Here is a 60,948-nt window from a genome sequence, read left to right on the forward strand (position 1 = left end):
TGTTTTTATATTCTGCTGGAAGCCACCCAGAGTAATTATGTATTTTTATTTTTATTTTATCAGACACAGTCAAGAAAAAGGAGTGCTTCCTTTGCTTACTGTGATCTGCTTTCTGTTTCAATATTCTGCCTGTGTTTTCCCCCTTGTGGCTTGTAAAGGAAAATCCTAGTCTCCAATATATTTTGGACAATTTGTCATATGTTGATATGAAATGCTTTTCCAAGATCCTATCCTATTCCCTGGAAAAAGCCATTTATTAGGCCTGATTACCTGCCATACTCACTGCTGCATAGGGAAGCTATTAAACCAGACTGGTAGTTCAAGTCTGATTTGATATTGTGGTTGCGAGAAAGTGATGGGAAAGTCAGTCTCTTTGCCCAGACATATGATCAACATTCCCAGAATTGACAGCATCAATCAGAGGGCATTACACCCAGATTCTAGGTCAGAGATCAGGAAACCTGTACTCGAGTTCCTCCAAATGTTTCTGGGCTCCAACTCCCATCAGCATCAGCCAGTCAGGGATGATGGGAGTTGTTGTCCAACAAGATCTGAAAGGCCACAGGGTCCCCATCCTTGTACATGCTCTTTACCTGTGTGTGTGAGCACGCACAGTGTTTTGTGTGAAGATAAATATGTTTCTGCGCCTCTGTTGTCATTGCTGAATTGGGATCTCTGTTTTTACACAGTAAGGTGATCATGCTGTATTCCCTTCTTGCCTTCTTCACTTTGTTAATCATTTAGAAGTCTGCATATTTTGGCCTTCATTTAAGGAAGTTCACTGGGATAAAGTTTGGGATTTTTTAAATTTATAAGCACTTGTCCAAATAAATCTGTCTGAGCTATTCAGGTTAATTCTGCAACACTGGAAATAAAAAATATGGAATGTAGCATTGCTGTGCTCCCAGAATTAAGGGTAGGTCACTGACCCAGAAGCTGTACGCCGGCTCCCTCGGCCAGTAAAGTGAGATGAGCGCTGCAACCCTAGAGTCGACCACGACTGGACCTAATGGTCAGGGGTCCCTTTACCTTTTTACACTGGAGGCTTAAAAATAATAATGCACAACCAAGGTAGAGCGAATTGGAATAACTGTAGTGGCCTGTTACAAAAACAAACAAAATGAAGTACTGTGGTTCCTTAAAGTCTAACAGATTTATTGTGGCATAGTCTCGCCCAGGAATGAGAACCCTGCAGCCTTCTAGAACAACCAATCACCCAGGATGATGTGGACTGTAGTACAACATCTGAAGAGCTACAGGTTTCCTATCTCTGGTTTAAGCTTTGGGTGACTAGAATCCACTTCTTCTACATTCAAAATCCACATAATTTTAGGCCCCAATAAACCTATTGATCTTTCAAAGCAGACCAGTTCTCATTATTAATCCGAGAGCAACCTTGCAGCATGATCTGAAAACCTAGTGTCTAGTGAGATAGAGAAGGGCTAGGGGAGCCCATCAATTAGGACAATCATTCTTACTCATTCTAACCTACAGAATTGTTGTGAGTATAAAAGGGGGGCAGGTATATACACTTCCTTGAGATCTTAGAGGAAGAGCAGTGTTATGTACTGAAGTTCTCACCCTGGGCCAGCAGGGGGATACTGTAGATAGTTATGCAAATGAAGGATCGAAAGTGACGTTCAGTGATTGGATAGTTTGTATGCAAATGAAGGATTGAAAGTGACGTTCAGTGATTGATTGGATAGTTTTAGAAAGTTGCTACAGTTACGTTGTTCTGGAGCTCTATATAAGCAGGCTGACTGAGCTCTTCAGTTCTGTTCTGTTCTGGCCTCTGAATAAACAAGAGCTGTTTGAAGAATCACTGTGTTGTCTGATATGTTCGCCCACAACTTAACAAGCAGGATAAGGATGTAATAAATAACAGGGGTGTGCACTGGCTCTGTGCACAGTCCAAACAGCAAGGTGATTTTTGGTGATCCAGGGCAGGTGCTCACCTGCTTCCAGAGTCAGATCAAACCATTAATGAGGAGTAGACGTGTGGATCAACCCTCATGTTTTTCACATTGCTCCTAACTTGCTCATATCTTTTAAATCTCAGAACCTTGGCAGACAGGAGATAACAAAGCAAGGACCAACCCTCAAATTTAGAAATGTTGAGGTGACAGGTGACAGTGCAGGGATGGATGAATCTGTTGACTTTTCTCCATTTTTAAATTCAGTTCACATCACTTCCACATCACTTTGTCTCTGTGTGTGTTTGTCTTAATGTACACATTTTTTTACCAGAAATTTTGCACAATGCATTTTTGTGTGTTGCTGTCACTAATATAAACACTTTTGTGCACACTTCCTGCAAATATATGCCTTTTTGTAAAAAAAAATTGTTGAAGCACTGCATCACAAAATTTGGAGGATCCAAAGAAATTTCTGTGTTCTAGTTTACATATTGGCTCAAGGAGTATAGATTAAGTAGGTTCACGTTACAATGTGAACAGAACCTCTGTGTCTACGATGGTGACACCACTTGCTTGTTTCTAAGACCAAGGCTCTTGAGTGGAAAAAAGGGCAAAAGGTAAATAATAATGGAACAAGAACTAGGAATGGGATGGAACCTGACCAGGGGTGGGGGGAGGGGGAGGATCAGGTGAAATAAATGTGACCTATCATTTGTTCATGCTTCTTTATCACATGTCTATTTATATTCCCACATACCGTCTCAAAAATTACATTCCAGTCCTAATTTATTAATGGAACGTGCTAACATCAGGTTATTTATAATTTGGACTATTAATGGATTTCATGAACTAGAGCAAGCACTTCAACACTAATCCCAACGCTAGTGCGAAATGTACCTTTTAAACTGCTTTTGTTTCTCAAAAAAATTATGCACTGTGAGCATGTGCTTCTATTTCTGTTTGCTTTTTTTTTTAATTACAAAACACCAGTTGCAAAGTGTAACATTAAAAGGATATCACGGCAGTACAAGAGTAAATAAAAGATTAACTGCTTTCTTCTTGTTAGTTGGAACTGATGAGAAGGTTAGACCCAAAATTTACAGAAAAGGCTTTAAGGGGAGAATTAGACGTAGTATATATTCCAAACTGTAGGTTTTTCCTTTTCAGTTTCTTTTGTCCACTCCATCTACAACCATGTGTTGGTGAGTGGTGGAAATGCCTCTGGTTTCCCATATAATCCTAGAATTCTAGAGTTGGAAGGGAGCCTTAGGATCATCTAATCCAACCCCCTGCGATGTGGGAATAGACAGGTGTCTTTATGTGATGAATCCTCTGGCTTTTGTGTGGCTGGAATGCAGGCTACTCATCTGTTGTTCCATCCCCTTCTTTTCCCTTTTAGCCACCAACCACACTAACATGTGGCCACCAGAAGTTTTATCATTACAAAATGTGGCCCTCAGGCTGAAAATCATTCAACGCTCTTGGTTCAGAGCTGGTGTTAAATCTAGGGCATCGAGACACCCCTTAAACTGCCATGCTTCCTGACTCCCTGGGGTACCAAGTTAAGAGGGAAACAGCTACTCAAGATCTTGAGGGTATGCCATAATACCCCTTTAACCTTTTTTTTTCCCCCAGCTATGTCGCTCAGCTCTTTTGCTGTGTACCCATGGTTTGGATAACTTTTATTAAGTAGTGGGTGGACATAGCAGACGACACAGAGATTTCTCCAAGTAGTTCTTTATAAGTAAGCTGGAACTGAACTGAACAGCAAACAGCTCAGCCAGCCTGCTTTTATAGGCAGCCAGCTGTAAACATTGTAACAACAACCCAGGGTTTCCCGCCTAAATTAACTGACGTGGACCTGAGTGAAAACTATATACACGATACCCCTGGTGGCCACGGTGAGAACTTCAATACATAACAACTTTTCATTGTTTACTGCTTTCAAAGCGACAATCTGCAGATTTCAGTGGTATCCTGAACTTCAGTGGGATTGCTGAACTTCAAATAATGTGGTTTAAAAAAACTCCCAAACATTTGGAAGTGATTTGGCTCACTTGACTTTGCCTTTCAACTTCCTTTTACCAACCCCCTCATTGTGGGCAAATTTAATCTTTTGAGGTCAAAAGAAACCATGCTGGATTTCCGCGGCAATTGGCTTATTTGCGTATTTATTGAATCTGACGGCATTTGGTCTCTGTTCCCAAGTGGTTCAACATGCCACACCCAATTGGGGGCCCCTCAATTCATGACCAACTGTGCTGCCCATAGGCATCTGTCTGAGGACTGAGAAAACAGGATCCTAGATAAGATGAGTCATTCCTCTTTTTAGTTCCTGTAGCCATTTCTGCTTGCAGTATGATGGTTTGGGGTACCACAGTGCTCTAGCGCAGAAGTTTACAGGGTTGGGCTTGAGACATGAGCATAAACTTGGTCCCACTGCACTCCCGCTTGAATTATGAATAAAACCTGGTTAGGATTACACAGCATATTGCCTATCTTTGTGGCAAAAAAAGATTTCTGAAAATAATTGCAAGCACAGAAGCAGGGTCAATACAATCTAACAAATTATCTGTTTCCTTTACCAGTTAGTTTGCTTTCATTAGCCAGTTTTGACACATAATAAAATAATCAACGGGGTCTGCATCTTTGTCTGAACTGCTTAAATGCAGCAATTTAATGAGAATTCATTTTGATTGCTGTTCCGTTCAGTGATCATGAGATGTCTTAAGAGTTCTATTGATTTTGGGGAAAGTAAACTCTTTCCATTAGTGGCTTGAAGACAGGTACAGTGGTACCTCGGGTTAAGAACTCTTAGAAATCTCCTCAGACACTTTAAGAAATCTCCTCAGACACTTTAAAATGTCATTAGCAAATCCATCATTCCCTGTGACCACTTTCTATTTCTCTGTCAGGTACATGCCAGGATATCTATGCTTTCTATAACTGCTTCTTGGAAATATTTACCTGCCCCACTTCAGGTATCAATACAATCAGCAATTATCAGCAATCTGCTACTGTAAAAACTCAAAGGTGAGCCTGCTTAACATATATTTTAAGTTCTATTTATCAGAGGGTGTGGTTTTTGCATCTCATAACTATTCCACACCCACCTTACCATTTTCTCCATCGTATATCTGCCAGCTAAAATTTCACCATGCATCAGACAAAGTGGCCTTCAGCCCACAAAATCTTACGCCATAATACATTTCTTTAAGGTGCCACAAAACTCTTTTGAGTTTTATCGGAAAGCTCTGAAATGAAAAATCCAGGAAATGTAAATGTGTTTTAAATGACAACTTTTCCAGATTTTTAGATTCCGGTTGGTATGATTAGAATCAGTACGTTTGTCAAATCATTGTAAAAACAATTGCTTCTAACTATTCCACCAAATGTATTTCTCAGCTTTGTTCATAGTCCCCTGGGCAGAGAATTTTAGTGGATCCAAGATTTGCAACTTCCTGAGTCATTAGCCTGGGGCAAAGATTTCTGTCGTGTTTGTACACTTATATATATTACGTATATTAAACAGAATGGAATCTAAAATAAGCCGAATGAGTCATTCCATTATATCAGCAATACAGTTTGTTCAGGCCTTATTAAAATGATTGGAGATCCTACAATGCATTGCACCCTCTTTCTTTAACTACTCCTTATGAAAATTAGCATCAGAACATTCAGGAAGATTTAACTTTTTCTTTCTATTGTTTCATACCTTATTCCTCTTTCAGTAAATGTTTATAATTGGGGAGGAATTCTGAGAGATCATTCAGACTCATCCCCAAACCCCTAACCATATATTTAGAAACCCAAGACTGATTTCTGGCTATATAGCTCCAGTAAAATCAGGAAGCCCTTCTGACTTTGGGTGGGTTTTTGTTTTCATTCATCTACTGTATACAGGACAGCAATTCAACAAAACTCACAATCATTAACCAAAGTAATAGTGTTGTAGTTATCAAACATGCAGGTGTTAGTATTAAGGGCATAGTATCACTAGCCTACTGTCCTTTATCTTTGCACTTCTGAGGCCAAGACTAAGCCAACCAGATCGAATGAATTCTACCCCTAACATTTTACTTGTTTTTAAAGGTAAAGGTACCCCTGACCGTTAGGTCCATTCGCGGACGACTCTGGGATTGTGGCACTCATCTCGCTCTATCGGCTGAGGGAGCCGGCGTTTGTTCGCAGACAACTTCCGGGTCATGTGGCCAGCATGACCAAGCCACTTCTGGCGAACCAGAGCAGTGCACAGAAATGCCGTTTACCTTCCCACCAGTGCGGTACCTATTTATCTACTTGCACTTTGACATGCTTTCAAACTGCTAGGTTAGCAGGAGCTGGAACCGAGCAGCGGGAGCTCACTCCGTCGCGGGGATTCGAACTGCCAACCTTCCAATCAGCAAGCCCTAGCATCTGTGGTTTAGACCACAGCGCCACCTGTCATGTACTTAGACATGTTTAATTTGGAACAATGCACTGGAGGTCCAACAAGATAAAACCATGAAAGTGGCTTATTTTCACAGGCTCCTCCTTTCTGACCCTTTCATGGTTTTGCTATCTCATTTGTTTAATAAATAAATATACTCTGCATGGTCTCTGCAGCCATGGGCAACAAGTGCAGCACTCCACGCAAAACCACTCAGAAAATGCCACCATCTCACTCCTGCGTCTCCATGCTAAGAACATGCTGAGTTGTTATCAAGAAACTTCCCACCAGTTTCTTAATCTGGGGTGGTCCAATGCGCGGCCCTCAAGACATTTTTGGCAGCCCTCGGCAACATTTGACGCCTCCTCCCAGTCATTGTGCTGCCTTCCCAAAGCTAGGAAAGCAAGATGGAAAAGGAGGCCTGAGGGCTCCTCGAGTCCTCTCGCCTCCTTCCCAAAGCTTAGTTAGCGCTTTTCCAGCTTTGGGAGAGAGAGGGGAGGGCTTGAAGACCCTGCCAAAGCCAGGCACCTCGCTTAGCCAGCTTTGGGAGGGCAGCATGACGGCTGGGGGGGCTGTTAAATTTGGGGGTCACTCCCCCCCATGACAAAGCAGTGTACGACCCATGAGTTCCATGTCAAAGTACTTTTACAGCCCACTAGGCAGCGGCGGAGGGAGAGGCGGACCATTTGCAGGCCCCACGATGAGTGCCGCATGGCATTATGTCACCGCCCCTCAGTGGTGACACCTGGGACAGACCGCCCCCACCGCACCCCCTTCCTCCGCCCCTGCCACTAGGTATGAAAAGTTGGGGAGTCCTGGCTTAATCCCTCAGTCTAAATGTTCTGTTCCCACACCTCCTTAGGAGCTCTTCAGCACCTCTGGAACTTTGCAGGTTGCTTGACTTCTGGAACAAGGCTAGGTGAATATGCAATATATGATTTCTCAACTTTACACATCATTTCTAGATTTTGGGAACTGTGTTTGCTCTTCCTCTCATTTGAATCTAACAGCAGCCATCACTGACATGGGGTGGGGGAACAGACACACAGCAAAGCAATCAACACAGGTATCCAAAAGAAAACTTAGATTATGGGTTGCCTTTACTGTGTGAACAAAAAGCTTAGTCTCACAAGTCCTTGTGTTTTTAGTTTGCATTTAATATTTCTCCCAGAGAGGATCTCAAATATTTTTCCCAGATAGCATTTTAAAGCTTATCTGATGAGTTTCCTGATCCAATCAAAGCCAGATCTGTCAGGACAGAGTTTACCAGAGTGAACATCCTACTCACCGAGAGCAACCTACAAAAATATTTTAACACAATTTACTCCTGTCCTTGTTATCATTCTGTGACAGCTGTGTGTGGGCTTCTGCATCTGCCCCACTTCACCAACCTCCCACAGGTCCAGCGCATACAAGAATACATGATGTGCTCTTCGGAACGAGAAATGATGTGTGTTTTCATGACCTCCTTGCTCTTTTATATAGTAAATTGACTGTCTTCAGAAACATTCAGGCCTGAAAATAGATGTCCTAAGTGTAAGAAATAAACTAGCATACCTTTGACTTCCACCTTATAGTGGATTCAAGATTTCGCTCCTTCAAGGAGATAATGACTTCATTGCTTGCTGAGACTTACCACAGCTCCTTCTGGGATAAATTCCAACAGCTACTCATCAATGCATGGCATGATGGCATGCTGTGACAGTCCTGGACAAAAATAACACCCAATTAAAATAAATTCATAGTAAAATCACATATTCAAAGCTCAGCCATAAAAGGGGGGGGAGGAGAGACCTATATATAGGGACTTGCCTACATGGTGTTCTGAATATCTCAGTTTGGTTCAGAATGCCTTCAAAATAATTATCAACCTGCTAGAGACTTGGATAAATTAAGTGCACACATTTCAGCACATCCAAATGTTCTCACAGCCCCACTTGGCGCTTTGGATTACAATTCTATGCACACTTATTTGGGGTTGGGAGTATATCTATTAGAATCAATCAAAAGTGCTCTCCCTGACTATTGGCTATGCTGACAGAGGCTGATGTAGTCCACAACAGCTGAAGGACACCTCACTGGCCACTCCGGCATGCTGCATGAGGCTGTGTAAATTAATCCCATTACACCATTTCATATGCTGCCACATGAGAGACTTCAGTGTGTGTATGCTTCTTTCTCTATAGCTGACCTCTCCCAGGTTCTGCTGATCCAAGGTACACAGAGCAGGTGGTAGCTGAACGGCATGGGAGAGAATTGCTCTAACTCTCACTTCATGTGGATTGCCTTTACTTCACACTAGATTGTGAGTACAAGTTCATCCTACCATCCCATAAAGCAGAGACAGGGCATCCTTTACAGTAGGGTCACCAACATTTAGGGACCAGTGTACACATTCTGAATTTTGAGAAAGTCACGAGTCACCAGTCTCAAAATGGCGGCCATGAGCGGGGGTGGCGCAATACAAAATGGCTGCCTTGGGTATGCCATCACACAACATGATTTCCACATCTAAAAGAACAGAAAAAGAGACAGGGCCGCAAAAAGGTTCAGTCAACACCCATCAATGACGAAAAGGCACCAATAACACTCACCCCCACACTCCTTCACAGAGAAAAGCTCTTTGCAGCTCTCAATTCAGAATGGAAAGCAGGGTGGACATTCAATTCTGGCACCCAGTGAAAGGTGGGCATGTTTTGTTGGAGTGTAGGAAAGGCTTAGTCAGTACAGACAGGAACTGAGTAGGAAGAGCTTTGTGCATTTGGGTTTTTGAGGGGTTATTTATTGGGACCTTTCATGGGTGCCCTAGGAGGCAATGGTATGAGTCCTTGGAAAGGTGGAAGTGATGTTTACTGCCCTGTCCTTATGACAAAATTAGTGGAAATTGTGAGTAATTTTTCATCAGGCTCCACTTCAAGGTTGGTTAACGTGAATGGTAATCAGGAGAGTACTGAGGAATTTGGCTCCTTGTGTGTCAACTCACATTTCATTTGCAGCTCTTTAGCAGCTCAGGACACTTATTATTCAGTTTGCCCATTCAGTTTTCACAGAAGGTAACAGGTAGCTGAGGTGTTAATTATTCTGTTCAACTCTAGTCACTTTTTTTTTAAGGGCAATTTAAGGCCCTTGATATTCTGACCCTTGCTTTGCATGGGTGACTCGACGAAATTACACCTCACTTCACATAGTGCTAAACCAATTCATGTCTTTTTCCTAGACAGAGTAAAGCAACTGCAGCTTGTTCATATTCAACAAAGTTTCTAATAAGCAGGAGATAAAATACTACAGCAAACCTATCAATCCGTCTAACTTAGAAAAACCAAGATGGTAATAAATAGAATTCAACTTTTTTGGATAGGAAATATGTACATTTTAATAGATGCTATCTTGGAAAATTATTTTCCAGATGGCAACAAATTTGGAGAAAGTATTTCCCATCCTGAACATGACAATTCACTTGCTGTAAACACTAAGTAAAGAGAAAATTTGAAAATATATTAACGTATAAGAACATTTGGAATGGATTAATATCAAAATTAATAATTTGGGATTAATTGAGAATATGACTACATCCCAGAATTTGGGCAGTTCGGTGTCACGAAATGCATACAAACCAATACAAATGTGCTGTCACCTTGAACCACCTTTGGACAGACTATCAACAATTATTTGCTTTTTTAAAAGACAAGGATGTGCTTCTGAATCGCAGTTCCTGCCTGTGTCCCAGGTAATGTTGCCCTTTAAACAGAATAAAGAGCAATTTTTTTGATATATTTCTCCCAAAAAGTAATAATCTACAGCGCAAATGATCACAGAAAAACAACGGGGACACAATGAGATGGGTTTTCCGCTGTCACTTTCACCCTCCAAACTGTTCCTTCACAACAAGCAAACAAACCCACAAGATAAGTCAAAGTACTGTCTCTATGTATGTGGTAGATTTAATTTGTTTGATGTTCAAGCCATCTCCTTGGATGTTTTAATTAGCAGTTGACTTTCTTCCAATGTAAACAGCCAAGGCTACTTGTATTGCAATTGAGGAAAGGAAATGTAAAAGTACATCTTGAAAATATCCTTGACAGCTATATCCCTCTTGACTGGTGCCAAATTTTCTTTCACGCTCAAAGTGCTTAACAGACATTGCCCACGACAATTATCTGAAAATATAAAAATAACATTGAAATCAGATACTGAGGGCACATTTGTCCTTTGCATTGCAATACTGTGAAGTCAATAGCATTTATGTCTTGTGATTCCACTCAACCTCAGTTTATATTTGGCATATGAGGAGGACAAATAATTCCCAAGATTATCATTTTCTTATAAAAAAAATCCTATTAACTATTCATGGAATAAAAAAATAGGGATACCTGGGAAATATATGTAAAGCAAAAAATGTTAGATTTCATTTATAATTAATAATGTGGTTTTGGATCAGAAATTATTCAAGGGATTATAGGTTTCATTAAGGCACTTCTGTGCAATAAAATCTTTATACATAAAACTGAAAGCAACTGATACTTGAGATTGGCAATAATTTAGATGCAGTAAAATGGAGCATCTTGTACAGCATCGTGGAAATATGGTACAAGATAGAGGATTGTGGTTAATTTGCATGAGGTGCATATTAGAGAGTACAGTAATTGGCACAAAATGCGCACGGATCCAAGATTCATAATCTGTCTTCAGCAAGTATGTAACATTTGTGCAAGTATGAGACTGAGTGCCACATTAACATAAACATGGTGCCATGGCTGGGCGATTTCCTACATCCAACCCCTCAGCAGACTCCACACATAATGCTGCACTTTTATAGAATTGTAGAATTGGGGGCTTCCGGTCCCACCTGCCTTAATGGAAGCAGCCCCCATGACAGCGGGGGATCGTCAGCAAATGAAAAACAAGGATGAGAGAGGCTAAATCATCCTTGCAAATTCTCCCCAAGGATGGGGGGGCGGGAATGGGCTTCACTCGCAGTTTGTCTCAGTACCTGGCTCTCACTCTAGCATGGAATGTGGGAAGCAGGGAGGCAAAAGCACTTTGCCTGGCGAAAACCCTCCTACGCTGCCTTTAAGAATCAGAGTTTTTCCATTTAATGGGATCTTTAATTTGGCTATTATTGGGGATATATTGTAAAACACACACACATGAATTGTAGAATTGTAAGAGAACCCAACGGTCATCTAGTCCAACTCCCTTTTGCCACCTGAAAAGGCTCCCACCTATGAAGATTCCCACCTCCAGCCCTGAGTCCAGAGATCCCCTTCTTCCAGTGTGCAGCTAGTAGTCCTGTTTCTGTAATCTGAGGACCTCAGGGAAGGAACTGGGAATAAAGCAGTTTCTAAGTCCCTTTGATATGGTGTCCCCACTGTGATATGGTGTTAAATGGGTGAATCCTGAAAATCCTGAAATTGTCCTCAAAATGATGTGATTTGACATAATACTAAATTTTTATGATCTACCATTTTGCCTTCAGATTACTGGTTTTTATTAATTTATTTATGTACCCAATATGTACCATATGTTTGGTTCCCACTTTCTAGGTACCCAAACGGACTAAAAATACAAAACAGAAGTTTCTGAATCTGATAAAATCCCATGAACTACAAAGGTTTTGATTGGTGCTGTTAAAAGGCAGAATAGTTCAACGTAATATGCTGCAATGAAAGTTGATTTACCAGGCATTCCATTCAGCCATACAGAACTTGGCTCTGCCACTTTGTTGTTTTATTAGACGGATAGAGTCATTGTGTTTGGCAGATAAGAAATATATTTGCCAGTCTCAGAACTGGGGGGGGGGGAATCCAAATGTGGAATATTTGTGTTAGCCACATTGACATGTCTTGTGTTGTGAATGCTCAGTTAATCACTCCACACCAATTCCGCACTGACGATTCACACAATTCACTGTCACTCACAAAACAGTTATACTCAGAAGCCTATTAACAGCCTACCTTATGGCATTTTCTACAGCCACAAATGAAAACTCCTCTTCTTTCTGCCAATTAAGAAAAGCATGTCAGACAGAATCATACACCAATTATCTGATTTGGTGACCATCTGTAAAACACACATGTAGTTATTCTTTCCCTCCTAGGTACTTGCATAAAAAGCTCTATGAAACCAGGGATGTAGATAAGCTTTATTGTACTAGCCAAAGACCATGACAAAACCAAACAGACACTATCCAAGAAAGAAATATATAAAAATCTATATAGCTATATATAAAATTGATATAAAAACACTCAGCGTCACTGGATGTCCACAATGTTAAAAGATGACATAACACCTAAAGAAAATGATAAAGGGGTTCATGAGGTAGTAACTGAAAATAAGACATTAAAGGCTAGCCAACTAAGTGAGAGCAGAGAATAAAAACGTTTTACTTATTTTGATGAGAGATATGGCATGTGGAGAATGTTGCAGGTGCTATAGGTCAATCTTCAGCATCCTGGTACCCTTTAATGTTTTTGACTACAACACCTTTCATAGCACTGCTGAGTGGGCTTCATGAGAATTGCAGTCCAAAATATCTGGAGATGTTTGGCAAAAACTGGTAAATATGCCTGGCATAGATGGATAATCGGGGAACGCAATTCCACAGGAGAGGATGGCTGAGTCGGTAAAGCATGAGACTCTTATTCTCGGGAGTCGTGGCTTCAAGGCCCACATTGAGCAACAGTTTCCTTCATTGCAGAGGATTACAGTAAATGACCCTTGTGGTCCCAGCTCTACAATTCTATGATTCTGTCAAAGGTACCAGAAGAAGAAGAAATGGAGGGATGTGGAAAGAAGATAAAATTTAATAAGAAAGCTTATGACATGGCTCCCCAAATCAACACAGACTGTGGAAACTTCACACTGCACTTCAAGCATCTGGCATTGTGTGCCTCCCCATTCTTCCTCCAGACTCTGGGTCCTTGGCTTCCAGATGAGATGCAAAAGCTGTTCTCATCAGAAAAGAGATTTGGGGAGCCATGTCATCAGCTGGTGTTGGTCCACTGTGCTTCATTAAGTCCAGGGTCAATGCAGCCGTCTACCAGGAGATTTTGGAGCACTTCATGCTTCCTTCTGCAGACAAGCTTTATGGGGATGCTGACTTCATTTTCCAGCAGGACTTTGGCACCTGCCCACACTGCCAAAAGTACCAAAACCTGGTTCAATGCCCATGGGATTACTGTGCTTGATTGGCCAGCAAACTCGCCTGACCTGAACCCCATAGAGAATCTATGGGGCATTGGCAAGAGAAAGATGAGAGACATGAGACCGAGCAATGCAGAAGAGCTGAAGGCTGCTATTGAAGCATCCTGGTCTTCCATAACACCTCAGCAGTGCCACAGGCTGATAGCATCCATGCCACACTGCATTGAGGCAGTAATTGATGCAAAAGGGGCCCAAACCAAGTATTGAGTACATATGCATGCTTCTACTTCTCAGAGATCCAAAATTGCTATATTTGCAATCCTTGTTTTGCTGATTTCATTTAATATTCTAATTTTCTGAGATTGTTAATTTGGGGTTTTCATCAGCTGTATGCCATAATCATCACAATTATCACAAATAAAGGCTTAACATATCTCACTTTGTATGTCATGAGTCTATCTCATATATTAGTTTCACCTTTTAAGTTGAATTACTGAAATAAATGAACTTTTCCAAGATAATACTAATTTTCCAAGTTTCACCTGTATTCAAATTAATGGAGCTAAGGCAGCCATGTCCATTTATTTCCGTGTTTGCTTTGATTAGCACCAGGGTTGGAGACAACCCTAAATAGTTTTAGTTCTGACACAATTATATCTTTTTAAGGTACTTGTGATAAATCAGTCAGCAATTCAATGATATGTATTCTGCTACAAACTCATCAAGACTGCACAAAGATTAAATCTGGTTTAACAAAATATTTAAGATGCCCAAAACTCAAATGCCAGAAAGTGCACCTATGAACAGTGGGGTTTGTTTGTAGCTATATATCATTCTAATGTCAAGAACAAATACTCCAGTTCCTAATAATTTCATTGAACCAATTAAGCAAGTTATAAATCACACAAACTGAGGTAGGATAGAAAGACCTATAAAATTTAAAATGGAAATATAATTTATAGTGGGGCAAGCTAGTATATTTATATGAAGAATATTTAATATACTAGCCATAAGTCATTAAGTGGAATGTGTGATTAATATAACTGGAAAATTGATAAAAATGAAAAATGATTTAAAGTAAATTATTCATTTTATGCCAGTCATGAAAAGTAGTCATTTTCATCATTGTCAAACCAGATAACAAATACAAAAAGACGAGTGAGTTTCATCGACTGGTATTCTGAAACATGTAATACACACATTAAGTCCCACTGAGGTGAGAATTCCATATGTGATTCCGACAAGTTTCCAGTAATTTGTTTCGATTTGACCCATTTATATATAATGCTTACTCTTAAAAAAAGAAACACCCTCTAAAGGATTCAGACTAAGACTGCAATCCTAACCGCGCCTACTCAAGGGTAAGACCATCTGTAGAGGTGGATTTAGGGCAGCACAACTGGTTCCTCAGCACAGGGGGCAGGGGCCAGGGGGGTGCTCTCCCAAAACCTAGTAAGTGCTGGGCTTTGGGAAGGAGGTGTAAGGGGGTTGACAGGGTCCCAGAGGCCCCATTCCTCCTTCCCAAAGTCTAGTTAGCACTTGCCCAGCTTTGGGAAGGAGGTGGGAGGGCTGTAGGACCCTGGCAGAGCCTTACACTTTCTTCCCAATGCTCTGCGCCTCTCTTACCTGGTTTTGGGGAAGGCACCACAGAAGCTGGGGAGATCAAATATGGGCCTTGCACAGGACACCATATTACCAAAGTCCACTCCTGTCCTATTGAATTCAATGGAGCTTACTCCCACATAAGTGAGATTAAGGGTAGAATTCAACATCACTTGATCATTCCATCAGTGGAAGCATTTCTGCTTGCCAGATGAAATTATCTCCCTCTTAGCCTTACATGTGTTGTTCTGGGTCTTCTCTTGACCCTCCAGAGTGGATTGAGGGTGGGGTGGGGAAGGTGGGAAGCCCCAATATCCTTGCAGGAATCTTTGTGCTGGTGCCCACTAGCACACTGGGTTAGTTGTATCCTTAGGATTACATCCAAGTTTAGTTGAACTTAACATCTAGGGTATGGTGTGAGAGCCAGCATATCACTTTGCCAGGTTTCTAGGGACCAAATGTTAATTTAAGCATGCTGAGAAAACATCCATGGAATCTCACCAGAATCTTCTGTAATGGTCTGACATACAAAGAGTTTGCAAGAATGAGAACTTTGAAAATCATTGGTCAAGAAAATTCCCATATAATTGAACCCACCTATTCCTTAGCACATCAAAGTGCAAGTAGATAAATAGGTACCACTCTGACGGGAAGGTAAACGGAGTTTCCGTGTGCTGCTCTGGTTCGCCAGAAGGGGCTTAGTCATGCTGGCCACATGACCCGGAAGCTGTACACCGGCTCCCTTGGCCAATAAAGCGAGATGAGCGCTGCAACCCCAGAGTCGGCCACAACTGGACCTAATGGTCGGGGGTCCCTTTACCTTTATTCCTTAGCTGGTCAAATAAATTTCTGGGGCAAATCTAAGGTAGTGGAGTTACTTGGGATTCATTTTCGGGGGTGATGATTCATGAATCGGATAATGCTACTGCAGGTACAGTGGATGTAGCTATGAAATTTTAACAGTGCCTTTGTAATGCTACTAATATACCATGGCTTCTCCATTTTTTTTCCTGTATGATGCTAAAACTGGGACTTTGTTCACAGAGCTGACACAGCCAGTGCTGAGGGAATATATTAATGTGTTCTCTCATGAATACCTTTGTTCTTCCCCCTTGCAGTTTTCTTCTTTATTAGAGAAAGAATTGAAAGCTGGACTGAAAGCAAATGCTTGCTGTTTCTCAGTCTGTGATCGTGCCCTGTAAGGCTCTTTATTGAATGAAAGATGATGTGTATTCCTAGAGCTGAGCCAACCCCTTATCGGAGAGTTGCTTAAAGGAAATAAACTGCAGGAAGTGAATTCCAGAAGAATAGATGTATTCACTGCTCACTTTTAGAGAACAACTGTTAATTCCAGTTGCTGCAGCTATTACCGTGATCTGGTCTCACAAGCAGGCAGGACTATTGGACTCTCCATGGTAGACCAGACCCACCAAATACAGAGCAGTAATCATGGCTTTCTGCTTCACCAAAACTTTAGTGTAATGGTTTGAAATCTGTGCCTACTCGGTGCTCTTTGCAATAGAGCACAACTGTCCTCGCATGACATCACTGTGCTATATTGGAAGTCAGGAGAAATGATCCTGCACAGCAGCAAGCTGTTAGGATTCAGGAGGAGGAAGCATGCTCCATCACCCCCAACAATGATAGTGCCAGACAGCAAATGATTTGACATTGGCAGCAACTTCATTAACTTGCATGCCCAAATTGCAATATTCTTAAGTACCGGTACATAGTTCAAACCAGCCACCGGCAGCCAGTGCTTCCACAGACTTACTGAGTAGACAAGTATCTAGTTGCACTTCTGTGCTCATTCTTCTGTTCAAACAAATTCAGTTTCCTAAAATATGAAATATAAAAACCGTCCTTGGCTTTTTATATGTATGAAACCTTGTGTATGAAACCCTGTAATTGTCTTTCCAGGGAAATAAATAAATAACTTTGTTAACAGTAATAATAAAGTCAAAAGGGGGCATGAATGTTGCAACAGAAGTAGTGAAGGTTTGGGAGATAGGAAAAAATAGGATGCTACTAAAGCAGCCATGAAATTATTCACAGCTGTTTCTGTACCACCAGTGCTTCTGTTTGTTAACATGAAGCTTAGCTTTATACTACCAACAGAATTATTGATCTGGACTCAAGCTCTAGTTTCTGCCAGTGTACACACATTTATAATATGTATTATCTTTCCCAGACCTTCAACACCAGGCTTTTCAAAAAAAAGAAGTTCACAAGCTATTCCCATTTGTTAAGCTACGTATCCACTATAATCAAAAGGTGACTTCACAAACTTTCCCTAATTGTTATGGAATTATAGAAGCCAGGACCGCTTTCAGGATTCTGTTGGAATCCTGGAAACTAAGACCCAAGTTTGGGGCAAATACTTTTTGGTGAGGGAAGCCCAGCAGAGAAAGAAAAAGCAAGGAAATACAGGCTGAAAAACCTTTAAAATGTGCCCTTTCAGTAAATTTTAAAATGTTCCTCTTCCCTAGCATACAGAGTGACTGCAGGTTTGGTAAGTTATAAAATGATGTACTTACAAAATTCTTAGGTCAGATTCATGTGCTTTTCCATACAGCAGTCAGAAAAAGTTGCACATGCAGTAAAATGTTGCTTGGTTACAAAATGGTAAGAGTTCCTAAACGGTATACAAAAACACTAATTTCAGGCTCTATTCTTGTCTGATACAAAAGACGCTGGTTGAAACCATGTGGCTGAGCTGGAGCAACAAGTTCAGAGCTCCTCACATACCGAGTTCACATGTAGACTGAGTATAACAAAAGACTTGGTTTCCCATTTCCTCCCAAGGTGAGGGGAAGTGGTATAGGCTAAGCCTGGCAGGACAGCTTAGTCTATGACATTAACCCCTTCATACATTCATTCCACTCAAGGATGCTATTTATATGAGGCTGGTTACCCTACAGATTTGGACTACCATGACAAAGAAGCGAGGGCTGAAAAATGAATGGCTGCAAATTCGTCTTACCTTGCAGGTGCTGCTCCCTGTCAATGTATTGAGGGTTTGAGCATTTTAGCATTGACTCTTCCTTGTCAAGCTGCTGGGAGGAGGGATGGTCTCTTTCCATCTGCCCTGGAATGGCAGTCCTCTGACTAAGAGAGGCTGCTCAAGATGCCAAGACACCATCCAGCTGTAAGTTCTGGTCCTGCAAGAAAGTAACTGCCTTGACATTTACCATTGTTGGCACCACCATCAATCCCAATGGTGCTAGGAAACAAAGCTACATGTCCAACTTATTAGCAGCAGTGCTCCACTTGCTGCTACAGCATCAGAAGAGACCATCTCTCAGCTCTGACTGTTTAACCCAGCACTTATTTGGAAAGGGGGCATATAAATGAACCAGGGGCTCATCCACACTTCTGCTTCTCCAGCTTCTTTCTCCAGGGAAAACCTGGACTTTACTGCTAAATCAGAACAACCATCAATCAGGTTTTCCATGGATAGATATTTGCTCTGATTCGGTGATAAAAAGTGGGCTTTCCCAGGGGAAGCAGCAGGGCAAATAGAAAACTGTTCGGACTTGTGCCTAGAAAGCACAGGGCAAGCAAAGTGTGAACGAGACATTGATGTTATAACCTGGTAAAATTGAACCCCACGACATGGTTTTCCAGACCAGTCCAAATTCAGTAAGTTGCCTATTCCTGCTCTGTGTGATGTGTGCTGCACGGTATAGACTACAGGACCCACAGATTGCGTGGAGCATCCCTTTCAGTCTTGCTGCCGCCACTGCTGTTTAATGAAAATGGGTGGAGCACAGAAAGGCATACTGCCTATAGCAGCTTGACACTTTAGAGGGTGTGGGTGTGTATCTGCGCGCGTGTGTAACTTTTATGTTAGAAAACAACTACTCTGCTCTGAAAAATTGAGCCAAGTTAACAAAGGTCAGAAAATCAATGTTATTAGTTGTGTCAACAACGGCTGTTCCTGGGTATTGATTACTCTAGTTGCAAATTATTACTGATTGCTTTGGGAGGGGAAGAGGTGCCAATAACTTGTTCCATTCATTAACTTGCCCCAAATGAAGTCAATGTGATATTTCACGTTTCTCCTCTCTGCTCAGGTTTCTTTCTTTCTTTAAATGAGATTCAAAAGAACAGAATTTTCTTTAACAAGGCTGACCCCAGATACATTTTGCTGCCTGAGGCATAGGACAAGATCGGCCTTTGCCAATTAGCACAGCTGTGCTGTCTGGGGCTGGAGGGAGTTGCAGTTAAAAATATATGGAGGGCAGCAGGTAGGCAAGGCCTGGTCAAAATGGTGCCCTCTCTTATTCCATCCAGCCTTTTCTGCTATGGCTCCCTGCTTATTGAATGCCCTCCCCAAGGAGACTCACCTGGCACCTTTGTTACATACCTTTAGGCACCCCCATGACATTGCAGAAAAGCTGGTAAAATGTGAGCTGGATGAGATAACTGTTAGGTGGATTTGTAGCTAGTTGACTGACTGAACCCAAAGAGCGCTCACAAATGGTTGCTTGTCATCCAGGAAAAAAGGGGCAAGTGGGGGTATGTGGTTTTGTGTTTTTATATTGTCAACTGCCCTGTGATTTCTACCTCATATCCAAGCTCCTAAGTAAATAGGAGCAAGTCTCACTGAAATAATAATAATAATAATAATAATAATAATAATAATAATAATAATAATAATATTTATACCCTGCCCATCTGGCTAGGTTTCCCCAGCCACTCTGGGTGGCTCCCAGCAGAATAGTAAAAACATCAAACATTAAAAACTTCCCTAAACAGGGCTGCCTTCAGGTGTCTTCTGAAAGTCAGATAGTTGTTTATTTCCTTGACATCTGAGGGGAGGGTGCTCCACAGAGAGGGCACCACGACCGAGAAGGCCCTCTGCCTCAGGACCTGTCCATAAATCTGTTTCATACTACCCCACTGAAAAAGTCATGTTTAACCAAGATAAAATTTGCCCCCTTATATGAATTTAATTCAACAGCATTGAGTGAATCAGCAACAATACTTCTCTCTTGCTTTCTCAGCTTTAATCCTAAGTACCTGCATCTAGGATCAAAGTGTGGTTGTTTCAGGGATGGATAACTGAAGATAAACAAAATATAAATAAGGTTTATTTTAGCCTTCCTACCTGCAGATCAAACAAATCCCAGGTATGAAAATATTCAAAGGTTGTGGTGGCAAAGCACTGTCAAATATGAAATGCTAAGGTATAATTTGCATTGCTTATCTGTTCTTTAATCACAAAGTATGGGGGGAAGTGGGCATGCAGGCATCTTCTCCCAAAGTCCCCAGCCCACCCTGTCCATGGAATTGGGAAGCCTGCGTTACCTAGATTCCTGATTGTGATAGACATGCTCAGCTGAATGCAGTTAGAAGTCCCATTCAGACCTCCGGACTCAATACAGGAAGGTCAGAGTGGAGAGCTGCCATCCCTGCTGCCCTATCCTCCAACTCAGGCTCCCACAGTTTAGCCCCTGCTCCACACCATTTCGTCCGCCTACTCCATCAGAACCTGCCAACCCAAACCTGATCTTGACAGTGCTGTGAGGCTCCTGGCACTTGACTTTCCAGATTCAGTCCATAGTATCTCAAGTAGGCCTCTAATAATAATAATAATAATAATAATAATAATAATAATAATAATAATAATAAATTTATTTATTTTTCTTTCTCTCTGTTTGGGGTGGGACAAATGTTCAGTTAATTTTAGCATAATTGTTTTTTGCTTTGTTTTTACTTTTACTATTTTGTTAGGTTATTGTATAGTTTGTATTTTGCTTTTTAAGGGGAAAGGGTCAGGGCTGCCTGGAGGTAGGCCGCAGCCAACAGAATGGCTGGGGCAGGTTCCACAGGGGCGGAAGCATCAGGTCATCCAATCTTGGTGATCATGGGTAGGAGGAGGAGTTACACTAAGACCGGACCATGTCATTACCAAGGAGGCAGGTGTAGTCATTGTTTGAGGACTATCCCTGCCTCTGGGTCTGGTCCTGACCGGAAGGATACTGGAATCAGCAAGGGAAACCCACATGACCTGAAGGTGCTGCTGTGCAATGCCAGGTCAATGATGAATAAGACCACTGCCATCCACGACCTGATTGTGGATGGAGGACTTTACCTGGCATGTGTGACAGAGACTTGGTTGGATGAAGCAGATGAGCCTGTTTTAGGAAGTCATTAGTTTGCACCAGGCATCCTATTGGGAAGACCCAATAGGGAACGCAGTGGATGTAGCCTACCTTGATTTCAGCAAGGCATTTGACAAGGTGCCCCATGATATTCTTGTAAAGAAGCTGGTAAAATGCGGTCTTGACTATGCTACCACTCAGTGGATTTGTAACTGGCTGACTGACCGAACCCAAAGGGTGCTCATCAATGGTTCCTCTTCATCCTGGAGAAGAGTGACTAGTGGGGTGCCACAGGGTTCTGTCTTGGGCTCGGTCTTATTCAACATCTTTATCAACGACTTGGATGATGGACTCAAGGGCATCCTGATCAAATTTGCAGATGACACCAAACTGGGAGGGGTGGCTAACACCCCAGAGGACAGGATCACACTTCAAAACGACCTTGACAGATTAGAGAACTGGGCAAAAACAAACAAGATGAATTTTAACAGGGAGAAATGTAAAGTATTGCACTTGGGCAAAAAAAATGAGAGGCACAAATACAAGATGGGGGACACCTGGCTTGAGAGCAGTACATGTGAAAAGGATCTAGGAGTCTTGGTTGACCACAAACTTGATATGAGCCAACAGTGTGACGCGGCAGCTAAAAAAGCCAATGCAATTCTGGGATGCATCAATAGGAGTATAGCATCTAGATCAAGGGAAGTAATAGTGCCACTGTATTCTGCTCTGGTCAGACCACACCTGGAGTACTGTGTCCAGTTCTGGGCACCACAATTCAAGAAGGACACTGACAAACTGGAACGTGTCCAGAGGAGGGCAACCAAAATGGTCAAAGGCCTGGAAACGATGCCTTATGAGGAACGGCTAAGGGAGCTGGGCATGTTTAGCCTGGAGAAGAGGAGGTTAAGGGGTGATATGATAGCCATGTTCAAATATATAAAAGGATGTCACATAGAGGAGGGAGAAAGGTTGTTTTCTGCTGCTCCAGAGAAGCGGACACGGAGCAATGGATCCAAACTACAAGAAAGAAGATTCCACCTAAACATTAGGAAGAACTTCCTGACAGTAAGAGCTGTTCGACAGTGGAATTTGCTGCCAAGGAGTGTGGTGGAGTCTCCTACTTTGGAGGTCTTTAAGCAGAGGCTTGACAACCATATGTCAGGCGTGCTCTGATGGTGTTTCCTGCTTGGCAGGGGGTTGGACTCGATGGCCCTTGTGGTCTCTTCCAACTCTATGATTCTATGATTCTATGATTCTATGACCCAGTTTTCTGAATGCATGTTCTGGAAGCTGGGAAATAGGGGCAGTACATGATTCCTTTTGGTGTACCGACCTCCCTGCTGCACCAACTATAGCTGTTTTCCAAGGCAGTGATAATGACCAGAACTAGTCAGAGATTTCCAGAGACCCAGAACAAAACCAGATACAATACAAATAAACAGGTGTGATATTTTAGCATTGTGGGTAAAAAAAAAAAAGGTAAAAGGTAAAGGTAAAGACTCCCTGGACTGTTATGTCCAGTCAAAGGAGACTATGGGGTTGGGGCGCTCATCTCGCTTTCAGGCCAAGGGAGCCAGCATTTGTCCACAGACAGCTTTCCAGGTCATGTGGCCTGCATGACTAAACCGCTTCTGGTGCAACAGAACACCATGCCAGAAACCAGAGCGCATGGAAACGCCATTTACCTTCCCACTGCAGAGGTACCTATTTATCTACTTGCACTGGTATGCTTTCAAACTGCTAGGTTGGCAGAAGCTGGGACAGAGCAACGGGAGCTCACCTTTGGAGCACATGTTTTAAAGCATATTGTTCCTGATCCTCCCAGGAAAACCCTGGTGGCAACACTCTATTTGTGGACTCCTGGCCTTTGCAAATTTGGTGATCTTCAGTGTCTTAGAAGGCATAATATCCTTTCTAAGACAGCAAATCTAGAACATAATTTCACTAGTCATTACTCAACTTTCCAAGCTTCATTTGCTGACCTACATTACTGGCAAAGGAGGTCTAGTAGCTGGCCAAAAAAACAATGTCTAAAATGTGCTGACACATATATAAGGCAAGCTCACCCACTAAGTACTATTTCTGTCTTACCAGATGTCCCTGCCTACACCATGCTGTGAGCTCCAGCTATTTGTTCCAGCTATTGGTTCCCTTTGGACACTCCATGGAGTAAACACTGCTCTGAAAGCCATATTGATACCATGGTAAATTGCACCTTGTCCACATCATCAAACCTTACCAACATACAGTAACAATATAGCTACTCAGGTGAACATACATCTTGAAATTTCAGCAGTATGGTATAAATCAGTATTCAGTCCTCATACTGAACTGCATTCTTTTTACAAGAAGCATTTACACCAGGGAAAGGCCAGCTGTATTAGGGAAAGGACCACATTACCCCAGGGAAGAGTTGTTGGGGGTCACATTCCAGTAAAGGGCAGGTCCCTTTCTATTTCCCATAGAAATAGAAACATAGATTTAACTCACAGTAACTGCATTCAGTGTTCACCCTCTATTTCTTACACAGACTTTTAGAAGAAGAAGAAGAAGAAGAAGAAGAAGAAGAAGAAGAAGAAGAAGAAGAAGCCCTTCAACAACCTTTACCTGTCCTCAGGGGGCAAAAATAACATGGTTATCCCAGCAGAAGAATGTAAATAATGTCAGTCTCCAGATGAACTACAAGCCCTGCTTCACAGCTATTCAGAACTGCAAAATGCAACTGCAACCCCATGCATCCAGTTACTAAATGCATGGACACTTTTTGCATATTTGAAAGAAATTCAAGTCTACTTCCCTCTTTGCCAAAATGTTTCTCCCTCTGCATTTATCTTCTTGCAACAAATTTCCTTTCAGAAGGAGGAGCTACAATTGCACACTTTATACAATAAGTCATTTTGCTTCTCTCTGAACTTCTGTTGGGAAGACTATGATCCCAAAGTCTGGATGAAATCAATGCAGATGCAGACCTGGGTACCAAACCAATGATTTACACAAAATACAAACCTCCCCATACCTATGCTTCCTACAAATCTACTTCACCAACAGAGAGGAGCACCATTTAGGATCCTCCTTCAAAAGCCCTGATCTCAGATATTTTCCAGACTGAACTGAGGAAAGCAATTTTAAAATTGTATTTTCAAAACATCTGCTACTATAATTGTAGCAATGCTGTCAATAATCCAGGTCAAACAGTTATACTCACACACCTTTAATCTCAGGAATTTGCACTTTGGGCATTAGTACCTAAAACGTAAGTCTATTTATATGTTTTTGCAGATGTCGCTCAGCAGAAAAGACCTATTAAATAAGCCATACATAAAGGTATAGTACAATAACATGTGTTTCAAATCAGGTGAATGGGAAGGTGCCTTTTTCTAAATTGCTTTGATTTCTGGACTGCATCTGCTTCTCCACAAGGTGGATATATTTCTGCAATAGAAGCATAATAGACTACTTTTGTGTTCACTTAAACAGGGGGACTTCAGATCCAATGTTTCATCACTGAGCAGCATATGGTAGCAATGTATTCCATGACAAAGTTCAGTCCCATTCCAGTCTATCTCACAAACCTCTAACCATCTGAGACTTGCCTGTGACAAGTCACAATTATGCACGAGGTCAGCTTATGCAAATCACCTAAATTGGTGGCACCATGCCAATTTATGCCATCTGTGGACCTAGACCTACAGCTTCCCATAGTTGGCAGAGCCATGATATTTCGAATGATGCTGATTGGAGAGGTTTAAACATTTCACTAATAGGTATTTAGATAAATCTTAGAGGTTAAGCCAGGGAAATCTATCATCTTCAGGCAAGTCCACCGAACAGTCAAAGCTAGCAAGGCTCCCTACCCCTCCATTTATATTTAACATTGGAGGGGGTGGGGAGGCAACAAAGACACATCATCAAAGTGTGATATAAATTGAAAAGCCTGGAAATGTGTGAAAAGCGAGAGAATTTCCTGTGCTAAGATACTTTCCCTTATAGGCTTAACTCAAGTGTTACAGTATCACAACCCAGGGCTACTTAATAAGTAAAGGCCTATGGCACATTCTGGGATGCGGGTGGCGCTGTGAGTTAAACCACAGAGCCTAGAACTTGCTGATCAGAAAGTCAGCGGTTCGAATCCCCACGACAGGGTGAGCTCCCATTGCTTGGTCCCTGCTCCTGCCAACCTAGCAGTTTGAAAGCACATCAAAGTGCAAGTAGATAAACAAGTACCGCTCGGTCGGGAAGGAAAATGGTGTTTCCGTGCGCTGCTCTGGTTCGCCAGAAGCGGCTTAGTCATGCTGGCCACATGACTCGGAAGCTGTACGCCGGCTCCCTCAGCCAATAAAGCGAGATGAGCGCCACAACCCCAAAGTCGGTCATGACTGGACCTAAAGGTCAGGGGTCCCTTTACCTTTATGGCACATTCTAAAGGCAGGTTTGGTGGGTTCTTTGCTCTCAGTAGGAATTTAGCTTCCCATCTTTGATTATGATGCACAGAAAAATAATAATAAGCAGTTTTTCCCAGTGGAAGTCCCATTCAGCAGTGGGGTTACTGCTGCTGCTCTTCCTAAGCCTGGCAAGGAAAACGAGTCTTGCAAAGAGTGTTCTATGCCTAGGATCCAGGCAAAGTCCCCCTCCCCTAGTCCTGCCACTTCTATGCCTCCGGAATGCCCTTTTTAGGGAGACTTGCAGCAACCTCGGCTCAGCCAGCCAAACCCCAGCTGAGCAAGTTACCCAGGCACATCTTTGGCTGAGCTGGGGTTGGGGACATAACCCTGGCTGAGCGAGGAATCAGCAGATTGAAGAGGCATTTTCCAGTATCCTAAGCTGCCCACCCCAGCAGATCTTGGCATAGGATTGCCCACGAAACCACCACAAATAAAGATAAAAGGTAAAAGCAGTCAGTGGAATTAGTAAGAATAACCAAGCAGCATAACAGTAATTCACTTTTTATTTAATATGTTATAACATTGATATTCCACTTTCTCTCGAAAGAGCGCAAGGTGACACACACACTTTCCCTCCTATCCGTTTTATCCTCACAATAATCCTGTGAGGTAGATTAGGCTGAGACACAGCGACAGGCCCAACGTCACCATGTGCGCCTCATGGCTGCGTGGGGCTTTGAACTCTAGTCTCACAGGTCCTAGTCCAGCCCTCTAACTACTCCACCAGACTATATATATATATATACAGAGAATACAGAGGAAAGACCCATTGAAATCAATGGATTTGATTCCAATGGATCTACTACAAGTATGACTGTGGTGGTGACAATATAAAACCTTCACAATCATTCTTCAACATCCTTCATTCTTCAAATCATTCTTCAATCATTCATATCAGGATTTACCCTAGAGAAAGACAAAGAGGGTGCCTGAGAGTTTGAAAGAACAGAGAGTATTAAGCACCATCAGCTCAGGGCCTATGTACAGACTGTTATTCTTACTGCTACTAAAGGAAGTTATATCAGTCTCATTTGTCTTTTAGGATTAGAAAGTTAAGCTATCACAGGAAAAACTAAGTCCTTTCCATTCAGTCAAGCAGGGCACCAACAAAAATCCAAAATTTGCACAATGATTCAGGATGTTATTAGTTATGTCTACTGCTATCACAATCTCTGCCGCCACATGTCTTTTACAGCAACGCCACTAATATTTATGAAAACTGCAAGAGGTCCTCAGATTACAACATTCAGAACATTCACTCCTCAGAGCTCACAATTTAGCCACATTAATAACAAAAAAAATCAAAACAATAAGAGAAGTTAATTCAAACATTCTCAAAAATCAATTCGTTTTTATCAGTCCAATTCTAATTGGATCCAATTATCATCCAACTCTAATTTAAAGTTTCAATAACTGTTTTACAGCTAGTTATGTTATCTGATTCATGCCTCTGGGTTAAAGAGTGCAGGAAACTGGAGGTGGCTTGAAGAATTTCAACTCACAATTTCTTGAGGGGTAGGCAAGAGGTTGCTGAATTAGAACTCCCAGCATCCCTTACCATTGCCCTACTAGTTGGGGCTGATGGAGTTGTACTCCTTAAAATCTGGAGGGCACCACGTTGCCTACCTTTGGACTGCACTTTTCTAAGCATATGCATTTTAGCCCATTGGATGGCAGTCAGCTAGGTAGCCTCCAGATCTTGTTGGACTCCAAATCCCATTAGCCTGAGCCATGTTTGGATCCCTGCTTAAAGGTAAAGGGACCCCTGACCTTTAGGTCCAGTCGTGACCGACTCTGGGGTTGCGGCGCTCATCTCGCTTTACTGGCCGAGGGAGCCGGCGTACAGCTTCCGGGTCATGTGGCCAGCATGACTAAGCCACTTCTGGTGAACCAGAACCACGCACGGAAACGCCGTTTACCTTCCCGCTGGAGTGGTATCTATTTATCTACTTGCACTTTTTGGGCGTGCTTTCAAACTGCTAGGTTGGCAGGAGCAGGGACCGAGCAATGGGAGCTCACCCTGTTGCGGGGATTCGAGCCGCCGACCTTCTGATCGGCAAATCCTAGGCTCTGTGGTTGAACCCACAGCGCCACCCACGTCCTGGATCCCTGCTTAGTCCCTGCTTAATCATAAATCACAGGAGTTGGAGGGTACCTCCATCTTCCCTTCCCTGCCTGATCTATTGCTACCTGATTTTTGGAGGAGAAATGAGATAGAGCTTGGAATTCTTATATGAAGAACAAATAAATAATCAGTCGAGTCTTCTACTTTTTCCTCAAACCAGCATGGGGCAGTGGCAGCGGGTGGAGTACATAATATTTATATATCAACGTGCTTCATGTGTGTGTGATGCTTAAAATTCTGTAAAGCAAGTCTCTACTACTTTTCCCACATTCCTACATGAAGAACTGAGGCTTCCCCAAGGTCAGAAGGTGAATTTGCAGCAGATGAGAGATTCAAACCAGGGACTTCCAGATCAGGAGTTCATTCCCTTAGCCACTATGCTACACCAGTTATCAGTCTTCCTCCATCCACAAAAGAATTGCCACATTAAAATCCCATGTGTGTGTGTGTGTGTTTAACCACTTTGGCATCATGGGCGTAGCCAGGGGGCAACAGGGGCAGCTGCCCACCCCATCAACTAAATAAATAAAAATACTTAACTAAAAGTAGAAATTGTAGAAAGATTTTGACAGATTTTTCTGAGCACTTGGGGTCAAAAGAAAGTAATTTTAAAAACTGTTATTGAGACATTTCATTCCAAATCTGCTAGACAGAGCCAGACAGAGGATGATGACATGGGGGATGTCCTGCTCCACTAACATAAATCCTGGCTACCTCCCCCTCCCCCACTTAAATCCTGGCTACACCCATGTTTACCAGCAGTAGGGGTTTTACAGCAGTCAACCCCAGTTATGAGAGCAGAATTGCTCTTCAACACCCTCAGTCAACTCCAGCCTACATGCATAGTGTGGAACTACTTGCAGTGTATCGCTGCCTTTGGAGTCCATGCCATTTCATGATATTCCCTGCTGCTTTAGCACAGATGGTGCAGCATTTAAATATTTCATTGTTTCTGTTTTTGCTTTGATTTACAGTATGCGATACTTGTCTCGTTTTACAAGGAGTTCAGTAACAAATAGTCAAATATCTGCACATTCCTTTTTCTCTTTTCATTTGTTCTGGGCTGTAATTCCGAAAAGCTCTGCTTTAGAGACAGTTTTATGCATTCAGGCACAGCGATGATAGTCCCTTGGATTCAATGGGATGGCATGAACAGATGTTTGTAAAATTGGAAAGGAAATAATGATGGGATAAAGTGACAGGGAATAATGTTCACAGGTGTACCAAAATGAGAGCTACTTATTAACTGAACCTCTTCTTCGTAATCGGTAGCTTAAATTACTCTTCAGAGTCATGTGCCATTAGAAGCTTGCTGGAGGACTTGGAATTTGAAGTAAATATCACATCTAAATATATAAAAATCTCTGTATACAAATTGCGCTTACAAAGGAAAAGTAAGTGTTGACTGCCATATTAAATCCAAAACAGATGCTTATTTTGTAAAGAGGGGTGCTAATACAAACTTTTTCTGTGGTTTATTTCTATAGACTGCATGATGATATTATGTACTATTATTTTTTATTAAGTTTGTATACCATCCTTCATCCGAAGATCACAGGGTGGTGCACAACACAAAAATACAAAATGAAAACATTGTATATGTTTTTCCCCATGTTTCCTTCCAGACCTCTTTTGGAGTAGGCTAACAGGTAAGCCTCCAGATGTTTTGGGGCTATTAACTCCCAACAGCCCCAGCCAGTATGGCCAACGGTCAGGGATGATGGGAGTTGTAATCCAGCAGCATCTGGCGGGTCAGATAACTCCCATTCATTCCTATTGCTCTACATCCATGTATTGTTAAGGCTACAATTTTAACCCCACTTACCTGGAAGTAAGCTCCATTGAAGTTGGTAGGACTTCTGAGAAATTGGATTGCCTGGCCCTGTAAATTATGCAAGAGCTTCCTTGGCTGGGCACACTATTTATCTATATCTATCTATCTATCTGATTCCATTAGCCAATTCATTCACATTCATATGTGGATTTCTTGAGAAACTTAACCATTTGTTCACAGTTTGACATTCCCCACTTGCCTCAAGAGAACCTGTGTTCTGACTACGTAGCATTGAGCATTTTCTCTTGCTGCTTGGTTGGCTACCATCAGATGCCAAATAGCAAGAACGCAGGAGAGATTTAAGCACCACAAGGCAGACACTGCTGGGGGTGTGTACATTTATGTTTTGATTCCAGTTAAACAATACCCAGAGGGCCACCATACTAACAAGCTTTATAATGATTGACTTCACCAGCCACTTTGAGACCTTGGCTTCAGCTGAGTAGCTCGAAACTTCAATTAGCATGAAATTTATGTCTGAGAAAAGAGCAGTGATGCATTGGTTTGGTTTTATTGTCCTCAAGGTCTGACTCACACATAACATTGTCTATATTTATGCTTAGTAATTTCAAGCAATCAAAATTAAACAATTTAATCTATAGCATGAGGACAGAACTGAATATGCTGGTGACTACTGTACATACTTTTGCTTATACTGTTTATATAATGTTTAAGTACGTAGATATTGCAAATTTAGTGGCGAAAGACCCATGAAATTTTACAAATGGTGAGTCCATTTGTTGCCCGCATTATTCTGAATGCATTATCTGTCCCTTCGACTACCCTCCTGAAGCCAGTTTCTCATTTGGAGCACAGCTTTGTAAATGTATCACTCTCTTGACCAAAAGAGCCCTAAAGCTACAGACAGTAATAACTAGAAAGCCACAGCCTTTTTTGTACCTAGACTCAAAAGACCAGAAATCCCCTCACAATTTTTCTATCAGTAGCTCCCTTTATGAAGACTCCTATGGCAGAAGAATGGAAGAATGGGGCATGACAGAAGGAAGCAGTGATCTCTCTCTCCCCTTCCTCACTCTTCTCAACGAAACAGTGAGTCACTCCAACTCCCAGGCCCTCACAAAAGGACCTTTTGTCAAAAGCCCTAGATTCCAGTTCACTTTCTCTTCCTAATTCTCTTTCCGTTTGAGCTATAGAATTTTCATCCTCATAGAATAACAGAAGTTTTGTACTCTTTGTGGAGGAGAACCCAGAAAAATACTACTTGAGATTCTACACTTATCTTGCCATCACACATTATCCCAATATCTTGTTATAAAGGGCTTAAACAAATAGCATGATAATAGATTGGAACTGATTCAATGTTAATTGGGTAAACTGTGTTCCAAGGCTTAATGAAGAATCCCTGATCCTTCTTCAGTTTGGCATGCCTACTGCCTCATTCTTTAAACAGAGCAATTAGGACTTATCTCCCACAGCTGGTGTCCCATGGAATCAGAAGTGGAGGAAAAGGTGCTTCGAGAGTGAATGGATCCTACTGAATTGTATTAGCAGTAATTTAGCCCTTAAAAAGGAAGACTTAACAGAGTTGGTAAGCAGAAGCAAGGTTATTTGTATCTATCTACCTCCTGTGAGTGTGCAAAGCATACAAAGTATGAAGAACCATTTTGTCTTTCTGGTTTTGTTTTGTTTTTCTCTTGGACACAAAGGCTGCAGTTCTAGACACACTTACCTGGGAGTATGTCCCACTGAGCTCAGTGGGCTTTGCTTCTGAGTAGGCATATGCAAGATTGCTCTGCACGGCACATACTTCCCACACAGTTCAGGCCAAAAAATAAATTCCCTTACAGCAAGGCTGTCTTGCCTATAGCTGGTTTGAACAACTATCAAGAAGATTCTTCTCTTCCTTAAAACAAACGAACACCTGTGCTCAGCCTTAGAGGAAACATGAAATGGTTTTGAGTTGAACCATTATGTCCTAAGCAGGCGAGCCAGGTCAGTTCTGGAAGGCAAGAGTTGTTACATCAGGAGGTCTGTTACTGCAGCAATTTGCACCATCCTGTGTGCCAATTGAATCTTGCTTCAAATCACACTTTGTCCCAAAAGCATTTGAAGCTGGCAATCTTTTGAATTTTAGTACTAGTCATTTTTCCAGGCTCCAAAACTTTCTGTCAAGCAGGCAAATACCCTATGGATCTCTTGCGAAGACAAATATCTAATTCTGTCAAAAGGAAATGGCTGCCAATAACAATGCTTTTCCTATCCCTATATTTACAACGCTTATCTTCTCTCTGGGGACAATGCTGGTAAAGGGTTATAGACAGAGAGATAAATAAAAATATTTAAGGGTTTTTCTGCTATTAGATTTGTGTTTGGGAGCTTCCTCAGGAAGCACAAAGACTGCAATTCAACTCCCAGTTAGTCTGCTTAAATTTCATTTCTTTCAGGAGGACCTAAGCAGCCCCAAAGTGTACAGGATTGTCATCCAGGAAACCTCTTTGGAGGATCCAGAAGGAAACTGTGTGTGAGAAATGCATTATTCATGTGGATATCCAAATTACTTGCATCCAATTAGCAATAACATCCACAGAATATTTGGCACAGATGTCTGCAGTATGTGTGTGTTTTTAACTTCACTGTAAATATTAACCAAAAAAAACTTAATTGTATCATAAGGGTCTTGGATTACACACTGTAAAGTAGTGATTCATGCCTCATAAAGGCACAATCCAAGAATATTAGATGCAGCCAAGTCTCACTCTTATATTTAACTGGGTGCTTAAATCCCATACATTTCAATGGAGCAATGCCTCATTCCATCTACACACACACACACACACCCCGAATCCTGGAATCTCATAGAGTTGCAATTTCCAGCCCCCTTGACAAACTAAGTTCCCAGAATCCTTGTGGGGTGCTTTAAAAATGCTTTAAATACCCAACCCCATCCCCGCTAATCCCCCTGGCTCACCACCCACTATTCCACTCCATAGCACAAAACTTCTAGATAAAAACCTGGCAATCTCCTTTCTTGTAACTTACTCTTTGATATTGTCTTAAGCATGTGTTCCCTGCATGATTGCCTCACAGTGGAGCTTCTCTGATTTTTACTTATAACAAAGAGTACATGGAGTAGAGCGTTAGGGTCTGTCTCACAAGGAAAGGAGATTTAAGATCCATCATGTGAGACAGCCCCTCACCTGTATTTTGAAGGGGTTTTCATTGGCTCTGTGGGGGCTGGGATATGATGGTGTGATCTGGCATTGAAGCATGATGTCAGTAACACCCTAAGTCAAACTGAGGACCCCACAAAGCCTCTTGTCACTCTGTAATTATGATTCTGTGCTTTTCTGTACAATATACTCTGTGTGTGTGTGTTTCTCTAGGCTCATGGGCTTTGCAAAAAGTGAGGCTGCCCAAAATGCTGTCTCTGAAGCACTGAAGAGCACCTGCGTGGTTATTTGTTAAAACATAGTGGCTGTTTATTTTTTTAAAAGCTAGAAGCTTCATTTAAGCTTTCAACAAAAAACAAACAAACCCTGAGCTCTTTCAAATCCTGCGGGCAGCATTCTAGATTGCCCAAATTGCATGGCATAAGAGGATAAAAACAACCACTGGAAAGAAAGGCCAGTGTGAAGCTGCAAAGTTTTTTAAAGCATGCAGGGCGCAAGTATGCAGGCCACTCAGGCACTACTTATTTTAAGATAACAAACAGCAAGAGAGGAAAACCCCTGCTCGCTCCCTTAAGGGAGAATAATGAATCCTTTCTACTTATAAAGTAAATGTCATGGATTTACTTGTCGGCAACTTGGTAAGTGTAATCCACTCTGAAGGGGCACTTGTTCCTCTAAATTTCATCAGCTTTAACCAAACGGGGTGAGAGTTATAACCATAGATTTCTCATTATAGTGAATGGAAGGAAGCAAGGTTTCATTTCATACAGAGTGGTTCAGAACCTAAAACATGATCAAATCTGAGGAAGGACAGAGTGACTTAAAAACATGGACATTTTTTTAAAAAGTTTCAAATACCAATACAAAGTAATTCCTGGGGCCACTGCACACACTTAGAATTTAGCCCAAGGAGAAGAAAAACTTCTGCCGCCACCGATTCACATCCAGAGGTTATCAGGATGGCATTTGAATCGTATTTCAACACTGGTAGAGACAACAGTGTCCTGAGGGCAGGAGACCAGCCTAGTGGGTGCATAGAAGTCTGCACAATTCATGCAGTGGTGTTCTCCAGCACCTCACCACCACTCCACTTTGCCCAGCATCTGCCAAGGCGATTGCCTCATTCTACCTAATGGTAGAGCTGGCCCTGTGTGAAAATGGCCAAGTTTCAGCCCAGTCAATTCTTGCCATGTTATTTAAGAACTTTTGCAAGGGCTTCTCTGATGAAATCAAAACATTAACAAAAATATGAGGCATTTCTCTAATTTTAAAATGCATTTTCGTTTGTATAGGATTTGAAATGATTTATGCAGGAATTCTGGTAAAGAAGAAATCTGACATACATAACAGACACAATCCAGCATAGAATTAGACCGAACTGTATGTTGGATTGTGGCCAGTAGGCATTGATTTTCTTAAAAACTTCCATGACTCTCTAGTCGTACACTAATGATCTAGATTGGTTCATGTTCCAGTAAATTCAATGTTTTTATGTTTTAAGGAGCTTATAAAATATAACCAAGTATATGCTACCCATTGCATTAAGAAGACTGCATTATAGAAAGGCTGTTAAAATGAGTTCATAATGTATTATGCATGATGGAGGCAAATATGTGATATTAGTCAATAACATTAGCCTAACATGACATCACCCACTGTAACCGAACAAAGAAAGGTTGCCTTATTACAAACTAATATGTTCCAACTTAATGAAGCGGCTAAGGAAAGAGACTTTCCAGTTTTTGAGCGCATTCATGTCTACCACCAAAGTAAAGGATGGGGAAGTTTGTAAGTATTGAATGAAGGGGCTATATTTGGGAGTGAGAGCTCCACCTCCCCGGGAACCCTGCAACAAAGAGGATTTTCATGACACAGCTGTATCATGTGTCATGAAACGAAGGCTGACAAAAAAGAAGGCTGCATAGCCTCTTTCTGTTCTTCCTATGGGAGAAATGCACGGAGGGACAGATTTGCCCAATTGTCTAAAAAAAACTATTGATTGTATATTGTCTAGAATAGACTCCATTGTACAGCTCAATGATTAAGCCCCTTTGTGGGAAGAAACGCTGGTTACACTGGAACAGTGTCCAGGTGTTGTTTACGAGTTGATGTTGTTTCTACTAACACATGATTGACTGAAAGAAAAGGACTTCTTCTCTGGTTTATTTGTTTGCTTGTCCACACTCCTTACTCAGGAGTAGTTGCCTTTGGCGGTATATTTTTGCATGACTCTACAGCCATATCATGGCAAGGACTTGGTAGTTTCAATGGCTCCCTCATTGTGCATGAAGTCGAATGGTTGGTGGCAGCTCAAAGCTCTCAGTTTTGCTCTTTCCTTGAGTTCAGCTTCTGAACACCCATTTTCTGTGCCTTTTGTTGTTGCTGCTGCTGCTGCTGTTTTATTTCCCCTATTTATTTATTTATTTATTTATTTATTTGGTTTTTTTAGCATAACATTTTCAACAATTATTAAACATACTTTTATATCTTATACAATTTTTTTACTTCCATCAATCACGTCTGGAAATTTTCCAATCTTTTTCACTTAATTTACATTTCTTACTTTCACTATTACATTTAAATATCATAACTAATATCTCTCTTCTTTCTCTTCTTTGCAATATTTCATATATCCCTCCTTACAAAACTTCTTGTAGTCCTACTAGCGTAATTTGTTAATTACAGTTGCTCTTCAAATAGTCTGTATATTTCTTCCAATCTTCTGTAAATCTCTTATTTCCCCTATTTAGCTACCATAAACCATGGCATTCTGGATATCTGATTAGAGTAAGAATCAGATTGCTAAATGTTATCCTTTGGGACTATTTCCCTGCAACCCGGTATTTCTGCTATTCAGTTCCACTGGTTTCTATTTTATCCTCTATACTGTTTAACATCTACGTAAAAATATTGGGGTCATCCAGGAGGTTAATGGCTGTGGGAAGGGCCGAGGCACAGCGGTAGAGCATCTGCATTCTATTCAGAATGTCCAAGTTCAATCCTCCTGCCTGAAACCTTGGAGATGCACTTCCAGTCAGTTTAGGCAACACTGGGCAAGATGGGGCAAGATGGTCTGACTCAGTAGAAGGTTCCTATCCAGCTTCCTGGGTTCTTATCCAGCTTTTGCATCAACCTGTTATAGTAATGCAGTTAATATGCATGTTTTTAGCTTTGTAAATGGCTGCAGGGAAGTCTAAGCAGCCTAGGAACTAATGGAGGCAGGTGGAGAAGAGAATTTAGGTTTTTCTCTCTCTGCCACAGTCCTGGGGGGAAATGCCTATCATATGCTACTATTTGCATTCCGAGAGAAGCATTCATTGGCATCCCTGGCTTCTGATAACTGGTTTTTGATGGGATCATGGCAGAGAGAGAGAGAGAGAGAGAGAGAGAGAGAGAGTTAAACTCTTCTTCTCACCCGCATGACCCCAAAGCTGTTCAGGTTTCTTTGTGGCTGCTACTTACACAACAAAAACATGTACATTAACTGCATTCACACATTTAAGGTCACATTCTACCTTGGCCCTAGGTCTTGTTATTTTCCTCTTTGCTGGATGCTTTCACTCATTTTGTTGTTGTACTGGTATTTATTTTCCTCTTTTAATGAATGTGTATTGGGAGGGTTCACTGGTTTGTTTTGTTTAGCATTGTGCACTTAATTTTTGTCTTGTTGCTTTTAATTTGCAAGCCACTATTGAATTGTGGGCAGAAATATTCATCCAAGGCCAATCAAGTCTTCTTTTTATTTTGCTTTATTTTACCATTGTTGTCACCATCACAAGTGGTGACATTTGGTTGTTGTCTGTCAGAACAAAGCATTGAGCACAAGAGAAAATTGCAAAACGGGGTTATTTGTCAAGCACGTTACTTAGCAGGAAAGATCTCTGAGTTCTAACTGATAAAAAGAATCTATGGGTTGTAGACAATGCTAGTCCTACTCAGAGTAGACACACTGAAGTCATCAAACCCAAGGTCATCACATTCACTAACGTCAATGAGTCTTCTTAGAGCTGAGATAGCGTTGGAGACAACCCCATGTTTTAGAAAACTTTGGAACACACCCATCAGAACATAGGTTAGCAAATGTATGTAAACTGATAAAATGCATGTAAAATGTACATTCATGCAATATGAGTGTATTCTTCCCTACCCACCCCATTAATTGGCTTAACTATTTATTTCTGATTAGCATATCCTTTGCCTAACAGTTCCCTCTGAACTATGTTCATAACATTGTATAGTTTTGTCTCACATTTTAAAGTATTGTTTGCCCTTCTGTTTTTATGCAGATGTGTGGGAAGCATGTCTCACACTGTATTTTGGATCTGTGTGCCTGCAAAATCTCAAATCTAAATTCCAGGGGAGAGCTACAAGAAAAACAATTTTGAAAGAAGACAAGACAAATCAGAGGTCCTAATTCCCTCTGCTGCAACTCTCCAAGCTGTGATGGCTTATATAGCCAAAACAGAACCACCTAAACAAAGAGGAGAGAGAATTTGGCTGCCCATAGGACTGGTGTTTTCTCCTTAATCCAGCACTGTCTCAGTTCTGACTCCTTGTCTCCCAGAAGACCTTGCTGGGCTTTCTGCTGCAAAAGTATTTTGTCCAAACAAGCAACAGATGGATTTTCAGAACACAAAGAATCAAATGTGCAGATCTCTTCCAAGACAGGGACCCAGGGACAGGGAGCCGAAAGCATCTCTTACATGACAGTCCATTGTCCAAAGATATCAGAAAGAGTGTGGTCATTTTGACTTCAATCCTGGTTGAAGAAAGTGATTAGCTATTTCTACCCATGGTCATTATTCTGTGTGGACTTATCCAATATTTTAAACACAGTTGTTTTTTGTTAACACATCTATCACAGAGGCACCTGAATAAGTCCTAGGAAAAGTGTATCTTATACAGTGGTACCTTGGGTTACATACGCTTCAGGTTACATACGCTTCAGGATACAGACTCTGCTAACCCAGAAATAGTGCTTCAGGTTAAGCACTTTGCTTCAGGATGAGAACAGAAATCATGCTCCGGTGGTGCAGCAACAGCAGGAGGCCCCATTAGCTAAAGTGGTGCTTCAGGTTAAGAACAGTTTCAGGTTAAGTACAGACCTCTGAAACTAATTAAGTACTTAACCTGAGGTACCACTGTACACTGATTAGGGTAAATTGAGATTCCAGGTTTTTAATCCAAAACACACCATAAGAATGACTTTCTAACGGACTCAGTTTCACTCATCTGTGCTGCAGCTAGTTCTAGCTCTGGGCTGGCATGAACATCGGCTGTGGAAGCAGCTCCAGGGTTCAGCTCATTGCAAGGAAAAATTCTATTTTTTTTCTCTAGACTTGTTTGAATGCATCCATCTGGACCTTTACTACTCATTAGATTTATTTGTGATGGAGGGTACTAATGCACTGAAGGTTTGAGTGCTTTACAATAACACAAGCCAGCTCCATGTCATGTGGAAAAAGAAAATTGGCCATTTGTAATGAGCAGCTTCTGTGCTGGGTTCTGTGAACCAGTTCACTCCAATTTAGCCATCCTGTAGTTCAGGGGTCTGCAACCTTTAAGACAAAATGAGCCACTTGGACCCGTTTCCGAAGGAAAAAAAACTGGGAGCCGCAAAACCATTGCGACATTTAAAGCATGCGCGCCGCTGCCCTCCGATCTGACAGTGGGCGGGAAGGTGACATCGGGACGGTGCGTGACTAACGCACGCACCGCCCCCATGCGACGTCACGGCCAGTACAGCGCCTGACACAGTGGGGAGTGTCGGGGCGCACAATGCGCCTCCTCCCCTTGCTAGTATCCGCCCCGGAGCCGCGGCAAAGGTGTAAAAGAGCCACATGCGGCTCCGGAGCCGCGGGTTGTCGACCCCTGCTGTAGCTAGAAATCCATTCAAGCTGCCAATGGCTAGCTGGTGGCCAGTTTTAACAAAGCTCATCGTAACACTCCAGTTTGCATTCCATAGCACTTACTGTACTAAATGTCCTCAATAAAGTTACAAATATAGACTGAATTGCTATTAAACGCAATCACAGACAACGAGAAATGCTGTGATTATATTTTAACAAAAGGATATATACAGACTTCCATCCACATTTGTAGGGCACCAGAAAGGCATAATTTGCCTTGTTGTTGTTTTTAATTATTTTATTTATAAGCACAAATATGCAAAAAATATATGAACACTGTGGGACAACAATAAAAGGAGCAGTGCAGATAATTACAATATTTGATGTGCCAGAGATATTGATACAGAGGTTGTTTAAGAGACCCAAATTTCTTTCCTTGGTGCAGACAGATAAGTTTGTTAGTTTTTGTTATGTGAATGGTGCCATGGACCCCCTGCATGGGTTACGTGGACCCCCTGAGGTCTATGGACCACCAATTGCGAACCACTGGTCTAGTTAACTAAAGAGTATTCCACCTCTTTTCAGTTACAGTCATCTGTATATCAAAAGAGCTTGGGATAGTAATCAAGAGCCTGTGCAAATTTCCAAAAGTTCATCATAGAGAATGGACCCCAGCCCCTTCCCTCAGTTCCTTGATTTGAATCTAGTGAGGCTAGAGAGTACGGGCACCTTTTCTTAGCCACCCACAAGTAAACAGTTCATTAGCTGTATAGGTTATTACTCTAATATCTTTGAAAGAGTACTAGTGTGAAGCAACCTCTACCATGGAGCCTCACCCAAGAAAGATTCAGCCCAGCATCATGGTCAGAAACCTCACATCAGGAATGAGGAACGGGTGCTATTGCACTCCAGCTCCCACCAGCCCTTGCCAGCATGGTTGATGTTGAGGAGTGATGGGAGTTGCACTCCAGCAACATCTAGAGGGCCATAGATTCCCTGTCCCTGCCCTAGATGCTTGCCTCCCAGACCTCTTCAAACAGCAGTGTAAAGTAATGCTGGTCATGAATATAGATGAGAAGCGATCTACCATCCAAGCATAGCTCCATACTCACCCAACCTATAATGCCTTGAAAACCTGTATTCTGTTTTAGTGCAACTAAGCTTGCCTTCTTTGTTTCTTCTTAGAAGGCTCCTGTGCTTGTAGCAGCTGAAGTTTTTGCAAGCATAGAGAAGCAATAAAACCTGACCATGGAATGCATGCCTGCCCTGCGGTTGTCAAAGGCAAATGAGAGCCTGCTTGGGAGAAGGTTGCAACGCTATTGCAACTGGGCAATTAAACTGTGTAAAACGACAGACCCCTGTGATGCTTTGAAAAGACGGTCTCTTTGCTGAGCATCCAGAAGACAACCAAAGGCCCAGAGTGGAAGGGAAGCCACTAAGACTATTGCTCTGCAGCCTAACAGGATTCCAGCAAGAAATTAGCAATAGCTTGCCTAAAAGGACACTACCCTTGTTCCAATGGGGTCTCAGGGAGGAGGTGACCTCCAACATGTGTTTGATCCAAACTGTTTTGGGATGTGTAAGACGCGGGTGGCGCTGTGGGTAAAACCTCAGTGCCTAGGACTTGCCGATCGTATGGTCGGCGGTTCGAATCCCCGCGGCAGGGTGAGCTCCCATCGTTCGGTCCCAGCTCCTGCCCACCTAGCAGTTCGAAAGCACTCTTAAGTGCAAGTAGATAAATAGGGACCGCTTTATAGTGGGAAGGTAAATGGCATTTTCGTGTGCTGCACTGGTGCTGGCTCGCCAGCTGCAGCTTCATCACGCTGGCCACATGACCCGGAAGTGTCTTCAGACGGCACTGGATCATCTAGAGCGAGATGAGCACGCAACCCTAGAGTCGGACATGACTGGCCCGTACGGGCAGGGGTACCTTTACCTTTACCTTTAAGTTAGAAACAGCACCAAAGTGGGTTAGAACAGTAGCGCCACTTTTTTTTACAGCCAGCACCACTGGTTCACTCTGATGTGCACTATGCACCCATTTGGTTAGGTGTCTCGCTATAATCTTCATTGTTTTTTCATAAACTTTTCCCTTTCCCTCTTTTAAAAAACATAGTGGCACTGTGGTGTGACCCACTTTAGGACATTTCTGGATCCAACCAACTGGTCAAAAACCTATGTTTTGGGACTATTTTCAATTAATACATGAAAAGACTTGAAAAATACTGTGATTGGGTTGAACCCACAATACCCTGACTTACCATATCAGATGAAAGTGCCAATTAGCCAATGCTCAAATTGCTTATCTTTGTGACAGCCCCCTTACTTTTGGTTTTAGAAGACTATGGGGAGAATGAACTGATAAAGTATGGGGGAGGGACACAGGGTTGGCTTTCTGTATGTCATTGGGGGGGGGCTATAGTGATGAACCACAAGATATCCTGTGGCATGCTGTTTTCTCTGTAAAAGCCCAAAATAACAGTGTCTGTATATGAGTGAGAGGAAGAGAGCAGAATAGTATACCCTTAAAACCCAGAGATCTTCCGTTCTCCTTGATTCTAAACTTAGCTCTGCCACTGGTCCAACCGTACAGATGACTCACTCGACTTCCTTGGATTTAAATCATCCATCTTAGAAAACTTGTTAAAGAAATACGTCACAGAAAATTAAATGTTGTCTCTAAGTTTAGCTACGCTGCCCAGAGTATAAATATTTTAACTTTCATGAATTCCTATCTCCTTTTCATCTGAAAAGCTTGTTTATAAAGGAAAAGAAATTTTAATGTGCAGTTTTATGGGTCATTTTAATGTGCTGTTTTATAGATTGACTCTTTTATTCTTAGGTTTTTGACGTAACAGCCCACAATTGATTACAACTTTAACCATGTTCAAGGTTGTTTCATTCCAGCACAGCCCACACAATGTTCATTCTCTCTGGCTTTGAGGTGTTGCTTGTCTAAAAAAAAAAAAAAAAGGCAATTCTTAAGCCCTCCTGATAGCATTCTGCCATTAAACTGTTACTCAAATCAGGGCCATAGACAGAGGCATATGGTGATTTTTTTTATAGGGAAACAGTTAGGGCCAGAAACAATTGTGTTATTTTTTGCAATAAAGAATTCTGTACAAACTATCTGCCATGTGCATTTCTTTGACTGCGGCACACTCTTGACAGCCACAGCCAGTGGTCATGTTCTCCAATATACCCCACCAAGAGTTTTGAGGTGGTAGGGGAGGCCTCTTGTCAGTGCACCCTGTACCTCCCTACTGGCGAGGAGGTCAAAGCCACAGCTGAGCCAACAGAAGAAGACAGTCGCCTCCACAGGGCCTTTCCACACACACAAGGGAAACAGGTAGTTGCCTAATATTAGTTCAGACCAAGTATCCATCAGTGTTGCAGACTGTGAATGGCAGCAGCTATGCAAGTCTTGGACACTGTTTTTCACCTTGTCTGCTACGTCATCCTTGTTCAAACTGGTTCCTCCCTACCCATAATTCTAGGTCTAGAGACACACAAATGGTGTAATTCTTCACTGTGGTTTTATAAAAACAATGTCATTTATAAAGCTGGTGACCTTTTAAAAGTTTGAGGCCTGTGTGGCACTATTCTGTGGCCTGATTTGCCACTTGACATCAGGGTAATGCAGTAGAACAGGGAAGTCTTGCAGACAGAGCATATGTGCTTTGGATTTAAGTCCTTCCTGATCACCTGTCATGTGTTCATCGTACGATCTTTCTTGTGCATGTCATTTGCTCACAGCCTCAAGAGTACTACCCACAATATGGGAACAATAGTAGTCTACCCCACATGGTTGCTGTGAGAGGAAAATGCAATGAAGAAAATTAAATGTGCTAGATACATAGCTGTTGGATACCACCTTTTAATCAGTGAATGCTGCTACATTTTTGCAACTTTCCTTCCAGGGAAAATTGGATATGTATAGAATTCTTATTTGCGATGTTTGAAAAATTCAGTGCATTTTTTTTTTTTTTAAGTTGGCCTTAAGGAACTGGACAACTTTCAATTCCCTGGTGAACTACCTTGATGATTTCCATTTTATGGCCATGGCAGGGTGTGGTATGTTCTAGGTTAAAAACTTTAGAAGATAAGAAGAGACCATTGGATCAGGCTAATGACCCACCTAGTCCAGCATTCTCATAGCGGCCAACCAGATGCCTATGGGAAGCCTGAAAGCAAGATCTGAACACAACAGCACTCTCCCCACTCGTGTCAGACCTGGCTTTCTAGTCCAAGCAACAGAGCATCCAATATAACAACTGGCTGCAGAGAATTCGGGCCTCCCAGAAGAGCATGGTAAGGTGAGAAGGAGATGGCATTCTGCAGCTTTTGATGGTTATGGACATCCCATGGAAGGAAAGAGTTGGTGCTTTTCCCTTGTTGCTCTCAAGGTGTTTTATTTGTCAACAGGTTGCTGGAAAAGGAAGGAATGAGGGTGGGTTGTTATTTGTGGCCATAGTAGGGTGTTCTGGATCAGCCACAAAGCAGCAAACACAAGGGCTAGAACACAACATGGCCTTAGCCAGTGGCTGACCATCTGATAGGGAGACAGGTCAGCATGGCATGACTTGGGACTGTCTCCTGCCAACTGTTTTGCAGTATGGTTGGATTCAGCTGTGCTGGGATAATTTGAGGCTATTGAAAGAACAAGTCCTGGTTTTGGAGTTATACAGCACACTGGTGGAGGCATATTTTATGATCAAATGGGAAGGGGTTGACCTACATTTGGCATTGTCCAGGATGGAGGGAAGTATATGTCTCACTCTGAAATTTGACGTTCAAGGGAAGAACTGCACAGGACAGATGGGATCTATTGGGCTGATATCAGTCATGATATCTACCCACAAACATCACAACAACTTTATGGTTGCTCAGCATAATATTGTGTTAATGTGTCTGGTGGAAGGAAGTAAGGAAGAGTAGCTGGCATGGCTGTTGCCTTCAGGCACTAATAAGTTCCTTTGTGTGTGCCAGAAAAATCAGTGTATAATAGAAGTCCTCTTAGTATGCAAATCACTGTTCACTTAATATCCTCCTGCCAGGAGAAAAGATCTCCCAGCTATAAAGGAGCAGAAATAGACTGGATCATGACATACACACCAGCCCAGAGCAATCCATACAATCAATGTTTTTGTTTGCTGTTAACTAGATGTTAACCTCGTGAAATCTGCTCGTTGGAGGTCAGGTAATTGTCCCCTAAGAGCTTAGCCTCTCACTGGCTTGAATGGAACTAACTCAAGTTCTGTAACTTTTCCTTCTGCACCAGTGGGTCTCGCTTCCAAGTATCATGGTGTTAAGGCAACTTTTCCAAGCTCAGGTTTTTACTGAAGCAGCAGCAGGACATCATCTTGGAGTGGGCCTGTTGCTCCTGCTGCTGCTGCTGTTTCTATGACTTCCTAGTTTTGCCATCTTGGAGTGGTTTGATTATTTCTGGTACTGAACAAAGAAGCATAGGAGGATTGTTTTTCTTTCTTTAATTTAAATGTGGAGGAGCTTTTTACACTCTAGCTAAGAACTGTTTCTAATCTGCTGGAATGATGGTAATCACAAGCATAACAAGGATCTGGAGTATTTCCAACTATTTCCCACACATTTAACTGAAGGCTTCCCCTTAGAATACCCTACTATGAATCCTTATGCTGTCAGCTCAACCTGGTTCCCAGGTAGCAGGCACCGTTCTCAAAGGAGCCCCTTAACTCTCCACACGCTGGTGGATGGGACTTGAAGCAACACTTTTTAGAGTAGTGGAGCCGTGTTTTTGACTGAGTGGTCCTACTGCTGTTACTTTGTACCTGGGTACAAACAGGTGCAACTTGAAACTGGAGTGCTTAGAGCATTGATAGCATTGGAGAGATGAAATGTTTTAAAATGTATCAGAACGTTTTGTGCAAAACCTATTATTTAGCACAGTCTTCCCCAGTCTGGTGCCCTCTAGATATTTGTACTGTGTGACACATCAGCCCCAGCCAGAGGCTGCTGGAAGTTGTGTTCCAAAACATTTGGAGAACCACAAGTTAACCACCCATGCTATCCTCTTTATTATAATAAAAATTGCACTACTGGGAATTCCTGGGCTGTCCATTACTGCTCATTCTTAACCATGTTTCTTAGCGCCCCACAAAATGTCCTTTTTATGGAGTATGTGTCATGATTTTGTGCCCATGATGGTATCAGGGTGGTTAGATGCATTCCTGCTTTCCATGTTGTTTGTGCCTTCTAAGGTTTGGGGGCAGTATTTCTGCTTCGTTTCAGTGCATGTCCCATGGTTTCCTACTAAAATCCTGTAACTTTTCATATCACAGACGTTTGCAGGGAGGAGGGCATGTGCCGCTTCTGTTGCACTATAGTGCAAGAGTGCTCCTCCAGATGGCGAGAATGCAGTAACACTCGTGACAGAATAGCTAAGAAAGCAGCAGGATGTGCACACAGCCCAGTGTAAATCCCCCACTCATGCACTCTTATTGTGTTAATGACAAGTTGCAGAAAACAGCCACAAGAAAACATCAGTCTGGAGGGGCCTATGGAAAGTCCTAAAGAAAGTACTAAAGAGACAGACCTGCTGAATTTGCTGGGGTTTATTTCACAGAAAACATGCATGGAATAGAGCTGCAGGCCTGATCACGGATTCACCTCCAGGAGACAGTCTATGTTTACTCCAAAATAAATCCCATCACGTTTTTAATGAGACTTACTCCCCAACTTAGTAAGCCTGGTTTCAAAAGTGCAGCTCTTGAACACAATCCAGAAATACCCGTGCCTAATTCCTACAGAATTCAGTTGTACAAGAGGGCCCAGTGAAGAGTTGAACAGCATGATCCCGTTTACTCCAAAGAAAGTCCCCTTGAGGTTTCCTCTGAGAAAGTGTGTAGGATCACACTGCACATCCTATTAATTTCAACGACATTTAAACATGGGTGGTAACGTTCTTCAGATAGTTGCCCCACATCTGTTCGACTTGACTTTCTAAAGCAGGTGTGGTTAAAGTGTGACCCTCCGGATGTTGCTGGACTACGGTTTCCATCATTCCTGACCACGCTGGGTGGGGCTGATGGGGCAGGACCAGTCCAACAACATCTGGCAAGCCACAGGTTCCCCATTCCTGCTCTAAAGTCAGATAGCTGAGAGACTTAAACCATTGCTTCAAGAGCAGAAGCAACAAATTCATTGGAGTGTACATAAGAGCTGGCTCTCAAAGTGATTGGAGGATCCCTATAACAAGTGGGAGAAAGTGAAGCTTTATTTCTTTTTTTAAAAAACCTGATTATTTTGAATGAGCTGGTTGGGGTGGCTTTTGCTTTTGGTTCCTTCTCTCGATTGTGTCTGAAGTTGCAGTTCCAATAATTTCCTACTTGATTATATTGTAGAAGCATCAAATAAGAAAGGTGGGGGGAAGAAGACACCCTACAGGTTAAAATAAAATGTTATAGATTTCGTTAAAAATAAAATAATCAGAATCATAATTTAAGAGGTTATTTCCTGGTGGAAATCCATTTGCACTGTCTCCCCCAAACATTAGACAAAATGGCATTGTTTACAAAAATTTATTAATACAAACTTTACACACTTTGAAATAACAGTTCTCAAAGTCCTATTGATGGAAACCACGGGTGTTTTACTTTTTGCTGTAGTGCTTTTTTGATACTCAAGTTGCTACACAGAAGGAAGAAAAAATATATAGATATAGATAGATATCTCCAAAATACTGACATCTAACCTCAGTGATCACTGGATTTCCAATTGGATCCATGGGATTTAAGGCTCTTGGCGACAGAGGATAGCTATCCTAGACAGGCGACCACCGGCTGTGTGGAGAAACGTTACGCTGGCAGGCTGACTGAAACTGACTAGCCCACTGGACTAGCAAGGCTAAGCTGAGCACGACTAGCACGTCAAAAGGGAGCCCCTAGAGGTCGCCGTCGCGTCATCGCACCAAACATGGGACACAAACACACAGCAAGAGGTCCTGCCCGTTGTCCTCGTCAAAGGAACAACTCGCGAGGCTTGGAGACTTAACACCAAAAGAAGGAAAGGGAAAGGGGGGGAAGCGAAAAGAAAGAAATGCAAGCTGATGTGTTGCAGCATTGTAGGGCCACTAAATAGCCATCTGTGAACTCGTGGCGATTTAAAAGGCGAAGGGAAGGCACGAAAAGCTGCAAACGGCATCCTGCGTCACATGGCCTGAAGAGAATGCAAAATTCAAGTAAGATTGATCTCATACACACCACTCAGGCATCAGATCGAAGGCCCTCGACGGCTGCGCTACCGCTGGCTGCAGCCGTAGCCCGCCTGGGACCTGCATGCAAACTCGATTGGGTTTGCTGTGATGGATTACTCGGGGCCCGGATCAGACGGGGGGTGGGAAGTCTGACGGGTGAGACGGGCGCCTTTTCTCTGCTCGACGGCTGAGGGGCTCGTAAAGCAAGACGAGGCGCTGGGCTCTAGGGGGCGCTGGCGTGCACCTCCGCCCCGGCTTTGCCCTTAGGAGACGCGTTCCATTCATTTCAACGGGGAGCCGGCTGCTAAACTGCCGTCGGGATCAGAGTGCCAATCTCTCAAGAGTTTCCAGATCTCCCCACCACCCGTTTTCAGTAGCCGAGGAGCTGGGAATCCTGCTGACGATTCTCACAGGCTAAAAATCCCCTTTACTCGGAAAAACAAGGGCCATTCATAACAGGGCTGTCGTTTCAGACACCGAGGATAATTCTACGTTAAAGTTACGGGGCGGGCACAGAAGAACTCCAGGTGCGCTGCGCATTTTAAAGCAGTCTCCTACCCCTTGAAAAGGTCACGGCTTCCCTCAAAGAATTCTGGGGACCGTAGTTTCTTAAGAGTGCTGAGTTGCTAGGAGAGACCCCTGTTACTCCCCTCAAAGAGCTACAGTTGTCAGAGCTCCCTGAGTAGAGGGGCTGATTGTTAAACCACTCTGGCAATGAGGGGAATAGTGCGTCTCCTAACAAGGCTCATCACCCTTAACAAACTACAGCTATCGGGATTCTCTGCGGGGTGCGATGCTGCTTTCAATGTGCAGCGCAGCTATTTGTTGCGGGTACTCTTTCATAGACCCCATAATAACTAGAAGCAATGTCATCAACACAGAAAAAAAGGTTGCCTTCTCCCTTCTTCTATTTAGTTTTTTGAAGCAAAGAAGGCTGTGCTTAGTATGGTCATATTTGTCCTGCATTTAACTTGACTAACTAGAGGTGTCCAATATAGGTAAAATACAGGAGGAAGAATCACACGGTGTTGGAAACCTGGGCAACTTTTTAACTTGGGAGATGCGCTTTGCATCGAGGTTAGGTTTTCACCCCGTTGACTTCAGTTGAACAGTCAAGCAAAATCCCACTGCTAAAAAAAGAGATTTCTTTCCAACACATGAATGAAAGGTGGCAACCTAAATGGATTTAGATCCAAGTCCTACAGCACAACAAGGAGATCTGGGGGCTCTAGAAATAAGACGCCCACCACTTTGGTCGAGTCTGAGTTGCGGGAGACCCAATTAATCCGATGCCACCCTATGATTGAAGCTGATTGACACCCTGCTCCTTTAAGGCGCATTGCAGCCGACAGACGACATCCCAAAAGGTACTCAGCTCGCTAAAGCAATGGTGCCGTCGAGACAGGACCCTGGGAAGAAAGACCTGGGTGCCTAAATACAGTAGGGCTGATTTACCATCTGAAGGGGAGCAGGAGAGCCGCTAAGGCTATTCAACCCAGGGTAAAAGGACCGTACTGCACCACTGTGTTAAGAGAACCCTCAACAAATGTGTTTTCCATTGAAATGAATGGGACGTCCTTCTGGATAAGTCTGCTGACTTAAAAATGCCAAGTTCCCGTGATTTCAGTGGGAACAGAGAGGGGGGCGGGGTGTTGCTTGTTCTTTGAGCAGCTTCCGCTCATTCATACCTGTGACTGGCGCCGTGCGCAGGCGCAACCCAAATAAGTGTGAATGAACAGAAGGCAGGACAAAGACCATCAACGAGAATGGACGGTTTGGAACTGCAACCTTCAGCCCCATTGAGTTCAACAGAACTAGATCGGCTTCGAACCACCCTATTTACATTTGGCAGTTAATTCTCTGGAGGAAAGCGGGGGGAAACAAGTCCCTTCAGAGTTGGGACTATTTCAATACCCACTGCACACAATCCAAGGGATTATTTCAATGCCCTTCACACACTTCACACACAGACACAAACGCACGCGCAGGCGCACACGCACTCACATTTCAAGGTCCCCGTCCCCACAGAAAGATGCTTGATCAGGTCTTAGAAACTGAAGCGCAGAGGGAACACTACACATTCTAGCATGACCAAAGTTGATTGTATGAAATAAATTTTACTAAGCGGTTAAAGCCATAATGTAGAAAAATACATTTTAAACCTCCAAACTCAATAAATCAACAAGGAACCGAAAAGGAAAGGAAAAAGAAAGGAAAAAAACTTTTTCGTCATAGTGCATAATTCTTTAGTGGTGGAATATATAGAGAGATATATAGATATAGGCGCTACAGCGGGGGGAGGGGCCTAAGACAGTCTGACAATTAAGAGCTTGCATCATAACAAAACCAAAAGTGCCTGAGGCGTTCACAATATAATTGTTGGTTGTTGCTTTCGAGGGAAAAAAGAAACGAAAGTGGCCCCGATGGAAAACACAACATTTGCGAGAGAGGCCATCGAGGGCGGAGAAGCGAAAGTTCTATCAGGGAACCATGAACTGGGGGCGCGGGGAGGGAGAGAGAGTGAAAGTGACTCCCACCGGGCGGGCGGGCGGGGCGGGGGGCGATTATCAAGAGAGAACGCTAGCCAATATATCACAAGATGAGAAGAAGGATGGACAGCACTGGAGAGTTACACGTGAATACTTTGCATCAAGATCCGATACCAAACAGCTCGTAGGCCGATGGATCTCTTTGAGGCGGGATCCACACCTGCAGCAGAATAGGTGGAAACGGAAGGTGGTAGAGTTGCTTAAGGTTGCAGAGTGGAATATACCATTTCAGATTACAGGTGCACTTTTTTAATTTAAAAAAAAATGCTCCCTTTAATTATTTCTATATCTTATTAACTTCTGGCGTTGGGAATGGAGGAATGGGACTGTTCTAGAATCTTCCTTCCAGTTTTCTACTGGCAGGACTCTTTCTTTCTTTCTTTCTTTCTTTCTTTCTTTCTTTCTTTCTGAAGTGCTATTGTCCACTTTGCCATCACGAGTTTCACCTCCGTCTGCTGCATGGATAGATCCGGCCTGATGGGGCAGATTATCTTTAACTCCTAGAACCTACACTGTGCCAAGTCCAAAACCCAAAGGGATGGGGTAGGGGGGTCGTTTCTTCTCTATTCCGCCCTAGATCTGAACTCCGAACTTCCTAACGGATCGAACTTATTACTTCTGAGGCTACCTCAGGGTTGGATCCAGACTTTGGAGTTCTTAGAGTTGACGCATCAATCTATTCTGAGCATGGCTAAGTCTGGACCCTACATATGCACAGTGTGAGATATATATATTTATACACAGTGCATTGTGTATCTATATGTGTATACACACACCTGCATATGGGAACAGGCCCCCTTATTAGTCTGCTATCCCAGAAACCAGAAAAAAACAACTCTTCCAGGATTTCTCATTGGGGCGCAACTATTTATTTCGACAATTTGCATCCTGCTGAACTACAATCGTCTCTTAAACTACCGGACCCTGGTCCTCTCTGCTCACAAGCGCTAAGGCGGATCGGCAAGACCCTTCACCCCCGCTCCCCTCGTACAGGCAGGGAGAGGCGCTCCTTTGCCCCCCCCCCCGCATTGAGAGGAGTGGGCAGGAGAGAGGGGTTCTGGGGCGAGGGGTGGCCGGTGCGCCTTAAACGGTCTTGCAGGCTCCGTTCTTCACTTGGTCTCAGAGCAGATCCAGATACATAGAAAAAAGGGCAGTCAGAGTAAAGCAGGGAAATGTCATTTCTAGCAAGGGGGGGAAGGAGGGGGGAAGGAGGAAGGACGTGTCAAAGGAGCCTGACAGGAGACTCACCGGGGCAAGGAACTGCGTCAGTAATTCTCCCAAATCAATAGCCTCATATTCCCCTTGTAGCAGGGCATCTTTGTCTATGTACAGTAGCAAATGGAGAATAGTAATTTCTTCAACCCTGTCATGGATAAAAATACTCTCCTTTTAATTCCCATTACAAAAATAGGAGCAATATTCAAAACAATGATTGTCTTCTCCATTTTTTCTCTTCTTTTTTTAAATATAAAAACATAAAACAGCTCAGGCGAATGTCCTCGGTCTCTTGTGCAAATGCTAACCACTGCAGCATCAGTTGGTCCTCTCTAATTCCCTAGTCTATCGAGCTAGCTCTAGCAGGTCTATAGATTCTAATCTTAACATTTAGTTAGTTAGTTTAAGGATTGGTCCACAAAGTAGATCTGTGCGTTTTCTCTAGTGCTTATTCTTAAATATTATTTTGGTACAAAAGAAAAACAATATTATTATCAAAATATTCATTTAATGGCTTTACTTCATACATAAATACATGTTTAGATAACACAGGAGCGGTGATTGATCAGTCAGTTTGGAAATGACTTTTTAGGGACGGGGGCGGGTTGGGGGGGGTCCTCTCTCGGATTTTTTTTTTCCCCCGGGGCTTTTGTATACACAGGAGCGATTGGGAAACTCATCGCTACAAATAGGCTACTCGGCGTCCTTTGTTTCTAACTCTTTGTTTATACCTTTTCCCCAGGACTGCTGCCAAGTATTTCTTGACAGCCATTTGTTTTCGGTAGCGGCTGTAGCTGTCTGTGAATATGCCGTCCGAGTGCCTTTTGGAAAGCGGTTCCGAGTCATCCTCCAGGCCGCTCGCTCCGCTGCAAGGAGTAGGGGAAAGAGAGGAGGAGAGAAAAAGAAGAAGGCAAAGCGAAACGTGGTTGCAAAATCGGAAACCGCCAACCCTGCCGCAGGAGCTACGTCTTTCGGAAGCAGAAAAGGGAAAGGGGTCGGGAAATTGCGCCCAAAATGCGCAGGCAGGCCACCTTAACGCCCAGAAGGCTGGTCAGTTTCACTGCCAATGGGCATTTGCTGGATAGACTCAGTGTAGACTCTTATTGCGCATCATCTTGTTCATAAACAAGAGGAAGGAGTCACTTTCTGTTCTTCTTTATCTTCCCTTTTCTTTCCTACCCAGGCTTGCTCCACAGGCCAATGCCCCCCATGCCAAACAATAAGCCCCTCGCGATCTGCCCCGTGCCAAACAATAAGCCCCTCGCGATCTTCATCCTTTCAACAATTCGAAGCTTGTGTGTGTGTGTGAGTTTCCCCCTTTATATCATCCTCATTATCATCATCCTTTTTATCACAGAGTTATCCAAAAACATTTGGTCTAGGGAAGGATCTGGCGGTGGAGTGTGCAGGGATCGGGGTTTTGTTTTGTTTCTTAAAAGATGGGGGCTGCTCCTTTCAAGCAGCGCGAGCAACACGTAGAGCAGGGGCCGGAGCAATAAAGGGCAGGTTCTTTCCCCGGCGCCAAGAAACAAAGGCTTTCTCTAACCACGCTGCGGAAGTTGAAGTGTGATCATAATACAAGTCGACAGTCGGGAGACAATCTCTTCCTGGCATGAATTATTCATCCTGAAATGGTGTAATCCATTTCCCCCTGGGCTTTATTAAAATGTTGCCTTCTGCCGATACACGCGCGGGCTGGCATCCGGCTAGGAGGGTGGATTTCAAAGCAGAGGTCGGGGACGGGGGGGGAGGAGGGAGGGGCTGCTTTGTTATTACTTCTCATTTTATTTCTTTTCCGCACGTTCTGTGGTCAGTCTGCGCCTGGATCTATTGAAATGATGCCCTCTTCCTCCCAAAGGAGCCTCGAGTATTTATTTAATCATCCCCAGCGGGTCGGAGGGGGTCGGTCAGACTCTGCGGAGGAGCGAACTGTGCAACTGACAAGGTCTTTATCAGCTGAGCTTGTCGCCGCACCTTTTCATCCCGTCAGGCTGAATGGGGCGGGGAGGGAGGCCGGTTGTGTCACATTCGAGGGAGCGTGGAGGATTAGCAACCCTATTTAACAATATAGCTCAATCCTCTGAAGGTTGTAAACCGGGAAAGCCCACCTCTCCGGGAGTTCAGCCCAGTTCTGTTTAATAATACTCTTCTCTGGATGACATTCCACCCGTAGTTTGATCAACAGCCCAACTTAAGGGCGATGACCCGACTGGCACCCACGTTCCCTAAACGCGCTGACTTAAAGACAGACTTGTTGGCATAGCTGTCAACGTTTCCCTTTTTTTAAGGGAAATTCCCTTACTCCGAATAGGATTCCTCGCAAGAAAAAGGAAAGGTTGACAGCTATGCTTGTTGGTCTTCCACGCACCCTGGGACAGTTTGATCCAGAACTGTGAATCGAACTGTGATCCAGGTTTGCATGCATTTCTATCGTTTGTGCAGAGATGACAGATCCGCTGAGCTCTACAGAATAACATGCCCAGTGCCATTTAATGCATTCTAACCCCATGGGATGGTCCACTAAGATTTGTTCCTTAGATTCTCCCCCACCCCTTACACACCCACACTCCCTCTCCTCCCCACCCCACCCCCACCCAAACAAGGAAGACCGTCTTACCCCACCCGCTTGGCCATCAGAGAATGAAGGTACTTCCTCGCCGATAACTGGCCCAAGACTTTCCTGTAGGCTTTGTTAAAGATCCCGTCCGCATGCCTAGAAAGAAGAAACGAAGGGGGGGAGGGAAGCGGTGGAGAGAGGGAGGGAGGAGGAGGGAGACACAGAGATCAAAATAAAACAGGCAACAAGCCACGACCAGCAAGCTGATGGAGGGACCTAGTACTACCCAGAGCTCATCCTGCAGGAAAACCTCAGCAGGGGGGGGGGATCTGGGGGTCGGCCTCTGCTTGGGTCCCCCAGGGACCTCGGGCCGCGCCTGCCTGGGCAGCGGAGTCTCGAGCGCGCGCGCTCCCATCCCTCTTCCCACCCCCACCTCCAGCTGGCAGCTGTCGGGGCAACTCGGGTTATTTTCAAGGATGGGGCGCGCGGCGCGCTGCTCAGAAACTGGCTTTTTTTTCCCGGAGAGAGGTAAGTCGGATTGCTCGCCTCCTTCTTCCCTACCCCGTCTGTTCTCGGTCTGACGCGGAAACCTTGCAGAGGAGGATCCTCGGCTTGAGAGGGGTGCTTCTCCTCCTCACCCTCTTCCAAAGACAAAGCGGAGGAAGGCTGGGAAACCACCTCTCTTCTCACCCCACCCCCACTGGCCCGCCACACCCACCGCGCGGTCCATTGCGCAGCTGCTCCGGCGCAAGGGGCGCGTCCAGTCCAGGTCAGGGTGGCCAGGATCGCAGCCTGCTTTGAACTCTATCTATCTGTGGCTTAATCACCTCTTTTCCGGTGGGTAATACAAGGTGTACACGTCGTCCAGCATGGAGGAAGGGTCGGCTATCCCGAGGGGCTCGCTGTCGAAGGCGTAGTCGGGCAGGGTGTTGCCGTCTTCGTCGTACGCTTCATCTTCCATCCTGCTGTAGAGGGAGACAGGCGCCGCGCCTTGAGTGCGGGATCGCGGCGGGAGCGGGGTGGGTGGGCACGTCGAGGGGGCGGCGGTGGGAGGAGGGGGAGGCGGCACTGGCTGGGACCAGGAGGCACCCTCCCCCCCCCACTCAGATGCACCCATGGCGCCCGAGGCTCGCTCCCTTTCCCACCACTTCGCTTCCCCTACGCTTGGTCTGCCCCCTTAGCCGCGAGGAAGAAGACTGCCAGCCAGCTAAGGGAGCCCCCCCCCCAAAAAAAGGGAAAGAAAGAGCCCCACAGGCTGCCAAAACGAGAGGAGGGAAGAGGAGGAGGGGCAGACATCTCTGCAACAATTCCTCCTGCTCGCCAGCCGCCTGTTTTGTCCCTCTATTACACCTTCAATCCAGTCCACGTCCAGTTCTCCGTTCCCAGGTAGCGTTCAAAGGTCTTTTTTCATTCAAGCCAAAGGCTTTTCGCGCTCCCAGTTGACCCAGTGGGACAAAGGGGGAGGGGATCTTTAACTCAAGACCTCCCCACCCCGGAATCCTTTCTGCCTTTCTGCAAATCGGTTTCGTTTCGATTTTATTTCGGTGTCTCGGACAGTTCAGAGGCAGTGGAAGTGGAGTGGATCAGAGCATGCATGGAGGCTGGGAGATTGGGTTGAAATCCGCGCTTGGCCATGTCACTTGTTGGGAGGAGACCTTGGGCGCGTAGGGACGAATTAACCATTACATTGCTAGGGTTCAGGCCAGTGATGGGAACCTGTGGACCTCCGGATGTTAGCGGACTCCATCAACCCCAGTTAGGCTGGATGTTGAGACAACAACCGGAGAGTCTCCTGGGTTAGGCCCTCTGTTTCCCAGTTAAGCTCAATGGGCGACCTCGGACCCACCACTTTCTTGTAGCCCTTGTCTTCCTCACAGGGTTGTTGTGAAATGAGAATCTCTGTATGTAGGCATGAACTACATCACTCGTGACTTTGCCACAGCTATAGGGTAGAAGAGGGATTTCCCTTTAAAGAAATTAGTGTTCCGATATTTATCTATTTATTTTCTTATTTTAATACATATTAATTTAAGATAATTCGTTTGATGAATTAATGCTTCTCTCCCTCGTCAACATACAGTTCCCTCCTATTAGCCTGAGATCCCTTGCACCCTTAATCCAGGCCTGTGAGCAACGCAGAATCTAACCAGGGAACGGTGTAAAAACGATTGGGAGATGGAATGATCTTTATACACCCAACACACGCCATTCACACGCAGTGTCTGGGAAGCAGGCCAGAATCAGCGTGTGAAAAATAAGCAATAGGGTTTTTATTATGGCTATATTTTTAATGCCCAGATATTTTCTTCACATATTTGAAAGGGCTCTGGTAAGACACACTTTTACAATGCATAAGATTTAACCCCTCGCATCTCCTGGTAGGACTGGAAAAGCCTCTGTCTGAAACCCAGTATCGACCAGTTCTCCTCAGCCTTGGGTCCCAGATCTTTCCGGATTACAACGCCCGTCATCCCTGACCATTGGCTAAACTGGCCGGGGCATGATGGGAGTTGTAGTCTAATAGTATATGGAGCTCCAAGACATTGGAAATCCTAAACTGACTGCAATGCTGTGGCTCGGTTTAAGGCAGCTTCCTGTGGGCTGGGTTTTCTTCCCACCTTCTCCCAAGGCCTCAGAGTGTCCCTACTCCTGAGAAGTAGGAGGAGACCCCCTGGGGAGGAGACGTCTCTAAAATTGCAGGAATGGAGCGGATCTGGACTCGGGGCATGAGTTTGCGTTTCTCCCCTTCCATCCTTCCTCTGCGCAAGCAGACAACACGCTCTCCACTCTCTTTTCTGCGTCTTATAACGGTTCCCCACCCCTCCCCGCTTCCCACCTAGCCTGATCTCCGTCGTGGTCTCCCTGCTGCCGGATTTAGGTCACTGCGCGTCTCTCCGGCAGCTATTTTCGTCTGCGGAGCTCTGGCAGGAGCTATCAATAATGGATGCTCCTCAAGTGTTTCGCGGCTGCTAATTCAGGCGCTTGAATGGAGCCAAGAGCCGCCCCCGCTACATCCACTGCTGGGGGGAAGGAGGGTCCCCCTCCCCGGGACTGACAGCTGCTCCCGCCACCCGGCCCCACCAACTCCCAGGTCTGGGTTGGCAAAGAGGGCTGAAAGACCTGGGGGAACCTAGGACAACAATCTTCCAAGAGGGTGGGGAGGCTGGTTCGTCTCAGGACAACCTCAGAGCCGGGGCAGGAGCGTCCCGGCGCGTTAGGCACTCTGTCGCCAGGACTGAACCGCTTTCATTCTCAGTGCCTCCTCCCCGGGGGCAGGGGAAGCCTCGTGCTTCCCCAAGATTGGTGGCAGATCACAAGAATCCGCCCCTCCTCCTCCCAATTCTTCTGATGTAGAAACCAATAGGGGTCAGTAGCGTTCTTGGCTTCTGTCCCTCTTAAAGAGGAGGGGGGGGAGAACGCTGGGGGAAAGCACCCTGTTGGTCTGGGCGCAGCAGCCTTCCCGAACTCAGCACCCTGACGGAAGTCCTCAGCACCTCTCCGCAAGCGGTCTCCGCTGGGCCACCTTGGAGGGATTTTCGAAAAAGCGCAATATTTGTCTTGCTGGCTCAAAAATCCCATCTTGCTCTGCCTTCTGTCCTCTAGAGTGGTTTGCCCTAAGCGTTTGGGAAGTTCACAAGCAGCCGTTCGTTACAGATCGGCTGCTCCTGATCAAGGAGGCTCCACTTTTAATAAGAGGAAATTTGGAACAAAGGGGTATAAAGTCGATACAACCAACTTTGGTTATGCGGAAGGAGCCTTGTGGCGTATTAAAGGTTATAGACTCCTGGTCGGCTCAGGCTCCCTTTTGGCTAATTTTGGAAGCAACAAGGCAGCCAATCTCTACTATCGACCGTCTGTCGATACTGCTAATGATAACAAGGAAATGCTCCCGGGTGGTGTTAGAGGCTTGTCCTGCCATCCTAAAAGTAAAGTTGCTATCATCAACCCATAGTCTATACTCGTCGATATTGTCTTCTAAAACAACGTACTATAAATCACTATGGAGCTTATTGCTAAAGAAACGTGCTCAGGTTCCTGGTATGAGACAGTTGACTGAGGGATGCAGTTTAAACAGCCTAGATTTTTTTAAAAATTCATTGGAATTTAACTTCCTGAGGAATGCATTTGGGTTTGCAACCTTAAGGCACAGGCCTGCTCATTAGATTCAGTATGGTTATTCCAGAAGCAAACCTTTTGGTAAGAATACCAGTTGAATGGCATTTGGTGGAGCGATCTTAGCAGTCCATTCACATTTTCCTTTCAATAAAAGTTATACTTGCGGGAAATCAATTTAGTAAGGCTCAATCCTACAGTGTTTCCATTTAGAAGACCCGCACCATCGAAGCTTTAACATCTTACAGAGAAATATGAAGATCGAAATGACAAACTGCGCCAGCCAATAGAATTTCACGGATGGGGCCAACCCTACACACTTCACGCGTATACATTAATGGTAGCTTCAGTCTGGGCCACGGCGATTCACTTTAAGCTGCCTTCCCTAGATGCGCACCTTCCTTCTAAGAACGGCTGCTTAAGCAGCAGGCGCCATTGAAATTAGCGGGGCCTCCGCCAGGTACATGCATTAGTCCTACCGAGTTCAACGATTCCAAGTACTGTAGGATGTAATCGTATCAATGCATCATGTGTGGATCGCATCGCCCATCATACATACCGTAACACTTCTGCTGTAATATATTACTCACTAGATGTAATTTCCTACCTGTGATCCGTACCGCCAGAAACATAGCAGAGTCCTTAGCTATAACCCAAAGCCTTCCTCTAACAATTTGCCTACAGGTTCAGTACCTGCCAGGCAAACGCAGCAGGTAATAGGCAGCCAAATTCGGGATTAGACGTCTACATACAGGTATGTCCTAGATATAAACATACTTTCATTGTGAGCCCAGGGATGCTCCTATGCACACAATCTAAGATCATAAATGGGTTTGTTCCAGAATAAATGTGCATAGAATTGGGCTACAGGTACATTTATTTCGGAGTCAACGTTTTAGATATCAGAATGGCTGGTCTATCATAATCTGCCTGTATTTCTCAATGTTTGGCACTCTGATTATCTGGAAAGAAACTCCACATATCTCACAACTGTTGCAGATAAACACGCATAAGCTTCACACACCCACACCCTGCTTCTAAACGCATAACTTGGAGTTAATAGCCCAGGAAGATTTAGGATAGCAGCCTGGCATGTCAATGAGTGGCTTTATATTTTGGTTTATGCTTCAGACCCAGTCCCATGGAATGGTGGTATAGAATTCATACCACAGAAAAGAAAGCGAATGGGAACCCCAAGATAAGCATTGCTTATATTGGAGAAAGCGGAGGAGGGTGAAATGAAATTGTATACATTCCGGAGACGAATATATTGTAGGATATCGCGATTTTCTACGAGCGTTTAATTAAGTAATTTTCAGGCGCGCGCACCAGCACGAACGCGCACTCTCTTTCGCACACAGAGAGGGACACACACACCAAACGCAACTTGCACAGTTGCTCGGTAGTCAATTTCACTGCTGCGCTAAGAACGGCAGCCTGTGTTTCTAACCTGGAGGGTTCCTTAGAGCATCAGCTATCAATGTCTCTAAGCAAGTGACCTAACCCGGACTTGGAACCTTGAGCTGTGTGGGTTCCCCAAGGTTAGAGAATGAGGGAATTCTTGGGGAGTTTTCCTTCTTGGCAAGGAAAGGGACAATTTGTCTCTAGCTGGAGGCTAGAAGGCTGAATCTGAGCTGGACAGCTCCCAGCGAAGCGTCTGGACCCGGTTAGCAGTGGCGAGAGAAGGGTGGGGGAAAGAAATCCCATGCAGTATAATAAGCCAAGCCCTGGCTCCCAGTCGGGTGGGGAGAGCCGGGCATTCACTCACCTCAGCGCGGGGTATTGGAGTCCAGCAGCAGGCGAGCAGTAGACGCTGCAGTGCATGATTATCCCATAGACCAGCAGGGCGAGAAGCGCTTTGTTACACATTGCCACTCTAGGAGGGTGGGAAAGAGAAACCGCGGTCACAAGGGGCTCCTAGGGGGCTCCCTGTCCCCTTCCCCAGCTTTATCCAGTAAAGAATCAGCTCTTGTCACCTTGAAGCTATCAGATGCTGGGGAACCCGCCTGTGGGACTTTTCACCAACCCAGGCACAACCTCTCCCACCCGCCCCCCTCCTCCCCTCCCGGCACTGCCATGCCCCTCTCTCCCGCCCCGATTCCGCTCATTCGCCTTACCATTCAACTCTGGAAACCAGGCGCAAGACGGGATCTGAATCAAGGAGGATTTCTCCCTTCTTGATGTTGATGTTGCTGTTCTCCTCCTTCTCTTGCTCTCTTCCTTCCAGGAAGTTTTGGTGGGGATAGTTAATCCTCCTGAAGCATCGCCTCTCTCTCGGTTTCCCTCTGTGTGTCTCTTGCTTTCTTCCTCTGATGGGCAAAGAGGGAAACCGCAGAAAGGGAGGGGGCGTGGGACAGACAAGCAGATCGACTTGTTAGCTGCCTAGCTTGGGGGGGGGGGTTGCTCAGCTCAATTTTTTTAAAAGTTGCAGGTGTAAAGTGGAGTCTGCCAGGCAGGCAAGAGACAAGGGGGGAGAGAGAGAGGGTGAGGAGAGGAAGAAGGGGAAATCCTTGCAGGAAGGAAGAAGGAATCAGAAAGGGAGAAAGTGGAAGCTGGCTGCGTTATAGCAAATGCTACAGAGCGGTTCTTTTCCCCTTCCCTGAGCAGCTCCTGGCTTCAGCGTCGATTTGTCTCCTTTTGCTTCACTACCTCCTCCTTTCTTCTCCTTTCTTCCCCCTTCTGTGCCTTCCAAGCTGACCAGCTTTGGCTGCTGGATGCTGACAGCCCCGGCTCCCACCTTAGCTACCAGATCTTTTGCACTCTCTTTGCTTTCTGTTCCCAGCTCTCTGTTGTAAACAGGGGGTCTCTCTCTCTCTCCCTCTCTTTCTCTCAATCTCTCTGCCTTGTTGCCTTGCCGGGTGTCTGGCTTGTTTTGTTTCTCTGTTGATGTGGCGTTCGGATTTTTATTTGCCAATGACTTTTTTTTATTGTTGTTGTTGCAGTCACGTAATAATCGGTATCAGAAAAGACGTCACCACCCCAATTCCTCAAGGAACAGAACAATCCCAACTTCAAGATGATGCGAGCAGGAGTCATAAGCTTCTCATAAGCACTTTAACTTACACCTTCCCCCCCCGCCCCTTCCCAACCAAAACTCTCACTGAGGTGGCTAATTTTCAAATTTCACATTTCCCCTATATTTCAGAGACGGGTCGTTCGATTGCATGTCTCTTGCAGAAAGTCTGTCCTTCACATATACTTTTTTCTCCTCTTCCTAAACGTCTTGCTTGGAAATAATCCCCACTGATTTCAATGGAAATTGCTTCCAAGTAAGTGGACTCCGGTCATTTTTCAAACAGAAGACTTGCTATTTGTTTACGAAGCCAAGAAATCTTGGGCATGTGCTTCTTTAACCAGTGCAATTAAATATTTCAATCTCTGTTTTTGTTGCCGTCGTCATTACATTACTATTAATTTCCCCTCCAAAGCTGTTTGAAGTCTTAGAGGATTCTCTATAATTTTCTAATTAGAGATGGCAATTGACAGTCGGGTGGATTGATTACCCGCTGGGCGAACAGTTGCTTTCCCACCGGAGCTGTCCAAACACTGTGGTGCTGAATGGCTTTGGCAACTGCACAAAGAACTTGGAAGAATGTTGCCCCCAAGATTGCTCCATATTTACAGAGCTCACATGCTGGCAGGGCAAAATTAGAAATGTCATCGTTTTATTCATACGGTGATGGTGGCTTGTTGTCATACC

The 60,948-nt window shown here is 43.8% G+C and overlaps 1 protein-coding gene across 5 annotated transcripts; it reads right to left on the reverse strand.

The window, feature by feature from the left end:
* Positions 1 to 46,671: 46,671 nt before the first annotated feature.
* Positions 46,672 to 60,257, reverse strand: ADCYAP1 (adenylate cyclase activating polypeptide 1). 5 transcript variants are annotated; one of them, XM_082235222.1, is made up of 7 exons: positions 59,366 to 60,254; positions 59,017 to 59,124; positions 53,963 to 54,100; positions 53,196 to 53,291; positions 51,310 to 51,444; positions 50,612 to 50,726; positions 46,672 to 46,777 (listed from the first exon to the last, which is right to left on the reverse strand). In XM_082235222.1, exons 2-7 carry the CDS (start codon positions 59,115 to 59,117, stop codon positions 46,769 to 46,771), a joined length of 594 nt encoding a protein of 197 aa, XP_082091348.1. In that variant the 5' UTR covers positions 59,118 to 59,124; positions 59,366 to 60,254; the 3' UTR covers positions 46,672 to 46,768. The 5 variants fall into 5 exon arrangements, with proteins under 5 accessions (XP_082091348.1, XP_082091346.1, XP_082091347.1 ...); XM_082235220.1 differs by lacking the exon at positions 46,672 to 46,777 and adding an exon at positions 48,912 to 49,523 and having other exon boundaries at positions 59,366 to 60,257; XM_082235221.1 differs by lacking the exons at positions 46,672 to 46,777; positions 50,612 to 50,726 and adding an exon at positions 48,912 to 49,523 and having other exon boundaries at positions 59,366 to 60,255.
* Positions 60,258 to 60,948: the final 691 nt, after the last annotated feature.

This window comes from Podarcis vaucheri (genome assembly GCF_965113315.1).
Source record: "Podarcis vaucheri genome assembly, chromosome: 8".
NCBI lineage: Eukaryota > Metazoa > Chordata > Lepidosauria > Squamata > Lacertidae > Podarcis > Podarcis vaucheri.

Coding starts and splice junctions, on each gene's coding strand:
- ADCYAP1 (XM_082235219.1), bottom strand. CDS start 59,117: ATGTGTAACAAAGCGCTTCTCGCCCTGCTGGTCTATGGGATAATCATG. Junction 54,101..59,016: donor CTCCAATACCCCGCGCTGAG/GTGAGTGAATGC, acceptor CTCCCTCTACAG/CAGGATGGAAGATGAAGCGT. Junction 51,445..53,195: donor CTGATGGCCAAGCGGGTGGG/GTAAGACGGTCT, acceptor TACTCCTTGCAG/CGGAGCGAGCGGCCTGGAGG.